The sequence below is a fragment of the Saccostrea echinata genome, unplaced genomic scaffold (assembly GCF_033153115.1).
Source record: "Saccostrea echinata isolate AGI-Se365-2 ecotype Australia unplaced genomic scaffold, CSIRO_AGI_Sech_v1 ptg000009l, whole genome shotgun sequence".
Classification (NCBI taxonomy): Eukaryota; Metazoa; Mollusca; class Bivalvia; order Ostreida; family Ostreidae; genus Saccostrea; species Saccostrea echinata.
In genome coordinates this window covers 23,832,157-23,904,245 of record NW_026889758.1, presented here as the reverse complement: position 1 = coordinate 23,904,245, position 72,089 = coordinate 23,832,157, and the positions used below count along the sequence as shown (strand labels likewise).

Sequence of the window (72,089 nt, the reverse complement as noted above, 5' to 3'; positions counted from 1 at the left end):
CCAGGGTCAGGGGTTCTGGTGCTAGGGTGGGGCTACATAGATCAAATAGTGAAAGTGCATTATTTCTTTGAAAATCTTCTTCTCTACTCCTGGGTATTATTTAAACAAATTAAATACATAGTTATGATAAGTAAGGGTGACTCTACCAAAATTGTGAAATTCATGGCCCCAGGGTCAGGGGTTCTGGTGCTATGATGGGGCTATATAGATCATATAGTGAAAGTGCATTATTTCTTTTAAAATCTTCTTCACTACTCCTGGGTATTATTTAAACAAATTAAATACATAGTTATGATAAGCAAGGGTGACTCTACCAAAATTGTGAAATTCATGGCCCCAGGGTCAGGGGTTCTGGTGCTAGGGCGGGGCTATATAGATCATATAGTGAAAGTGCATTATTTCTTTGAAAATCTTTTTCTCTACTCCTGGGTATTACTTAAACAAATTAAGTACATAGTTATGATAAGCAAGGATGACTCTACCAATATTGTGAAATTCATAGCCCCAGGTTCAGGGGTTCTGGCTCTAGGGCTGGGCTATATAGATCATATAGTGAAAGTGCATTATTTCTTTGAAAATCTTCTTCTCTTCTCCTGTGTATTATTTAAACAAATTGAATACATAGTTATGATAAGCAAGGATGACTCTACCAAAATTTTGAAATTCATAGCCCCAGGTTCAGGGGTTCTGGCTCTAGGGCTGGGCTATATAGATCATATAGTGAAAGTGCATTATTTCTTTGAAAATCTTCTTCTCTACTCCTGGGTATTTTTGAAAGAAATTGAATACATAGTTACGATAAGCAAGGGTGACTCTACCAAAATTGTGAAATTCATAGCCCCAGGTTCAGGGGTTCTGGCTCTAGGACTGGGCTATATAGATCATATAGTGAAAGTGCATTATTTCTTTGAAAATCTTTTTCTCTACTCCTGCGTATTATTTAAACAAATTAAATACAAAGTTATGTTAGCAAGAGTGACTCTACCAAAATTGTGAAATTCATGGCCCCAGGGTCGGGGTTCTGGTGCTGGGGGGGGGGGATTATATAGATCATATAGTGAAAGTGCATTATTTCTTTGAAAATTTTCTTCTCTTCTCCTGGATATTATTTAAACAAATAAATGGTTATGATAAGCAAGGATGCCTCTTCCAAAATTGTGAATTTCATGACCCCTGGATCAGAGGTTCTGATGTTAGGGTGGGGCACTATTTATTATATATAGTGAAAATGCATTAATGCTTTAAAAATCTTCTCTGCACCTGGGCATATCAGGGACCATTTGGTCAAGTGTTCGGGTCCAGGCCAGGGTTCTATTGATTTGTATTCTACCGAGAGGAGTTATTCCCCTTTGCCATTTACTTGTGATAATTAATCACTGTAAATAATGTACATGAAAGGATAAGAGAATTATGCAAGAATTTATATTGTATAATACAAAAAGTACTTCCATAGTTTTAATGATCAGGTAGACTTGTAAGTAATAGATAAATAAAAATGAGACAAAAATAACTTGTCTTATTAAATGTTCATCAAGACCAAGAGGCCTATGTAAGAGATTTCAACAAGGAATAAAAGAGTACAGAAGTACTGATAGTTTGTTTATATACTGTCTGGTGAGAATGATAAATGGGGAACAGATTAGAACCCAATTTATGAACTGTTAATGAATACTAGACTAGTTTGTTGATCCTGATCACCCTATTTTTCTTGCTTTTGGGCAACAAAGCTTCACCTTTCAGTTCATTTTATACTCTATTGATCCTCTAAATTGTTGTATTATACTCAGGTGACCGTCAAGGCCCTTGGGCCTCTTGTTAATGGATGGGGCAGTATTATCTATTTCTATATTTAGAAGGTACACGTGTAAAATTCCTTTTTTAGAACTTTTTATTTTTGGAAGGATTTCAAAGAAAAACTGGAAACTATCAGTTCACAAGCATCAACAGTTTGATGTAGCTCACCGTCGGATACCCACGGGTGATCTCGTCTTTAACTTATCACTATGAGTAAAAGACGAGATCACTCGTCACTCGTGGGTATCCGACGATGGATGTAGCTCTACATTGGTTAAGTTCTGTTTGTATGGCCTCTTTAAGGTATTGTAAAGATGGGATTATTTGCATTGGAGAAACTGCGCTGACTTATTAAAGTTGTTGCAAAATTTATCTTCACACGAATATATAGCTTCGAAAAGAGGTGTGGTAATACACTATATATGAAAAACATTTTATGAACTTTATTTACAGCACCCCCTCCACCTTCCTAGCAAACGCTTTGTCGCTTAGAAATCGCTAAATTGCCCCGCCCCCATTTTCCACAAAAAATATCTACGTTTACAGTAATATATTCGAACTTTCCACACATTATCACATAATTTGAAATGAGATGTTTCATATATATTTCCCATGCCAAGAAATTTAACGCATTTTTTTTCAGTCATGATTTAGGGTGAACTCAGTAAAAGTGTAAAAATGTAAATTAACTGTAAACACTAATCAATTTTATTCCTCAAAGAATTGCGTGAGGCTATTAATGTCTGTAGCTTTGAGGAATGGATCCCAAATTTTACAGGCTTTAAAAACTAGGAAGCAAAGAGTCATAGAACGAATAGTCGCTTTTTCTTTAAAAGGGGGGGGGGGAGCTAGATTCTATATCGTGCGTTCAAAGTAAAAATAAATTTAAAAGAATTATTCAATAAAATAAAATTTAAAGACATGTTGGAAACAGCGACACTGAACTTTTTTTCTGGTATTAGAAAACAAAAGGAGGGTTTATGGCAAGGACGGATGTAGAGGTGGTGGTGGGGGTATGTATCCCCCTAGAATTTTCAGAGTTACTATATTTCTACGTAAAAGTAACGATAGAAAGACATTGAATCCCTCAGGAAACACAGGAGCATTTTAAAACGGCAAGAAAAAAAATGTATCTGAATAAATGACTTAAGAAAGCCCCCCCCCCTTTTGAAAAGTAGATCAAATTTTAAGGTCATGGGGTCAAAAAATCATAGTATATTTGGATAGGTCTTGTCACAGGTAATGTACATGTGTAAGATGAAAGCTATATCTCTCCTCATTCAAAATGACCAATTCAAAGTAATGTTTAAATTTTTGAAAAGTAGGTCAAATTTCAATGTGAAGGGGTAAAAATCATAGTATATTTGGAAAGGTCACAGTTAATGTACACCTGAAATATCAAAGCCCTATCTTTGTGAGAGACGAATGGATTTAATGCCCCTCGATTTCGCGAAAGCGGGCACAAGCTATAATTCAAAGAATTGTGGTCCCCCGCTTTTGGTGTCTTAGTGGTTGTGTTGCAATTATTTATGGCATACTGGAACTGTCTTGTTTGTGTGTCCTTGAAACTTGTAGGTTAAGGTCATTAAGTCAAAAATGATATACCTTTCTGAAAGGTCTTGACATACGTAATGTTAAAATTGTTTAAAAGAAGTAGGTCAGACTTCAAGGTCACGGGATCAAAAATCATAGTATATTTGGAAAGCTAATGTACATGTGAAATATGAAAGCCCTATCTTTTCTCATTCTAAAGTAATTTATCAAGATTTTTTTTATAGGAGTGTCCTTTTATTGATTGTAAAGGGTGGGCGAAGGCACAGTATATTAATGAGGATCAGGATTGTGTGCAAAATTATGCTTTCTGATTACTGACATTCATAATTCATAATTGAATAATTAACAGAAACTGTATATCGTGTAACCTATATACATATACTTATTTGCATGGATTTCCACTGTTTCTTTTCGTGCTTAAAAAAGACCTTCATGTATATAATCAATTCGAGTTCAAAATATCGATCGAGAATGCCGATAGTTAGATGGGATAAAAAATAATTAATGTGTACACAGAATTACAACAGCTGATCATTGCTATTAGTAAGCATGTGGTGAAATAACATCTGCTCCACAAATCGTTACACAAACTGAAGTATCTATTAATATTCACCAATTTTGTGCATTACTGAATAGGAAAAACTCGCTATGAGCATGATCAGTAAAAACAGTTTACTGTGTTTTCTCTCCTATCCTCAATAGAACACTGAGGGGAAAGTAATCAACAAATCCCTTTATTACAGTTCAAAGTAAATGGATATCAGGAACGTTTTTCCATCCTTGCACTGTCGTAAAACTCGAAAAGAAACAGACAATATGTCGTCGGTTGAATCACACAAGTGTGGGAATCATTCCGGAAAGTTTGAGGTGCGATGCCGTAACTGTTGGGGACGTGTGGCTACAGTGATTCTCTACGTCATCTGTATCTCCATGTCCGCCATTATCCTGGGATGTTACTACTCCTTTGCTTGGGAACCAACACCCAAAATTGTTAAGTTCAACGATGGCGAGACCATCTCAGAATCTACTGGCTTCGTCCGCAGCGTGCGAAGAGGATAGATTAGAAGGTAAAGAGCGATATATAATTTTTGCATTCCGTGAACAACAATATATTGTTGTGCACGTGATTGCAAAAATTAATAAGCATACATGTACATACTAGTATAAAGAAATACTCCTGGAGTCAATGCTTTGGGAAGAGAATTTTCTATGAATCATACCGACCTTCATTCCCTGGCCGGAAACTATCCCATGTACACGTGCATCATACATTTATATTTAACATATGTACATGTATACTAGTAGCGGATTTTTCTTTAATTATTTTACAATTTTTGAACAGAAAATTCAAGCAATTAACAAGCTCAAAACTAAAATTTGTCTCAGGTAAATACTTCCTTAAATCAAGTTGCACAAAATATTAAAATATGATTCATTCATTTTAGTCGTAATCATCGATTGTTCTAATTTTCTTTCAGGTAGAAGACATTATGCTTTAAAATAGAAGTCATTAAAGTTTGATTGGTATAACCACCGATTACAGAAATGTTTACATTCAACAGTTTTCCTTACATGTATAAAGCACAATAAAAACTTTTCATCTTCAACATCATCGAACAGCCCAGAACCGTTATAACAAGTCGACATGGACACCTGTGTCATGTATTACCAGTGGGCACCATATATAAGAAACATCCTAAAACATGTGAAAGTATTCATGATTAACTTGTTTGCTAATTGGTTAACGGCAAGGTGTTCCGACTGATTATGATAATGCCCATTATATGCCTTTAGTAAAAAAAAATGTCAATTTTTTTCTTAGAAAAAACTTGATTTACTATTTTGTGCAAAAAGGGATATTATAAACAAAGATTGATGTAATCATGTAACGATTTATATCTTTGTGTATTCAGAATATGGAAGTCGTCCATGAAAATCTAGTGACTGTAAGTATGGCTCTAAAAACTCACAAGACTCGCATAAGGTATATAAGGGTGCGCAGCTAAGATGCAGGTTTACCGAAATAATTCAAGCTCAAAAGTCCATTTAAACAATAAATATTTGAGCAGAGCAAACAAGGACCTCTAAAATCATCAGAGATAGGAGCAGGTACCATGGAGGAGTAAGTATCCCCTGCCAACCGGTCGCACCCGCCGCGTGCTCCTTGTCATGATTGCGTAAACGAAAAAAAATCTGTTAATACTTCATTATGAAAATAACGGCCTAACGATTTTACGAAGGAAACATCAATAAAATTCGATTTAATAATAGGTCATTGTACCGACCATAACGGGGCACAATTACATATGTAGTACAGATGGTAATTCCAAGAGATTGTTGGAAGACCTGGTCTCTTAAAAACTACATACTAAGTAATAAATATTGTTGATCAAAAACTTGGAGCATCTTCGGATTACTTGTGTGTAGAATCAGAGTGGATTTTTTCTTCTTTTTGGGGGGGGGGGGTGATGTTAACAATATACGTTTGTATATGACCAATGACAACCAAAGGCACCTGACGAATGGATGGTGCACCCCCCCCAACCTTCTGAGACTTTTTATTAGACACGATAATTTATCCAAAATACATGAATTCCTAGTCTAGCATACCTATATTTCGATTTCTGATATAATTTTCCGTTTTTGTTAAGATTCAGAGATTACCCCTCAATGGGTATCCTAGAGTACCCATAAATCGTCCCACTAAGACAATACGCGTTATAGCAAGGGGCAGTACGGGCGATTTCATAAACTTTTTTTTCTATCAACATTACCATCTACGTACTCATCATGTAGTATTTTGCAAATACTGCTTGCAGTATACCTTTTCTTGTCGTAGGCTGAGGCTAGAGTCTGTCCGGTGACATTAGTGAATCCCCGCTTTTTTTTTGTAAATACCCGGTATTATGCCCACCATCAAGACTGATTTTCCTCTGAGGGAGGGATCATTTCGGTATATATTTGCAGGTCGATCATTCTTAACCATCATTTTAAGAGAAAAATTAATTTACCAAGCCCAAGATCCTGGAATCAACCAGGAACGGGTCCCTCAACACGTCACAATAAGCGTTTGTTTTATAGACCATTCTCTCATTTCTAAGGGTTTCGTCCATTCGAAAATTTTTTAAATAAAAAGAAATTCAGACTTAATATTATGGATCTTGTGAACCCCAAACTGAAAATCCTCAGACTGTAGAAAAAAACAAACAAATAATCTTACAGTGGCTCTGTTAAAGAATAAACATGTACCGACAAAAATCACCTCACGATCATCAAACATTTTTGTATATCCCCGTAATCGAAGATTCGGGGGCATATAGGTTTTCCCCTGTCCGTCCGTCTATCTGTCTGTTTGTCCACAAAAACTTTAACCTCGGCCATAACTTTTGATTGGTTGGAGCTTTGGCTTTCATATTTCACATGTGTGTTCCTTGTGACAAGTCCTTTCTTTAGGCACCAATATATCTGACCTCTTGACCTTGGATTTTGACCCACTTTTGCAAAATTTTATATTACTTTAACATTGGCCATAACTTTTAAATAGTTGGTGCTAGGGCTTTCATACTTCACATGTGCTTTCCTTGTGACAAGACCTTTCCTCGGGTACAAATATATTTGACCTCTTGACCTTGGAGTTTGACCCACTTTACAAAAACTTTAACCTTGGTCATAACTTTTGAACGATTGTTATTAGGGCTTTCATATTTCACATGTGTATTCATTGTGAGAAGATCTTCCCTAGCGTACCAACAATTTTGACATTGGCCTTTGAGTTTGACCCACTTTTGAAAAACTTTAACTTTAGCCATAACTTTTGAACGGTTGATACTAGGGCTTTCATATTTTACAAGTTTATTCCTTGTGACAAACCTTACCCTGGGTACCAACAATTATGACCTTTTCAGCCTTGAGTTTGACCTACTTTTGAAAATCTTTAATCTTGGCAAGAACTTTTGAACAGTTGGTTTTAGGGCTTTCATATTTCACTTGTGCCTTCCTAGTGACAAGACCTTCCATTGGGTACCAACAATGTTGATTTGATTAAATTGACCTTGGAAGTTTGACTTGCATTTGAGAAACTTTAACCTTCGCCATGAGCTGCCAAAAGGGTTCATGAGTGTTTTACAAACACATCTTGTTCTTTTTATATGATATATAGAGTTGTCTGTCAAAAAGTCGTGTTCATTCGGGCCAAAACTCCCAGACCCTTGTTGGAATGTATTTAAACTTAGTTAAAGGAGCATGGACACAAAGATTGCATTGCTGTTTTGTGTACAACATTAAATTTTCTATTTCTATTTTTAACAAGAGGCCCAAGGGCCACATCGCTCCCCTGAGCACTGTGGCTAGGAAAAAAGCAAAGATCAGTCCAGTATTGAAAAGCTTTAATGCATAAGTGGTCCCGACCTACCCCTAAAAGGGACGGGGGTATGATTTGAACAAAATTGAATCTACACTAACTAAAGAAGCTTACGTATTTCTTTGTCTGTGACTTTTTTCCTACAAGTTTGAATTTTCATTATCATGGTCCCACCCTACCCCCGGGGATCACGATTTGAACAAATCTGAATCCACACTATCTGAGGATGCTTCCATATAATTATGACCAATCATAGCTTTGCTGTTCTTGAGTAGAAGATTTTTTTTAAATTGCCTAAGTATTCCTATGCATAACTTTAATCATCAATTGTGGCCCCACCCTATCCTCAGGGACTCATGATTTTTTTCAAACATGAATCTACGCTACCTTAGGATACATCCGAATAATTAATAACCAAACATAGCTTTGCTGTTCTTGAGAAGATTTTTTTTCTATATATTCCTATGTAAAATTTTGATTGTCCATTGTGGCCCCACCCTACCCTCGAGGGTTATGATTTGAAAAAACTTGAATCTACACCACCTGAGGATGCTTCCATATAAATATGACCAATCGTGGTTTTGCTGTTCTTGAGAAGAAGATATTTTTAAAAAAATTCTATAAACTCCTATGAAAAACTTTGAATGTCCATTGTGGCCCCACCCTACTCCAGGGGGGTCATGATTTGAACAAATTTGAATCTACACCACTTGAGGATGTTTCCATATAAATATGACCAATCATGGCTTTGCTGTTCTTGAGAAGAAGATTTTTAAATTTTTTCCCTATGTATTCCTCTGTAAAACTTTGATCGTCCATTGTGGCCCCATCCTACCCCCGGGGGTCATGATTTGAATAAACTTGAATCTACACTACCTGAGAATGATTCCACATGAGGTTCATCTTTCCTGACCCAGTGGCTCTTGAGAAGAAGATTTTTAAAAGATGCCATTAATTTTTCACTAACTTGTAATTATCTCCCCTTAGTCTGGTTCCCGCCCCCGCCACTCCGTTTTCACTTCGTTTTTGGGTCAGGTAAAAGCCGACGCCATTTAAAAATGGCGACCTCCATGACGTGAAAAAGGTACGTTTTTCATGGTCAACAAATATGTTCAAAATATGGTCAATCAAACTAAAAGAAATAGAAACTGAGTGGTGCTGTAAGTTTAGTAGGATGCTTTGATGAAGTTGCTGAGATTTTGTGGGCTGACAAAGCTCTTATCTATGTTTTTGCCGACTTTTTCCGGTTTGTTTACATAACCCTCAGTTAGAAACTTAGAGGTGACAAATGATTTCAAATCACAAACACAATCAGAAAAAAAGTGGAAGGATCTCAACTATTAGGGATTTGTCATATTTTGTAGGAAGGGTTGTCACCATGTCTTTGGTTTTATACAGTCTTGGGTTTCAGAAAAAAAATCTTGATCAATAAATTAATTAATTAGTAGGAAAAGCACAACTGCGTGAAAAAAGCAGGAAAAACATACATCTTGGTCCATCGATGAAAGTATCATACCATCTCATGAAGGACATAAAGCTGATCCACATTTATTTGAAATGAATCAGTCAATACAGCCCTTTTTTATCACATGAGATGGCTGACTGTAAACATAAATCAGAAATGGTATTATCCATTACACATACATGTACTATGTGACATAGCTTACATGTACAAGACCTCGCTTCTTAAACACATTGGAATTAAATAGAAATATTATTAGTAAAATATTTTATGGATTAACTGATGAAAAAATATAAGCTGTAACCAAGCTCAACGACAAAATAACGCAGTGAACATTGTGAAATACTAAATGTGTAATACTAAAATACGCCTGCCGACGCCTGCCAGGGGAAAATACGCCTGCCGAGAAAATCTATACGCCTGCCGTGTTATTTATCGAAATAATTTGCATTTTGTTAGATATATTACTTTTACAGACCATGTAGTTGATGATTTACCAAACCAAAATAATTTAAAAAGCACAGTTTGGAGTTTTAATTCGTTTTAAAGTTTGCATACTTCGAAGGGCACGCCTGCCGAGAAAATCTAAACGCCCGCGGTGTTTTCTCTATAATTTCTTATTATACAATGTTTGATATATTACTTTTATAAAGTATTTGGTTAACATTTGACCAAACATTAATTCAAAAAAATAATTTTATTTATATTTGATTCAATAAGCGTTTGATACGAAAGTTTGCAATATTAAAGGAGATAACTCTTGCTTGACAATAGGAACTGCTGTGTATAGACAACGTGCCTCGTGTTTTTCTTTCTTTCTTTCCACTTTTTAATGAAAACCTAAGGTATTTGATTTTATATTCGTTTACAAAATTATGAAGGCTCAAGAGCACATGTACACATGTCAGTAAAAACTAAGTATGCGTTTTACGGGTAGTCGTTTTGAATCAGAATCTGAAATATTCAATGTTGTCCTTTTTTAGCATCAATGTATAATTATTATTTCAGGTTATATGCAACAAAGTTATATTTAAATAAATACAAAGTGTTACAGGTAAGAGAAAGGTAATAATTTAGGCTATTCCTATACAATCATCTATATGTCTAGCAGAAAAGGAAATAGACGAAATGAATAAGAAAAACAACATGTACATGCATGTATTTGACATGTGTACATGTATACGAAATATCTTGAACGATAAGAGGTTCAATTCAGGGTATAAAACATGAAAAAAAAATTGTTTCAATTAGCAAAATCAACATTATAATTCTCTAAAGAACATATCAGTTAACTTAAAAATAATTATCCACAAATCGGCTATCGTTAACTTTTTACAACAATTTCAATATAACATTGATTTCAAGGAATGTTACGGAAGTTAATGCTTGAACAAGTCTTTTTATTTTTTAAATAAAGCTGATTTGGACCAATTTTTGTTTTCTGATGTTCAGTATAGAACGCTAGATTTGATTCATGAAATCTCGCATGAATCCGATAAGTTAAAATTTCATGAAAAATATCGTTAAGGAAGTTAATTTCTAGCAATAAAAGTTAAAAATCTCGACGATATTTAAAAATAACGTTTGTTTTAAGACGTTAATTAAAAGTATGAAGCATTTTCGCTTCCAAAATAATAATAAAAAAAATAAACCTTTAAATAAAATCCTGATTTACGGTTATGGAAGTTAAATTTTTAAGAGAGACAACTGTTTTTGTCTAATTCATTTTGTTTTATCGAAAATTTAATGGTCTAAAGTAGATTGCAAGATGTTGAAAATAATCGATTTTATTCATTTATTTTAATTTTTTAATTAGAAAAAAAAAATTATCCCTCGAAAGTTCTAAATATTATGTATCTGCTGTATATATATCCATATATATATATATATATAATTATATATATATATATATATATATATATATATATATATATATATATATATATATATATATATATAAAGCACTAAAAATGACCAACGACACGAACAATAATAATTGTCAATTTTTCGGGACATCCCTTCCTCAGGACAAAGAAAAAAGTTAAGAAGTCATAAAAACAAAGGAAATAGAGAAGCAAAAACAACTAGCACTACTACTAAACTACCAAACACTTAATATTTACAATGTTACATGTTTAATTTTGAGTTTATAAACAGTTGTGAACAAAGAAATCCGGAGCGCTATGAATTGCGTCCGGTATATATATATTTATATATATATATATATATATATATATATATATATATATATATATATATATATATATATATATATATATATATATATATATATATGATGAAAAATGGCAAAAGACTAAGTACACAAATGTTACAGTATCTTTGTTATAGTATATGAAGATTGTTAAATTTGTTTGAAATGATATGGATGTCTGAATTTATGTTTACTGTGTATACACAGACTGCAAATCTCATTGAAACTAAATTATCGATCTTCATGTAATGTATACCCGACAACTGCGTAATATTACGTGGTATTACATAATTAGGTACATGACAAGCTGTGAAGTTTTGCACGTGCGCTATAAATTACACACTCCATGATGGAATAATGAAGCACAACATCAGAATTAGTAAAATTTTACATATTAAGTTAAATAAATGAATTTTTAAAAAAAAAAATGGATGCATGAATTTAATACACTTGCATGTTTTGAAAACTATTGAAAAGATCGCCGATTTACATCCGAATGCTGCATTTCTGACCTGATTGAGAATGTATTTAATCCAGTAACAAAATCAATCTAGATCAATAAAAAAGAAATTAATAATAACTACTTGACGTACATATATTGAAGAACAAATGTTAAATTTTTAAAATTTTGAAATCATTCCAAATTTCTTTTTCGACTCGGTCGTAAACAGTGCCCGGGTATATATATCCTTCTTGTTGTTGTTTTTTTTTTAATCTATATCTAAAAACTATTGTAGGTTTATTTCAGCAAAATTTATACCAAGCTAATTGAATTTTATTGCGTGCTAATATAGCTAAAATATGTAAATGAATCATGTCTATAAAACGCATCCTTTACAGAAAAAACAACATTGTCACCAAACATGTATTTACACAATCCATCTCTTTATGCTTCTTTTTACCAAAGAATATTTATTGACTAGTATGTTTAGTTTGAAAATTTTCATTTCAGGCCCCTCCCCCGGTAAATGTTTTTACCAAAAGAATGAGGAACCTCACCCCCCCCCCCCCCCAAACACGCACACACACACAAACGATGATACGCCTATGTAAATAATTAATTGAGTTTTTTTTCTTCTTCAGATTAGTATTGTAGAGATTGTTGTAATGGTTACACAATCTGTATCGTGAATCAATTTACATTATATGTTCATAAATGGTTTCCAAAACTTTCCTTGTTTATGATTCGGTTTTTTTTTGGGGGGGGGGGGGGGAGGGGGGTGAAGACAGAAACGAGAACCAGAAACGTGAAAAGAAATTCAACATGTCTTTACAATGTCACATTACGATCTCATAACTAGATGTTCAGGCTAATTTGAATCAACCAAACTTTAACAGAAAACTATATTGTAGGACTGTGATGTGAAAACTTTAAGTCTAATTAATCATGCATGATATTCTATAAAAATCGAATATATTCATTGTGTGTGTGTGGTACAATACAGTTTACTTTTTTTTCTTTCGAATATACATGTATGAATAAAATAATTCTGATCTCGCAAGATTTGTGTATTTTATTATTAGAGCACTGAGCATGCTGAATTACTGAAAATATACGTTCAGGCTACTGGAATAAAATTTTTCAGTTCTTCCCATCTTTTGGCAAATTAAAGGTTATCTCTTTTAAATCTGATATTACTATATACTTTGATGTAGATTATTAAACGAATGAAACATATATCTTATTTTTCCATTTTCATTATTTATCAAAACTTTATGCGTAATGATATAATCTATAAAGGTAAACACCATGAACATTGCAGGCATATAGTTTTTCTCGGCAGGTGTGCTCTTGGACATATACGTAAATTTCAAAATGACATAAAATTATATATTTAACTTTTTTTTTGAAAAAATCATTTGTTTTACATACATCAATTACATCGTATATAAAAGTAATTCTTAGTCTTCTAAGACGAACGGAAAATATTATTTATATATAAGTATTGTGAAGTAAGAGTTATCTCCTTTAATATTACTGCAAACTCTTGTGTAGATTTTATTAAAATCAAATACTTCTTTCTTTCTTTTTTTTGTTTTGTTCTTAGTTAAATGTCAACCAAATACTTTATTAAAGTAATACATTATATAAAATAGTACGTAATTAGAGAAACAACACCGCGGGCGTGTAGATTTTCTCGGCAGGCGTGCTCTATGGTGTATGCATACTAGAATACGAATAAAAACTCCAAATCATTTTTGTTTGGTAAAACATCAAATAAATGGTCTATTAATGTAATATATCTAGTAAAATATAAATGTCGTCAATAAATAACACGGCAGGCGTATAGATTTTCTCGGCAGGCGTATTTTCCCCTGGCAGGCGTCGGCAAGCGTATTTTAGTATGACCGGTGAAATACCCTTATTTCCCCTGCAATAACGAACGAATAGAGGACTAGGAAATTCGAACTTAACAATGTGTGTTAATTTGTAATCCATGCTTGTCTACAATTACAAATGTTAATTTTTTGAAAGTATATAACCTTATCTGTCTCGTGGGTGTGATGGTTAAGCTAAGCCACCCTCCAATTAGAAGTTACAGACCGATTTATAAGTTGGGGTGTTCGTAAACAATAAAAAAATTCTCATAAAAATCTATAAAAAGAAGAATACCCATACTTAATGTATATTCGATGAAGCGTAATAATCCTATAAACCTTTCTAACACTAAAATTGTACTTGTTATGTCGTGTAAATGGTAAAAATTGACGAATACTTTCCACCATTGGAAAATGTGCCTTTCTCACGTCATGGAGGTCGCCATTTTTAAATGGCGTCGGCTTTTACCTGACCCCAAAAACGAAGTGAAAACGGAGTGGCGGGGGCGGGAACCAGACTAATCTCCCCTTGGAAAAGGGCGTGGCCCTTCATTTGAATAAACTTGAATCCCCTTTATTCAAGGACACTCTTTGCCAAGTTTGGTTGAAATTGGCCAAGTAGTTCTGGAGAAGAAGATGAAAATGTGAAAAGTTTACGACAACGACGACCAGACAACGGGCAAATTTCGATCAGAAAGGCTCACTTGAGCCTTCGGCTCAGGTGAGCTAAAAACGCTTTAATTTAACGAGTGGAATTTGCAAGAAAAATTTTAGTACTCAATGAATACGGCATTCTTCATAATCTTATTTAACAAACATCTTGGCACTGTTTACGTTTTACCGAGTATGTTCGATTTGCTGACAATGCTCACATCATTAACCAAAAACTTACAACACTGATGTGTTGATTTTGTTTTCTTATTTTTTTTTGGGGGGGGGGGTTGATTTTTTTCTTGATTAAAATCTTTTTTAAATACACCTCACCTTTCCTACCTTCATTGAATATTAAGGAAAAAGTTTTTGTTTGTTTATGAAAGTACCTGTCAAGGTTATTTGACAATCAGACACGCCCGAAATTCATAGTTTTGATTGACGTTTATAAAAGATATTTCTAACAGGTTTCCACAATGTATCGGTCTGAAAAGTTCTTGAAATATGTAAGTAATGAAATGTTGACGGTTATAATCTTAAAATCTGTGTCCATGCCCCTTTCATATATGTTGACACATCTCAAAGTTCATGCATGGTCAATGAGAAACTAACAGTGTCCTTGAACTCTTGACTGGAATCATTAAGAATTCAAAGTTCGTTGCCTTCGATAACCCACAGGATTTTCATAACATCGACTCGAGATACTTTCAAAGATCAAGGTCATTCAACAAAGGAAAATTAAAATTAATATATCTATGCAGGCCCGTAGCAATGGTTTCAAAAGTGGAGGGGGGACCTCCAAAATAAATCTGACAAGCACCTAAACTGTCCGATTCCTGGAATTTGTCAGTGCTCGACCTTACAGCAATAAAAAGTTGGTCCAACCAGCTTCTTCATAAAAATTTACTGTACCAAAATACTATACTAAGAAAAACCAGAAGTCTCTGTCGAGACTGTAGCTCTACTGTTTTGTACTTATGTACAAAGGAAGAGAAAAGTAGCACTTGGACTTGAAACTTTGCAACAGCAATAAATAAATAATAATCCTTGTTTGACTCTCTTTTTGTTGCAAGATGAATTGCAATCAGACTAAAACTGTAGAAAGAGTAGCCTTTTAAATTTTTTTTTAGAAATTTAGATTCTAGTTACCATGGCAACATCATTCATCAAAATCAAAAATCAAAAATAAAGACTATTATGTATCTCGGTGTAGTCTACTTGCATGCCATGTTATATTAAAATCAGACCAAACTGTAGGCGAAGTAATATTTTTTGTTTGTTTGTTGTTTAACGTCCCTCTCAAGAATTTTTCACTCATATGGAGATGCCACCATTTGCCGGTGGAGAGCTGCAAAATTTGACCTATGCTAGGCACTCAGGGCCATAGAGCAGAAAGAGATCTTTTTCGTGCCAGCACCTACTGCGACATGGGACCTTGGTTTATACGGTCTCTCTCATCCGAAGGACCGGTCTCCATGTCCCACAGTGGGATCAGTTCCTTACTCTGCGACTCTAGAGCAAACGTTCTACCACTGCGCCACGCGGGTGACAAGTAATGTTTTGAAAGTATGTCAAAGAAATTTCAGTTTTTTTGTGACCATGGCAACACTTCACCAAAATCAAAACATAGGTAATCAGAGATTACAGAGCTCACCTCAACGAATGGTGTCTTTAAGTAAGGTAAAGTCCCACACTAAACTAATAATCTAGTAGTGTGCACCCCTAGATGCAACAATTATGCAATTTTGGTCTAAGGCTTGCTGCTTGGTAATGGACTTATCAAAAAAATTAAAACTAGTCACTCATCCAGAAAATGCAAGTCAAATCCAGCATCTGAAGCAAGTTTGAGAGTGTTCGTCCCTTGATGCATCATCCATGCAAGTTTGGTTCAGATAGGCCTTATAGTTACTTCGAAATGAGATCTGCTCTAAAAACTTCAACCTGGTCACTCATCCAGAAAATGTAGGTCAGATCCAGCATCTGAAGCAAGTCCAGTGGTGTGCATCCTTAGTTGTATCATCCGTGCAAGTTTGGTCAATATAGGGCTTATAGTTACTTGGAAATGAGATCTGCTCCAAAAACTTTAACCTGGTCACTCATCCGGAAAATATAGGTCGGATCCAGCATCTGAAGCAAGTCCAGTAGTGTGCATCCTTAGTTGTATCATCCATGCAAGTTTGGTCAATATAGGGCCTATAGTTACTTGGAAATGAGACCTGCTCCAAAAACTTTAACCTGCACCAAAAACCTTAACCTGCTCCAAAAACATTAACCTGGTCACTCTTTAGGTGAAATTGCAGCATCTGAAACCTTGACTGGTACAATGAAACACTAGAAGCATCCTCCATGCATCTCTGATTGATACAGGGCATAGAAGTACTTGAAAAGAAAACTGCTCCAAAAACTTTAACCTGGGACACCGACGCCGAGGGTATTACATAAGCTTCCCCAACTTCGTTGAGGTGGGATAAAATAGATATACAGAATTATGTATCTCAGTGTAATCTACATGTGTTCTAAGTTGAAATCAGACCAAAACTGTAGGAGGAGTAGAGTTTTGAAAGTATTTCACAGAAATTTCTATCTTTAATTCTAATTTAATTTCTAATTTTAGAAACCTTGGCATAACCATTCATCGAAATCAAAAACCGATACAAAGAATAATGTATCTTTGTGTAGTCTACTTATGTGCCAATTTATATTAAAATCAGACCAAAACTGTTGGAGAAGTAGCATTTTGAAAGTATTTCACAGAAATTTCTATTTTTAGTAACCATGGCAACACCATTAATCGAAATCAAAAACCGATAAACAGAATTATGTATCTTAGTGTAGTGTACTTGTGTGCCAAGTTATACTGAAATCAGATCAAAACTGTAGGAGGAGTAGCATTTTGAATGTATTTCACAGAAATGTCTAATTTTAGAAACCATGGCATAACCATTCATCGAAATCAAAAACCGATACAAAGAATAATGTATCTTTGTGTAGTCTACTTATGTGCCAATTTATATTAAAATCAGACCAAAACTGTTGGAGAAGTAGCATTTTGAAAGTATTTCACAGAAATTTCTATTTTTAGTAACCATGGCAACACCATTAATCGAAATCAAAAACCGATACACAGAATTATGTATCTTAGTGTAGTGTACTTGTGTGCCAAGTTATACTGAAATCAGATCAAAACTGTAGGAGGAGTAGCATTTTGAAAGTATTTCACAGAAATTTCTATTTTTAGTAACCATGGCAACATCGTTCACCGAAATCAAAAACCGATACACAGAATTATGAAGCATAGTGTAATGTTCTTGTGTGCCAAGTTATATTGAAATCAGACCAAAACTGTAGGAGGAGTACAGTGGCTGCAACGTTATTGTTGACAACTTACACGAACCATCACGTTACACGAACGATTCCGCACGATTAACGCACGATAAAATCTGTTACACGAACGATCCTTCACGCACACGATTCTACACGTTACACGATCTTACACGATTAAATTGCTAACTCAAACGCACGATTTTTCACACAAAATAGTTCAAATTCTGTAGGAATGGATATTTTCAAAACGAAATAAGGCTTAATATACTTATTTTAGATTTCAAATAATTATTGATATTATTTCATCGACTTTGAAAAATGAAAAAAAAATGGATATTTCTGGAACTAAATACATGTAAGACCTATTAATTATTTTAGATTACAAATAATTATTTAAGTAATTCTCCGACTCAAGAAAACTGATTTTTTTCCCCCTTCTATCAGAAGATGTACATGTACAGTGTAGGTGGACTGTGAGTTTTGATTGAATTGGATTTCATAATATGCAGAATGGGATAACTTAGGAAAAAAATGGCATGAAAATGAATTAAATTATACGGTATATCCATGTTTCCATTTGTGAATCTCTAAATTCAACAATTATATATTTTACAAATCATTTATTTGCAGAAATTATAAAAATAATAAAAGTAAGCTCAGGAGATAAACACTGATAAACGAAACCCGTCAATCATGTCGTGTACATGTACATTCGCCGACTAAATATTTATGTAAGCATTGAGAATTGTTTATTTATTAAATTGTAAAAATATCTATTTTTGATCCATTGATTTTTAAAATATCTTGAACATAATTAGCAGTAAACGTAATTAACATCAGAGAAAAAAATCCTTAATCTAAGTACGGTTTATCACAAAAAATCACGCTATTTGACGAGAACACAATATTGTACGACTTACTATATTGCTTATTTCCAAGCGATGGTTAGTTCGTTCTGCTTTCAACTGTGTAATGTGCGTAGTTATATTGAAATCAGACCAAAACTGTAGGGGGAGTAGCATTTTGAAAAAAAATGTTTACAGACAGACAGACGGACAGACAGCTAGGCGGACGACGAACAACTAACTATCGCATAAGGGTCATTCTCTGAATAAAAGACATTTTTTGTCCGAGGTCAGTTTTTAAATAAATGCAAATATTCAACAATTAAATTCTAACTCTAATGAAATTGAATATGAAAAATAACGGTTGTAACCAATCTAAATAATATATATATATATGTATTATAAATAAAATCTATGACCTAATTAATTAAATTTCATATAAATATTCGTAACGGTAATTTGTCCACACGTGGACTTTCAATATTTGATGCTTATTTTGAATAAGAGTTTAAAAAATATCCGTGTGTTTAACAATTAAAATACCAAGTACGTGTCTTCATCATGATTTTTTTCATTTTATTTAATAAAATATGTTTGAGGTTTTTAAAATTTTACAGCATATTTATGTGTCTTCTATTTCATTCCAATACCGTTACGACAATCATTCTACAACCTTACATTCGTTTTTGGAAAACGAATCTTAAATTTCAATCTACATCAGAGTTGAGGACGCGCTTGAGTTTAAATGCAAGGTCGAGAAGAAAATAACAACTGAAGTCAAATGAGAGAATAACATGTAAGTAAATCAAATTACAAAGTTAGGTTTAATAAACGTCTCTACCGTTCGCAAATTATCAACAGTTTCAAATTTGTTTATGTAACTACAGTTTTATTGTGCAAAACAATACATCATTTTCAAATGAATGTGTATTTGTAATTGAAAATGTCTGGCAAGGTTAAAGAATATAATCAAATTATCTTTAGTATTTTCTTTTCCGTTACATTCTCTTCCGTTACACTGATAGGAATAACGGTAAGGACCAGGTTGTAACGGTAAAGACTATAACGTTGTCTAATATTGCTCAAAATAAATCTTATCAATATTTTTTCTTTGTTTGTTCCTAGGACATGACTCAAAACTTTGAAAAACGATTACTTAGAAGTCAGGAGGCTGAGATCTTAAAATTTGAAGAGGATTTCATTAGTCAAACATCCTTCTGTGCATATGATCAAGAGTATTTATACAAAACAGTAATAGAGAAAAGGTGGTGGGATAAAAACGCTTCTGAATATCTACACGAAAAAGACAAATTAAAATTATTACACTTAAAACATGGGTATGTCAGCAGCAGAGAGGATGCGAAAATACAGACAAAACATGAAAAACAATCCTGAAAAATATGCACTATATCTCAACAAAGAGAAAAATAGATATAAAAAACGAAAAGGAAGTGGTGAAATTCGTAGTATAAATGAGTGTAATGACAGAGAGAAAAGAATGTTGAGAAAAAAGTGGCGCAATGCAAAAAGAAAAGTAAGACAAGAGAGAAAAGAAAAAGAGATCCTCACGCCCCCACCATCACCACCAAGAAATGACAACAATGAAACAGGATCAAGGAGAAGGGGTAGGCTCAAGGTCAAAAGAGAGAGAGCTAAAGCATACAAAAAAATTTCAAAACTGGAAAAATCTCTCGAGAAGAAATGCAGAGAAGCAGAAAAGTACAGAAAACGCTATGAGAGATTAAAGAAAAGAATTTCGAATTCGCCTCGATCAGAATTAGACAGAACATTGAGGGGGCATGCTGTGCCAAAAAGAGTTAAAAGGCAACTACTATTTAATACTGTTGTTGTGAGGGAAATTAAAGAGAAAATGCAAAAAGCAAGAAGTGAAAGAAAGAAACAGCTTATCTCGCGAATTGTTTGTGGAAAATTGATAAGGAACTACAAATTGATGGGGTTGGCTAAATCAATGAATATATCTTACAAGAGACTTCGAGCAAACGAGCGTTATGGAAACAATCTAATCTTTTCTCGGAAGACAAAGAAAAATTAAATATTGGGCAGGAAAATTTACGAAAAAATCAGAGAATTCCTAGAGAGAGACGAGAACACAAGACTTTTACCTGGCAAAAATGACACTATTACAAAAAAGAAAGTCAAAAAGCAGAAGAGGATTTTAAATGACACATTGCAAAACTTGCATAAAGCATTTTGCACTACATACTCAACTGCAAAATGCTCATATGCTTCATTCTGCAAATGGAAACCCTTTTGGATTGTTGATCCAAAATGTGACCAAAGAGATACTTGCTATTGCAAGCTGCATGCAAATATGCAGTATATGATGGATCGCTTAAAAGAACACAAAATTATCAACAAGCAGTCCATGAGAGAATTGAGTGAAAAGTTCTGTTGTAGTCCTGTCACAAAGGAATGTATGTATAGATAATGTAAGAAATGTGAAAAGAAACGGATAGAGTTTGAGTGTGAGGATGATATCAGAGGAAAGCAGGTATGGGTTTACACGTGGAAAAACAGGCATGAAGAGAGAGAATGCGTGAAACCTAATGGAGAGAAAAGGAAATTTAGTGTGCACGTCACAGTGAAAGAGAGAGTCTTCTTTACGTTAGAGAATTTGTTAGATGAAATGAACAAGCTAATGATTTCTAAAGTTTGTAGGCATCTTTATAACATAAGACACCAGTATGAACAAGTTAGATCATTGAAAGAAAATTTACTGAATAACGAGTGTCTTATTCATGTAGATTTTTCGGAAAATTATGCTTGCAAACTAGAATCCGAAATTCAAGGAATGCATTTTGGTGCCTCCAGGAATCAAGTAAGTTTGCATACCGGTGTTTTGTACAAGAAAGATAATGACCCTTTATCATTTTGTACTATATCGGGGAACACTCGACATGACCAAGGGGCAATATGGGCCCATTTGTCACCGATCTTAAGCAACGTAAGAGAGACCAACCCTGAAATTGATACAATTCATTTTTTGTCTGATGGCCCAACTACACAGTATCGTTCAAGAAAAAATTTCTCTCTGATGAAAGAAGTTGTACACAATTCTTATGGGTTCGAAAAGGTAACTTGGAATTTTTCAGAAGCAGGACATGGAAAGGGGGCGCCTGATGGGGTTGGGGGTCTGATAAAGCGAACAGCAGATAAATTAGTCTCATACGGCAATGACATTGCTGATGCAAATGAGTTTTTTCATGCAATGAAAAAGGCTGATGTTGCAGTAGATCTCCACATGATCACAGATGATTCCATTCTCAATATGGACAAAGCTTCTTCTGTTCCACTTAAGCCTATACCAGGCACTATGACGATTCATCAGGTTGTCAGTCAGCGCTCAACCTCTAATCCAAATACTTTAAGAACTAGACATTTATCCTGTTTTTATACAAAATCTCTTGACTGCGCTTGTTTCAATGCAAAAGATGCTACTCTTGTATCTTCACCTTTGATTGTCTTTCCAGTTAATGAGAGAGTACAGCAGGGTGTCACTGAAACCTCTCTATCAGAGAGAGAAAATCGTAATATGCAGGATATACATTTCTATCCGCTAACACAGGGTACCGCTGATGTAGACATAATTGGAAAATGGTGTGTAGTGGTTTATGACAATATGCCGTACCCAGGAGTTATTCAAGACATAGACCATGACTCTGTAGAAGTGAAGGCAATGCATAAAATTGGTAACAATCGCTTTTTCTGGCCTTTGCTGGAAGACGTTATCTGGTACGAGTACGAGCACGTTTTAGTCTTTATACCAGAACCAGAACATGTGACAAAACGTCACATACAAATTCGCCCTGACATTTGGTTGAAAATTACCGAGGAGCTTGATCTGTAAATGTATTAGGTGTCATAACTTGAGAGGTATAATTATAAGTAGATGTCTTTTCCGTTACAATTTATTGTTCTGTCGTTGCCGTTACATGACTTTTTTTTTTTATATATTTCTTACAAGCTAAGACTGAAAAACATTTTCTTCTTATTCCATTTATGTTAAATATTCAACACAACATAAAAAATGTTCATTGTATTGTTTAGTGTTTCCTCCTTTTGAAATAAATTTGAATTTGAAATGCTATTGTGTGTCTTTTTTCAGATATGTCTATACCGTTCCAAAAATAAACGGTGAATATAATGATCAAAACCATAAAACTGAGGACTATATTTATTTTCTAGAATGAAAATAACCCTTATGCAAAGAAAAGACATTATTTCTAGAGCTCGTTATTGAATTATACTCAGTTCAAATAAATATTGTCCGTAACGGTATTGACTTTCTCCCGTTACAAACGTAATTTTTGACGTTAAATTATGACGTTATTTTACGTTATAGATCGTGCCAACATTATTTTTTTCCCAAGCGGTCAAAAGACAACAAATACCAAAAAAGAAATATTTGTTATTTTAATTGTTAATTTTAAAAAGCCATCGTGCTGCTATTAACCCCTTTTGGGAGAATGACCCATAAGCTCTTTTGGTCTCTGACCAGTAGAGCTAAAAAGGGGGAAGGTTGATTAAAATACAGCCAGTCCTTACTCCAATACTGATATAATTTTGAAGCCATAAGTGCATTTACGATACGATTAGACAGAATGTTATCTTTCTAAAAGTTTAAGGTTTAAAAGAAAAATTTTAAGTAACAGAAAACGGTCTTAATTTTTATCAGATACAACGATATATACAACACAATGTAGAACAATATTTAGAAACTGCATATCGACTATCAGATTTACTATTAAATGAAGTGTTAATTAGTCACATAGCAAAATAAGTCAAGTTTTTTTTTTTGTTTTTCAAATAGGGAATCTCCATTATTCTGAAAAATTGCCTCCTTGAAACAGAATGAATTTGATATACGCATATATATAGAGAGGCAGATTTTTTCTTCAAAACTGCCATATCCGATTTTTGTTTCAGAGAGGCATATTTTTGAAAATCACAACAATCGAATAGAAATTATTATCCATCCGAAATGCAAAATGTGCACATAAAATAGCAGGTGATACTTCAGTGTCGGAGCTGGTCTAGTGGTAAAGTGTGTGGATTTTTACCTGAGAATGGGTTCTAATCCTGGAATGGCTGGTATATACATATTTTTTTCTTATATAATGGAAGTAAAATGTATTACATCTCTCTTGAGAGAGAAAGAGAGAGAAGAATGTCAGACAGTTACAGCGTAATGGGTAATATTTTAAATGCATGCAGAATTGAATTGTTTTTCCTTGATATGGTGATCTGAAACTAAGACTTACATTTAATGTTATTATTTAGTGGCGATATCTTAAAAAATAAAGTACAAATCATTTTAAATAAATTAATTTTTTCATACTCATTTCGTTTCATTATTGTTCTGTTAATTAGTGTCTCAGATTTGACTTGAAACAACTAAATTGAAATGACTCAATGGAATTTCTTGGATATTGCATCAACAGTGTGATTATTGGACACATTTTTATACATGTATATTGTAAATATTAACGCACGCTGTCTATACAGTACATTTTTCAAAATGATGTGCGAGGTGCACTTGCCATTAATTGTGCTTTTTATCGTTCTAACTTTACTGCAATATGGCGACAGTGACCATAGATGTGAAAAAAGTTTACTAACAGGTCGCAAGTAGGACTGGGACGAAACAACTTTTTCTATATCGATATGTATCACGATATATGAGCCACGATACGATATGTATCACAAAATGTTGAATTGGTTATAATTTTTTTTGTATTGAAATGAACAAAACAATTCTTCACAAATAAGAATAATTTATTCAAAGAAGTTGTATATCTGTTGTAAAACAAAATAATTTTACAAAAGTGGTGTTAATTATTATATATTTCATATTTATATTCATTTTTAGCATATTTATTTTATATATTTAACCCAAAAAATGTTAAGTAGACAAAGAAAAACATGTCAATTTTTTTTGCGATATTTCTTCACACATATCGATATGCGTATCATCCTGACATTGAATCGATATTATCGATATCTCGTCCCAGCCCTAGTCGCCAGTCTATATTAGGAATATATGCAGTACTGTAGCTTTATGGTTTTATATTTTAGTCTTTGACCATAACGCTAAAGATACCGTACGTAATGCAAATATTGTGCAATTTACGGCGCAAGATTTTCTGCGCACTTTGGGGGTGTATTTCGCCACTCTTCAGCATTTGTCAATCAACGACCTTTCGTTCCCTAATTCTAGACATATTTTATAACCAGCCTGTATATTTTATCCACCTCCAAACCACAGGCACTTGTTTCTGTAATAAATTTTTGACCCATAGTATAATAAAAACACAAGGTATCCAACTCCGAATTGCATGGACACGATGGAGTACCTCCTCCCCCAGAATCGCACTCATTTACACTTTCCTAGGAAATGCACTGGCAAACTGTTTATACCCACGTCTTCTACGATAATTTATCTACACAACCATATATGGCATGTTTGTCTTTATTTTCTTTTATCTCCGTAAACAGCGTCATAACGTTGCTCGCCGAGTGCAAACGTCGAACTCAACCATGGAATGGTATGTGCTAATCCCGGGCAGAGATTTTAATTTGATTGGCTTAAAATCTGTTTCTAAAATTACATCGGAAAAATATCGTAGTATTTTTATGGAAAATGAGAGGTAAACAAATTTTATTTATTCACTGCAATATGTAAACACTGGAATTGAATTTTTAAACCCACTCTGCCCGGGATTAGCACATACCATTTCATTAGTTTAATTCGACTTCTCCACTCGGCGAGCAGAGTTTGACGCTGTTTACGGAGATAAAAGAAAATAAAGACAAGCATGCCATATTTGGTTGTGTAGATAAATTATTGTAGAAGACACAGGTATAAACAGTTTGCCAGTGCATGTCCTCTGAAATAGTAAATGAGATTCTGAAGGAGGGGGTACTCCGTGTAATTCGGAGATGGATACCTTGTGTTATTATTATACTATGGGTCAAAAATTTATTACAGAAACAAGTGCCTGTGTTCTCGATTTAGGGAATAATCGCGAGTTTCTGCAACATTCTCTTTAGTTTTCAATAATTCACCATTAAAATATTATGTCCTTAACAAAAATCTAAAAACTTTCTGCCTGTTACAAACCAGTCAAAGTAGAATTTTTGTTACTATTAATTAATTACAACGCATGGATTCTTCTTTAATTTTATGGGTTGAAAGTCCAGAAACTTATGATGTCGTTCGATGAGTGTGGGTATATTAATATATGAATTTAAAATTTGATTTTAACGTCAAGGAAATATATAATGAGAGTATGAATGTACGCAAGATTAAATCATATTTTGATTACATATAATTATAGATCACTATATTTTGATTACTACTGACTATAGTCATTTATAAATGCATATAAAAATTACCAAACACCATCATGTCAATTGAGATATAACGTACATAAAACAGGAACCAACAGTCTTCATTAGATCCCATGGACTTGTAAAATAATTTGTTAAGTTTCAAACCACAAAGACTAAACAATCATGTGATGCTGTCAGAATTTTTATTTTAAAATAATCATTAATATGAATCTCATATGGCAAGTTTGATCATGCGATTAAATATTGTCTGTAGTTTTCCAACTCGTACAACTAAATGCATGACAGCAAACCTAAATTCTTACAAAAATGAAAGCAATGCAAAAATTGGGAATGTTTCCCACGGTAAGACCAAATTGTGTTTAATCTATATAAACTTTATCACCCTTTTAATCAGATGTTGCCAAAAGGATTCAAATTTGTTACTGGGAATTTATCTTCAAACCTTATGTTAGTTTAAATTTACAACGGAAATATAACGTGTATTGGTCAGCCACTATCATTTTCAAACTCATAGAAATGTAAATTAATGCTTAACTCCTTATGTTCATACATACCTATTTTTGGTTTGTTTTTTTTAAATACATTTTACACTTTTTTGTTGTTGTTTTTTTTCATACGCAAGTACATGTATATATTATTAATTTAAATATAAAACAAGTATAATAAAAGTTAATAATGTACAAAACAAAAACTGTCATTCTTCATAAATAAACACACCAACAAAACACAAGAAAACGGTCCAAATCTGAACTGAATTTGTTGATTCTTGTACATGAATTGAATCTTTATATCTGACATACAACAGAATGGAGGGAATAAATACACAGAAATCATTATCACATGATAAAATAAAATATATTACTAACAATATTTTCAATAAATAATAATCAGGGATAACTATTTTAAATTAAAAATTCAGTGAATTAAAATAAAAAATATTTTCATCAAGGTTGAATAATTTATTGACTTTAAGAAAGTTAATCCTGATCATCTTTTAAAACTGATATGCAATAAAAGCACCAATACTTATTTACTTTGTTCACGTCACTTGTGACATTTATCAAACACCTCATCAAACACACAATGAGTAGCTTCAAAAGATCAGATTAAAAAAGCATGTTTTTCACAAACATTTACATCTTGGCACCAATCAGGAAATTCATCAAATCTATTCTCATTTACATGTACATGTATTTAATACATTTCTCATTAGGTACTTCCCTGGTCTATTTTCATATATCAATTCATTGTTTTTCCATCGTCCTTGATCAATGTTTCTGACAAACATTTAATTTCAAATATACATGTATTCTATTAAAAAAATATGAAAAAAAAATCTCGGCATGTAAAAGAAAATATGCCAGTTCTCTCCTTCACATTTATAAGCATACCATAAAGTTAATACATGTATGTAGACATCAAGTAAAGCTCTACACTAAAAACTGAAGAAAATAACACCCAGAAGTAAAGGCCTAATGGAATCTTATTATTATTGGCAGTCTAGGTAAAGCACCAAAAAAAAAATTAATAACAAAATCTGAAACCTGTTAAATATTCTCTAAGACATTTTCTTTTAAATGGACAATGCCTTCTTTCTCTTTTGCATAAATGAAAGTAAGCTTAAACATTTTCTTAAATTCAAACCATACACTATGCAATTAAGTGTACAGATTTAAAACATGAATGACATTGTTTTATAACAGAGCTGAGATACATTAGCAAAAAAGGGCTTATATTTAGTTTTTTTAACAGTCAACTACATATGCACAAGTACATGTTATTTTTCTGCTATACTGATTATATATAACACCTCTTTGTGATTTTCAGCAGTGATACAAACTTACACAAAAGTTTTAACCTTCTCCATAAAGATTACGTACATATCTAAAATGTAGTTTAATAATACATATGTACCTATTACTTCTATGAAACGGAGAATAAAAACTTACATTTTACAATTTCTAGTATTGTTGACAAACATACCCTTAAATTGACACTTTTCTAATTCTATTTGCTAATGAAGGTTATATTTTTTCTTATAAACTATAATTTCTCCCAATGTTGCTTAATAACCACCTGTAGGATGGTTGACGAAAATGACTGCTGTCCTGTCATCAAATCTGAATCTACAAAAAAAAAATAATATTAATAATAATATTAATATAATTCTACTGTATACAGGGTTATTTTCGTCCTGTGTTTTTTTTGCCCTTTCACACTTGCAAACAATTTTGCCCCGTTTTAAATTTGCCCAGTCCCAGTTCTGTTTAAGATATCATACTGCTTTCTTATCATTCACCCTGTCTTAAATTCACCAATTGTGTCTAGGGTGAAGGGGTCTAAAATAAAACACAGGCAAAAATTTTCCTGTATGCAGTATTGTAATTATAAAATAAAATTAGATTCATGTCATATATTAAAAAAAGAACACAAGCAAAACCTTGCACTATATTAGACTTAAAATATTGTATAAATATTGCATGCTAGCTATGGTAACATTGGAAATTGTCACCCCAAGAAAACCATTGTTGACAGAGGCAAAGCCTTGCTAGCATGTAATATTTATTATATATTAGACCAAATGTTATCAACTGTATCACAGTATATGTATCAAAAGAAAAATTTACAACAAACAGACTTCAGTAGAATAGAGGTGACAATGCATGGGCATAATATATAAAACTTATAGATGATGCTAATATGTCAAATCTGTACAAAGAGAGATAACCCTTACTTTGTAAACTCAAGAAGAATACTTACAGTGAGTGACAGCTAGCGGTTCAGGCTTTTGCACTTTCCTCCTCTTTCTGGGGAGTAGGTGTGGCTTCTTTGTCCTCCCTGTCATCTTTCTCTGTAAGATTTGTATATATTTATGACATACAGTGTATGACAATGATAAAACAAAATCTTTAAGTAGAAAAATAGAGTTTATATAAATAAATAAATAAATAAATAAATAAATCAGAGAACAGAAAAAAAATAAGAAACAAACATCTAAATGAAACAAATAAATTTTAAAAAATAAAACATAAACAAGAGGCCCAAGGGCCTTAACACTCACCTGAGTATAATACAATACTGTAAAGGATCCACAGAAGTATAAAATAAAACAAAATAAACTGATAGATGAAACTATGTTGCACAAGAGAGAAAAATGATGATAAGGGATAAATGAAATAATTTCTCTAGTTCTCAGTAACAAATCTTGATCACCATTCAGACTAAACAAAACAATGGTACTCAAGCAGTATTATTTTAAATCAAACTCCTTCCCTCTTACATAGTCTTTGAAGAATATTTAAGGTACCCAATTACAATGATAAGGTATTTTTGTCTCATATAATATATCTATTATTTACAAGTCCATCTCACCATTAAAATCAATGATAGTACTTTTTGTATTATATACTATAAAAATTGTTGCATAATTCCCTTATTCAATTGATCTTTCAGTGACATTATCTACAGTGACATTATCTGATTAATTATGAATAGCCAAGGGGAATAATTTTTCTCTGAAGACTTGACCAAGTGGTTCAAAATTTCAAAATTCTGTAAAAATTCTATTGCTTATTAAATCTTTGTACAGTACTCTGTTTGCCTCCTAGATGCCCAGGAGCAGAGAAGAAAATTTTCAAAAAAATAATGCATTTCCATTATAGATTCAACACAGCCCCATCCTTAAACCAAAACCCCTAGGGAGGCACCCTTGCTCATTGTAACCATGCACTTAGTTTATCTACTATCAAACAAGAGGCCCATGGGCCACATCGCTCACCTGAGTAACTTTGGCCATGCTGTTCTTTACCAGATTTCCCCCCTCCTAATACCTATTGTGGCCCCACCCTACCCCTGGGGGTCATGACTTGAACAATTTAGAATCTACACTACCTGAGGATGCTTCCACATAAGTTTCAGCTTTTCTGGCCCTGTGGTTCTTGAGAAGAAGATTTTTAAAGATTTCTCCAATATATTTCAATGTAAAACTTGGATTCCCTACTGTGGCCCTGCCCTACTCCCGGGGGTCATGATTTGAACAATTTAGAATCTACACTATCCCAGAATGCTTCCACATAAGTTTCAGCATTTTTGGCCCAGTGGTTCTTGAGAAGAAGAATTTTTAATGACCCCATTTTGTCTTTTCTTGATTATCTCCCCTTGTAAGGGGACTTGGCCCTTCATTTTAACAATTCAAACTCCCCTTCACCCAAGGATACTTTGTACCAAGTTTGGTTAAAATTGGCTCAGTGGTTCTTGAGAAGAAGTTGAAAATGAAAAGTTTACAGACGGACGGACAGACAGACGACGGACAACAGGTTATCAAAAAAGCTCACTTGAGCTTTCAGCTCAGGTGAGCTAAAACCAAGGCCCAGAGAAGAAGATTTTCAAAGAAATAATGCATTTTCATTACATATTCAAAAGAGCCCTGCCATGACATCAAAACCCCCGACCCAAGGGTCATGAATTTCACAATTCTAGAAGAGTGATTCTTGCTCATCATAACCATGCAATTTGTTAGTCTGCTAATTACCCAGGGGAAGAGAGGAAGAAATATTTTTTAAAAAAATGAAAGAAAAAGTGAGCAAGCTCACATACCCCACGCTCCCCCAAAATTCGACAATACAACACGTAATGAATGGCACAGTGCAGTTTAAAAACACGGTATAATTCAGAAAGGGGCATTACTTGCAAAAAATCATCACATCAAAACTTCTTGCATATAAGGACATTCAGATCTTTGTATGTTACAAATTTAATTAAGTTTTTAGATAAAGAATGGAGTCAAAATTTCTTGGTAATATACAAATCTATACATTATGTCTGAAATACCTACTAAGTTTCAGGAAATTCAGTGCAGGAGTTATGCTGACAAACTGCTTTTTAAATTCCTCAGTGATTTCGATTTGTTAATGAGTGTATGTCCATGTCCAACACATGACAATTTACACATTTAAATAATTGATGGAAACAAAATTATGATGTAGTCATATGAATTTGTTTATATACTGTACTTATGAAATTATTTAAGGCAAAGCACCAATTTGAGGGGGGGGGGGGGCTATCAAAGATTTTGTGTGTGTGTGTGTGTGTGTGTGTTAAATCATTAATATTTTGATCTCAAAATCAATAGGGGTCTTTTAAGGTCATAAAACATTTCACATAAAATTTCATTATAAAAGCTGATTCCAGTGGATTTCCTTATTACCTAGCTTGAAAGTTTCTTCAATAATAGGCAAAACTCTTAAAGGTGCATAGACACAGATTTGAAGCTTATATTTTCTCAAATTTTCTGTATAATATCACAACTTATATGTTGCTATAGCATTTCACACGAAAATAAAATTAAAAACTTATTTAATCTAAAAATTATTCAAACTACGAATTTCGGGAGGCGTTTGATAGCCACATCCTTGCACTTTCACAATTTTTAACTTTATACTTAATTCTTAAGACAAATAGCAATTTTGTTGTGTATTAATGAATAATATTACATCTATAATCCAGAAAATTCAGAGTAAAAATGTGCGAAAGCAAAACCCACTCACTTAAGTATTGTCAACCCGTGCTCAGTGTTGTGTAGTTGTGTACAGAGTTTAACAAATTGAATACACCCGTGAAACGTAAACTGTTTTCGTAAACAGGGCACGAGCTCTGTTGTTGTTAATGTTTAAGTTTCACCCGGTGTGTTCAATTGTTAAACTCTGCACACACCACTGAGCACGGACTGACAATACTGGTGAGAGGATTTTGCTTTCTACATTTCTTCTCTGAAATTTCTGCATTATAGTTTTAATATTTTTCATTAATAAACAACAAAATTGATACTTTTCTAAAGTAATAAGGATAAAGTTAAAATTTGTGAAAGGCGCAAGGATGTGTCTATCAAACGTGTCCAGAAATTTGAAGTTTCAATAACTTTCATATAAAATAAGATTTTTATCAAATTTTCATATGAAATGCTAAAGCAACAAATTACTCATTAAATTATACAGAAAATTTGAGTAAATATTAACTTCAAATCTGTGTCTAAGCACCTTCAAGGCAAAAATAATGGAATCGAAATTTCCTGGTATATGCACATCTACACACTGTGTACTAAATATCTGCAAAGTTTAACCAAATTCTGTGCAGTGGTTTAAGAGGAGTTGCACTAACAAACTGTTCATCTCTATATTCAAGATATGGCCAAAAATCTAAGTTGAAAAGTGCCGAACTTCCCAGAAAAATAACGGAATCTGAATATCCTAGTAATATGCACATTTACACATTGTGTGCTAAATATCTGCAAAGTTTGACGAAATTCTGTGCAGCGGTTTAAGAGGAGTTGCGCTGACAAACTATTCATCTCTATATTCAAGATACGGCCAAAAATCTAAGTTGAAAAGTGCCAAAATTCCCAGAAAAAATAAAGGAATCGGAATTTCCTGGTAATATGCACATCTACACATTGTGTGCTAAATATCTGCAAAGTTTGATGAAATTCTGTGCAGCGGTTTATGAGGAGTTGCGCTGACAATATGTTCATCTCTATATTCAAGATACGGCCAAAAATCTAAGTTGAAAAGTGCCAAAATTCCCAGAAAAAATAAAGGAATCGAAATTTCCTGGTTATATGCACATCTACACATTGTGTGCTAAATATCAGCAAAGTTTGACGAAATTCTGTGCAGCAGTTTATGAGGAGTTGCGCTGACAAAAAAAAGCAGGACTGATGGACTGACTGACTGACACACTGACTGATGGACGGGTCAAAAACATTATACCTCACGCAACTTGTTGCGTGGGGTATAATTATGCATTTTCTGATCTATAGAGCCCTGCCCTAACACCAGAACCCTGACCAAGGGGGGTCATGAAATTCACAATTTTTGAAGAAGCACCCTTGCTTATCATAACCATGCAATTTGTTAGTCTTCTAAATACACAGTAGCAGAGAAGATTTTCAAAGAATGAAAGCACTTTCAATATAAAATCAATAGAGCCCCATCTAATACCAGAACCTCTGACCCAGGGGCCATGAAGTTCACAATTTTGGAAAAGGTATACTTGCTCATCATAACTATGCACCTGGTTTGTTTGCTAAATACCCAGCAGAGAAAGAGCCTCCCCTAACCACCAACACCAACACCAAAACCTCTGACCATGGGGCTGCCATACATGATTTTAATTGGAAGAAGCAGCCTTGCACATCATAAACATGTACGTAGTTTATCTGCTAAATCTACAAGAAAAGAAGGTTTTTAAAGAATTTTTGCATTTTCTCAGTATAATAATAAGAGTCCAGTCTTAACTCCAGATACTCTGACCCAGGGGTCATGAATTTCATAGTTTTGGTAGATGGCTCAATGCTTATTACAATCATTCCGACAGTTTTTGAATGTTTGATGTCCAGGAGTAAAGAAGATTATTCAAGATAGCATTAATTTTTATGGTTTTATCCCCTGGGGACAGGAACCATCAATTCACAAATTTTGAACCTCTTCACCTATTGATGATACATGTATATGCCAAATTTGGTTGAAATTGGTTCAGTGGTTCAAGAGAAAAAGTTGAAAATGTTCAAAAGTTTATGACCAATGAACAGTGGACAATGTACGATGATGGACAAAAGCAGATAGAAATAGGTCACCTGTGCAACTCAGGTGACCTAAAACTGAGGTAAAAGTCGAAGGGATGGTCAAGGTCAAACGATTTTGATGCAGTTGAGTAGCTCCCATCAATATGTATCAGCATATGAAGTTAAATAAAAATATCTTATATTGTTTTTTGAAACTGGAATACTGCAAAGTGTGATGGATAGACAGATGGAAGGACAGAGGGACAGAAATTGAACATCACAAACACTTTATGCTCTGGCCACATTCATGGCTGGGCATAAAAAAAAAAACATTCTAAATTTATCCAAAATATTACCTTCAATGGCTTCTTGTGCTATATCATCATGAGAATCTGTTTCATCCTCAACCTCAGGTTTTTGTTTCTCAGCATCTACAGTCTCAGAATTCTTCTTGGTGTCATCTTGATCTGCTTCTTCTTTAGGCAGCATATCTGTGGGAGGATCAATCAAAGTCTGATTTTCATCAGACTGACCCTTATCATCAGGGTTAGTGTCTGCCTTTACATCAGGTTCTTCTTGTGTGGTATGAGAGTCGGCCATTGTTGGTTTCTCAAATACCTCACCTTTGAGCTCCTCCTCAGAGGGAGCTAATGAAGACTCCTCAGGCTTTGTGTCTGCCTTTCCAGAGTCAGAGTGATCTGTGTCACTTTTGGAATGTTCAGTTTTCTCCTTTTTGCTGTCCAGTGGGGCTTTTTCCTCTTTATTTTTGGAGATATTTCCGTCTCCAACTTTCAACTCTTTGGTCTTTTTTTCTTTAGGTGATGCCTTTTCAATCTTTTGTTCTTTACTGACCTTCGCTGCCAGTGGGCTGGGTGATGTTGGTGAAGCTGGAGTAAAGACAGGTGCATCAGGATTAAGATTAACCTTGAGGGGAGAGGTCAGATCATCTGATACTGATGTCTGGCTCTGACTTCTATCAGTAGAAAAATCTTCACTTGTAGTACAGTCCTCCCATTCATCATCATCTCCTTGACTTGTTTGTCCTGGAGCATCCTCAAAATGGCCATTTTTATCATATCCTTCCCCATGATAATCATTAAACAAGTCTTTCTGTTCAAAAATATCATCTTCAGCTGGGATTCCCTGCAACTCCAGCCCTATATCATCCCCCTCTTCATCCCACCACAGTTCTTCAGCATGTGGCCCTGCTTTCTTATGGTGGGCTGCTGTGTGATCTCCACTATGTGCTTCATTTTCTCCATCAGAATACTCCACTTCCACCTGATCTGACTTTGTCCCTGGTGTGTTATCCACCTTAATGACCAGCAAGTCTTTCTTACATTCAACATGTCTATCCTCTCCTGAATATGTCCTCACCCGCCCTGGATCATTCCCAGAGCCACTCCCCCTGTTGCGAGCTCTGCCTCTTCCCCTACCCCTTCCAACTGGACGATGGACTGCATCTTTCTCCACTATATGTTCTTGTCCCACTCCATTTGGTTGAGGTTTCCCTCCAGATTCCTTGGAATCCTTTCGTCCAGGTGCTGAAGAAATAATTTTAAACTGTAGAGATTTTATGCTCTTATGATACAGTGAAAGAGAGATAAAAAATTCATTTTCAAATTAGACATTTTGCTATAACTCTTTTTTCTAAAACACTACAGTTAGCCTATATAAACAGTTAGCCTATATAAAATAGCCTATAAAAATACATTGTACTAAACATTTTTACAAGTTTGGTTTCAAAGAAGTTATTCCCAGAACATTGGCTAGCTTTATATATTTAACAATTATTAACTTGGTACCATAAAGGTAGAAAAAAGATGGCAACTATATGTTTTAGGGATGACAAAAATTCACCAGTTAACAGCCTAATCAGTCAGAAAGATCGTAACTGGTTTCAAATTTTATAAGTAGTTAGTCAATGGCTTTTACAGTATGTGTACTTTTTCAATAATATTTCCATCTTTTAAAATTAGTAGAGGCCCACGGGTCTTAAAGGTCACCTGAGTATCACGTAACAACTTTCCCACAATTTAATTGGTTCATATTTTAAACCAGAGGCCATGAAATTCATAATTTTGAAAAAGGCACCGTTGCTCATTAAATCTATACACTTAGTTTGTTTACTTAATATCCAGAAGCAGAGCAGAGGATTATCAAGAAATAATGCATTTTCTCTATATAATCAGTAGAGCCCCCACCGAACATGAAGCCCTGACCCTGGGGTGAATATTTCAAAATTTTGGAAGAGGCACCCTTGCTCATCATAACTATGCATTTAGTTTGTTTCTTTAATACCTAAGAGTAGAGGAGAAGATTTCAAAAGCATTAATGCATTTTTGCTATATAATCAAAAGAGCCCCTTCCACTGAACCCCTGACCCATGGGCCACAACACAATTTTGGAAGAGGCACCCTTGTTCATCATAACCATACACTTAATTCATCAGCTTAATACCCAAGAGCAGAGGAGAAGATTTTCAAGCAAGAGATGTTTGTGAAATACTTATCCCCCCCCCCCCCCCCAATAATTGGAATTTTCTTAAGTCCAAGGGGCATAACTCTGTCAGAAATTGCTCGATTGTACCCAAAACAGAACTTGACTTAGATATTCTTATGATAAATCTTTATACCAAATTTCATTTCAGTATGTGCAACCTCTGGAAAGAAAATGAACGAAACTGTTGGTGAGCCGACAGACAGACAGACCTACCGACAGACAGCAGCAAAGCAATATGCCCTCCCTTCTTTGAAGGGGGGCATAAATATTATTTGTGTTAGGTTAGGATTGGGCACTCTCCAATATTCCAGTTCGAATTTAGCCAATTGAGATATTGCAATTGGAGAAATGTTGGTAAAGGGCATCATGCACCCAGATTTGATTTACTTTTTCATGTAGAAAGTTCTTTAAATGTCTGCCATTACTTTAAGTGAGGAATTACCTTGTTCTTATGACAGTTACTGCCATATTGGGCTTGCACATGTGTTTATTTATGGTCATCTAAATGTTTGTAAAGGTCTCAATTATTGATAAGCGCTTATTTGACTTGGATGCATTCTAAATTTTAAAACCCATCATTCAGCTGAGAAAAATCAGAATAAAGACATTATTTTTATTTTCATGATTGGTGAAAATTAGGGTTGGCAGAATCGTAAACCAAAAGAAAAAAACTTTAGCGCCTTAATACCTTGGATCAGAGGAGAAAATTTTTAAAGAAATAATGCATTTTCAATTGCATTCAACAGGACCCCGCCCAAGCACCAGAACCCCTGACCCTGTGGCCATGAATTTCACAATTTTGGTAGAGGGCTAAATGCTTATTACAATCATGCCAACAGTCTGACTGATTGATGTCTGGGAGTCAAAAAGAAGATTTTTAAAGACTCCATGCATTGATTTTGATGCTTTCAGCCCCACCCCTCAGGCCCCTAGGGGGCAAGGACCTTGAAATTCATAAAGACATATAGATAACACCTGCTTGATCAGAGATGCTCTACCAGTTATCTCCTCACACTAACTTCATTTATTTCTCTCTGATTTGACATGCAATTTTTGCCTGACGCCACGTGTGTCAGGCATTATAAGGATCAAAATTCCTTGGACCGAAACTAAGCGATCATACTTAGTGAGCTAGATTTTGTGCAAGCTGATTTACATCGGAATTTGTTACCTGCATTTAAACAAATACAGTTTGCAGAAGAAAGAATAATATTACTGATGCAAAATAATGATGTGTTTACTTTCTTCAGTTTTTTTGCATGTACCTGTTTATTCTTTGCGATTCTTTATACCAACATGTCCGTGTAACATTTTTTTTGCGTTTTTAAACTACTGGATCAGTCCATTTGTCTTCTACGAAAGGGGTGACACAATAATTTCGCACCAAATGTCACAAGTAAATTATCTTTGCGCCTTTTTCTTGGATTGTTCTATTGAATGGGTGTGATAACTTCTATGGAAATAAATAAAGTTTGTTCTTTAACCTGATTCTTAAGCTTCAGATTTTTTATGAACTGCAAATTTTATCTCATTTAAAAAAAACACATTGTATATGGGCAGGCAACACAAAAGCAATGGATTTGCTGATTATTCTTACTATTATGTTTTTCCAGTTACCCCTTAAGTGGACTAGTCCAATCATAAACAAATTCCCTCCACCTAGTAAATGGGACATCCCTCCTTCTTGATTCAGTCTGTTTTCCCCCTTTTCTTTCAATATTACAAAATAATGAACGTTTCAAGGTTAGCTTTTTAAAAAGCTTAGAAAGTCAGCCAGTAGGATTTTATTTAATGCTTTGTGATGAACAAGGGTTTCCTTTTAATACAGTGACAAGAGTGTAAGCCAGTACCCGTAGAGGAAATGGGCTTCACTCCCGTAAGATTCTAAGCAAAGAATTGGCAAAATGATTTCAGATTACATCATGATCTGTACTGGTTTTCATTTCATTAAAGACATGTTATTATAGAAGAAATGAGAAAAATCCTGATATCGATTGAAAAGAAAAACTGTAAACGATTTTAAAACTGTACATAAAGATACATTTTAAACTTATTCGTAATATATGGCAAGACCATCATCGCAAGAAATTTTTTTCCGGGAGGGGGGATTATTAGTATCTTGTTTTGCTCTAGCTATAAAGTATACAGGCCATTTACTTTGTGTCCTAGAGCAGCACTGAAGCATTTTTGTCTCAAACACTTCAAGTTAAAACTGTTCACAAATTACTTTGACGTCTAGAATGACGGAAAAGAGACCAGTCTATAAATAGAGGCCATTTCATCAATCTGTCACTGACCAGAGAGTGTGCATGAAGAAGCGCGCCTTTAGAACGACTCGTCTATTTTTCCCAGAATTCCAATCTGCGAAAGTGCACTTGCAGTTTCATCCCAACGTAACTAGTCAGCCCATGGGCTAACTAATAAATGACTAAACAGTGGCATGTCTTACATATTTGTTAATCTGTAATATTTGGTTATGACATTTGAGAAAGTCAATTGTACATCTTGTGTAATGAAGTATTGCAACTATGTCACTCCTTGATGACGAGAACGTTTAGCACTTCTCTTGCTTATACGTTCCATAGATATTGATTTAGTCAGGCAAGCTTTTTCAAAAGCTATTACTTGTCTGTTATCAAAATTCTCCTTGACCAGTGCTTGATATAATTACACCAATGGGGGAGGTGGAATTTCTCTTATAACATTACATTTGTTATAGATTGCTGTAAAGTATATAATGAAAAAAAAAATTTTTTTCTTGATTTAACATTTTTGAAGTAAGGATACTGCAATACTCTTAACCTTTTGGGACTGTGTAATTTAAAAGCTAAAAGACAAAGTTTTTTTAATAAGATTTCACTTAAAGGTCACAGTGTATGACCTTGAAGCAGGATGCGACACACCTTCTAAGATGCATTAATTGGCCAAGTTTGATGATTCTAGGTCTAATAGTTTTCTAGTTATGAACCAGACAGGATTTTTCCATATTTGGCCATAAAGCAATTAATTAAAGGTCAGAGCAACCTACTTTTAACATGTGAAACACCTTCTACCCAAGATGTATCAGCTGAAGAAGTTTTATAATTCTAGGCACAAAAGTATTAAAGCTAGTTATGTGCCAGACGCAAAAAAGCTAAGAGACAGACAGACGGCTGGACATGAATGCCATAATATACATGTCATATGTCCCGTCTCAAGACAGGCGTATAAAAACAGCAACTAATTTTTTCTCAGGATAATCAAGGCAAAACCTACCAATTAACCTGTGACTTAATTTCACCACAATAACAGCTGTTTTTTTTCAGGAGACTTAATTTTCATGTGTCTAATGTACAATGTGTAATCAGAGTTATTTCCCATTACATGCACAATTCTCATACTTTTATTTTCACATCCAGGCAATTATGCTTATCAAAATAACTTTTTTTTTCATTTTTATACCCAGATTAAGAATTAAATTTGACTATGATTATAAACAATTAAGGTCCCTGTGAAGAAAATGCAATTTACTGATGTACAATGCATCAGTCAATTTCATCATTATTGTGTTAGGAACATCTGGAAAATTATAAGAACTGAAACAAGATTAAAAGTATTCTTAGATAGGTTTGACCTAGGTAAATGTTATTAGATACATTGGAAAAGGACCCAAGGTGAAATTTGTGCAAGTTTGAAGCATCAATCATTTTTGTCATACACCAAGTAGTAAAAAAAATATATGTGATCATGCAAAAAAAAAAAAAAGGTTAAATAAAAATAAATCTGATAATTTCTCGTGCAAGATAAAATAATAATGGAAAGATTCTTGCATCCAAATATAATGATTATACAAATATACCAGTATATATATATGTATTGTTTAATGAATTACTGCTCACACATAAGTGTGTACATTAATGGCTCTTGCATATTTATATGTACCTGTACATGCAAACATTTCCCAGTTAACTGGGTTATACCATGCTCTATTCCCAACTGGATTTTCCCAACTGGATATTTTGTTGTAAACAGAAAACATATAATTTGGTGTAAGTAAATGAAAACTAAAAAATGAATTATGGGATACACAGATGAATTATGGGATGCTTTGTTGAGCATGCCCTCACCTAGTGGCCTTTCATCCCTGTCACCTCGATCAAATCGACCGCTGCCAATACGGCCAGCTTAAATTAAAAGTACAGTACAAGTCAACAAATGAGCTAAGATTTCAGTTGCTTTCTGTAATTTTAAGAGCTGAAGTTATAGTCTCAAACAATCTCAAGTTCTACAAATTACCTGAGAAGATAACAGCTGTCTTATTAGATACAATTATACGATGAATATGGTCTACCCTACAGTACAGTGCATAAGATCGATGTTTTAATGTAAAAAAGATTAATGTTTTGTATGAATTCTCATTAGGAAGGGAATTAATTTTTGGTTCTTAAGTCAGACATGTATTCATTTTTGTTATGATTCCTGAATTTGAAACAAAATAGTTATAGATACCTAGTATAAAAACCTTACACTGCAATATCACTGCGCACTCTTGTGTGTATATTGATCACACATACAGAGAAAATGTCAAAATAAAAAATTCCAAGATAAAATATTTAGCTATCAGTTTATAAAACAGATGTTAAACTGTTAGTTTTCTTTCTGTAAGCATGGTTATACCTATGACAGGCTTGACTGTGGCTAGATTACCTGGTCGTTTTCCTGGCTCCATACGTTGGCTGGCCTCTCTGAAAAACAATGATCAATTTAAACTTACTTTTTCCCGTACTTTACGGCTATAATAGAATTTTGTAGAAAATGAAGCATTTTCATGAGATTCAGTTTGAAATCAAAAGTAACCACGATACCTAAATTCAATTTACCGGTAATATCTTTTTAAAGTAGAGGTTAAGAAAATAAGAAAAATTGTTTTCTAATAGACTGTGGGCAATATTGATACATTTCCTTTTTCTGAGATGGAAAGAAACTCTGAAATTTATACCTGACTTTCTTCAATTTTCATTGAAAATTGTTTCGATATGGTGCTTCAAACATATCATTTTTTAATGCTGGCCTAGAACCTTAAGTCTTTTACATGTATGATATATCCTTTTCTATTTACACCCCCCCTCCCCTTACTCAGTATGGTCCTTTTGGGTATCCCACTCTCGTTTCCACTCTCCAGATGCCGATTTCTGCCTGTCAATGCGAGCCTGGTCCACTTTGTCTCTCTCTGCCTTCCACTCGACATATTCTCTTCGCTCTCTTCCTGTCATGTTTATTGCCATCTCCATCTTATTACGTGGAGGACCACCTCTTCCTCTGTCCTAAAACAAGGAAAAAGTGGTTGTAGTGTTAATTCTGTAAGCACCCTAATAGTGTTAGTTCTGTGAGCACACTCATCAAGCTAGTTCTGTATGCACACTCATTATGCTGATCTGTAAGCACACTCATCATGCTAGTTCTGTAAGCATACTCAATGTTATTTCTGCAGGGCTAGACATTAACTTTCAAATCCACAGGTGCTTGAGGACAACAACAACAACCCTCCCCCCCCCCCCCCCACTATAGACTCCTGGCCCTTTTCTTTTTTTTAAATAAATTGTCCTCTGATGACAGATTTGTGATCTAATCCATACCATCAATTCAAAAAATTACCACAAACCTTTCATGAAAATTTTTCCCCCACCTGTTTATACAAATCCAAAAAGCTGCCTACTTAGTCTGCAAGCCGAGAGGCACTGCTGAGGAATCTTTGTTAAATTGCCTCATAAAACTAATCCTAGCCCTAAAGTCAACAAGTGATATTGTAAGTTTAATATTCATTCCATTAATCACCAACTCTCATGAATGTTTAGGCACATCAACAGTCATAAAAGCCAAGGTTCCCAAATATGTTAGCATTTTTTAACTGATCAAAGCTGAATCACCTAAAGTGATGAGTAGACGACTTTCTATCCCAAAATACAACTTCTGCAGAAAGACTGAAACACTGTTTTAGAATAAGCATTTGAAGAAATTTGGTTTTACAAATGTATTTCAAAGGTATTATGGAATTTTAAACCACTAGCTAACATAAATTAAATGTAATCTATTTTTTAAATCAGTATATGATTTGCAAGTTTTGTTTTGAGAGTTATGCCCCTTTAAAAACTAAATGTATTTAGTGTAAAATCTAGAAAATGTTCCATATACAATATTGCGCTATATGTTTAAACATGTATGGAGGAAATGGGAAATAGGTCATCTCCTCATCATTTTCTATGATTCAGCTTTGGGGAATTTGGCAACCTTGTTGGTTTACAAAGAGAGAAAGAAATTTTTATAAAATCTTTGTTTTAGGTAATTTTTCGAATTCATGTTACAGATTTTATCATAAATATGTCATTTGAGATAATTTATGAGAAAAAAGATTGAAAAGACCCGGGGTCAGTGATATATACATGTAATCCTCTCTATTTAAGCTTTATCATAGTTTTATCATCACAGATAAAAAAAAAATCACCCGTCTTTCTCTTTCCTTCCTCATTCTGTTTTTCACATTGCCAAAGTCTTCTCCTCCATAGTTCTTGGGGTGTCTCCTGGAGGTTTCTCCTCGGGGGTTCTCTGGTGGCCTCTCGCCAAGACGATATCTGTCAGACAAAAAGTTGTAGGCTGGATCTGGTGGAGGTCCCTGTAATATTCAAAATATACTGTAACATGCCATGTGATTTTAAATACAAAAGTAATACTCACACTTAATACTCTCAGTTAATATAAATGGACTACTTCTACTGAAACATGAATCTCTTTCCAATTCCTTTTCAGTTCTTAATTAAGTAATTCATATGTGTAAATTACATTAACTAAAATGCATACACTTACAAAAATTCACACAAAAAGAAAGAAATGAACACCATGCAAACAACAATCACATACAACAAGATTCAAAAATGTGAAAAATAAACATGCCTTTTCTGTCCTACCCTAGAATTACAATTTTGAAACTTTCAAATCATTCTTTTACAGTCCATGTTACAACTTACAAGAGGGCTCTTGGAGAAGTCATATCCCTGGTTCTCCTTTCTCTGGAATCCTTTCATACCACTCTGCATGCGTTTTGCTTGGGGTTCAAACTCTGAATGGTCTTGTGGATATCTTTTATCCTGGAATCCATTGCTGAAGTTTTGGTTGTTATCCTCAAAACTTCGTCGGGCATCACCATTTCTGACATGAGGTCTTGGGTGCCTTTTATTTCTTCCATCTCTATCATGTCGATTATCCCTGAAATCATGCTCTCGAAATTCTTGATTTCTGGGTTGGTAGTTAAGCTGTTGGTGTTGACGCTTCAGAGCTTCATAGGCTCCATCTGAAACCTCCTCGACTTGAGGGTTCCTTGATGGCCGTTTTCCACGGCGCTGGTTCCTTCCCTGATCCTCTTCATTTGATGAGTGCCTCTGATAGCGATCCCCTTGGATCCCTTCCTCACTGGAAAATGGCCGCCGATATCGGGGTTTTCCCAATCTTTCATTTTCCTGTGCCTCTTCATCAGGGAAGCTTTGCGACCCAGGCCTCTGAAATTGAGAATGTTTGGAGTTTTTCTTTCGATAAACTTTTGTTGAGCCCTCGTTGTAATTACTCATCTGAATATTACGTTCTATGCTTCCGTCTTCTCCAGATAAGTTACGTGTGACTCGAATATCCTACATCAAAGTACAATTCCATGCAATATTAACAACAAAAGCAACATGCTGTTAGTAAGATGATACATGTAAATATATTTGTGCATATTTTGGTTTCTACATGTATTTCATAAATGTAATACATGCTAAATGTAGCCATAAACATCTTCAACACATTGCAATATAATTTTTGTATCACACATATTTTATAAAATATCGAACTATGAACACCAGGTTCAAATCAAAATTACATGCAGGTCTTAAAATAAGTAAGATTTAATATGTGTAATATGCATTGCTAATAAACTTAGGCATAGTAAACAAGTAACAGATTGCAGTAAATTTTCTGATGAATTCATTAATGATGTCTTTTGTGTGCACGTTGGAAAAAGCATACACACATGTTCTTTCATGACGTATCCTTTTTCATACAACCTTGAAACTTTTTCTTAATCAGAGAATTATTCAAATTTTTCTCCACTTTCATAATAGAAATCCCTATTTCCTGTACAGTAAGCATACCTGAGCCTTTGGAGTGTCTCGGACTCCTTTACTGGGGGATTTCCCCCGCCCGGCAGGTCTAGGCTGCCTGGGTCGCTCTTTTCTACCATCTGCTGGCTCCTTGGGCACTTCCTCTCCAGGTAGAGGCTGTATCATAAATATTTATCAAAGTTCAACAACTGCATTTGTACAAGATCCATAACATTTTACACTAATTGTCAACTATAACTACAAATGGATCGAGTTGAAATCATGCACAGCTTAAACTTACTGTGTGATACATGTACAGTTTTCATTGATAAGCGTTTCAGTGTGAATATACATGTTCCAATTGATAAAAAATATCCATCAATATATCTAAATATTTTCTTCACCATTCAAACTACATTAAATTAACCACCCCTCCTAAAGAAGTCATTGTACTTTAAAATAAATAAATAAAATGAAAATTTTTGGTTGTCAATAAAGTAAAAACCAATTTAACAAATTACATATTAAATACAGCTTTAACTGCTATGCACTTAATGCAGAATTTACTGTCTGAATGCACATGATCCATGAGAAATTCTTAGAGTTACTCTTGCTGCATAATATCTAAAGCTGCAGCTTATTATCTACTGTTTTATTCAAATTATAAAATACAGTAAAATGCTTATATCAAAGTACTAGGAGTGGACGATTTGGATCATTATAAACATAATTCATTATTTAAAGGGTGATATTTCATACAGTGTGAAAGAATATCAGTGATATTTTGTCTAAGTGTGAAAGAATATCAGTAATATTTTGTCTAAGTGTGAAAGAATATTAGAAATTCAGTGAAAATTAACTCTCAAATGTCCTTCCCTTTATAAAGAGTGTGGTAAAAAATACTCCCTGGCCTGCTATAAAATAGAGTAATAAACCATCCTGACAAAGACTAAAATCACCAAAGTTTCTCAAAATATGTTGTTGGAACCCATGTTTACAATGTTTTCAATCTCGCAATTGCTTAGCTGTGCAGATGTCTCAAAACTGCTCAACTATGATGCCTATAACACTGCAATATGAAAAGACGGCTCTAGGCAAAGGGAAAATCAAAGAAAATGTAATAAACAGAAAATTCAATGTATTTGACGTTGAATATGGAATTTATTTCACTCATTAGACAGGATCTTTTCAATATTTTCACTTGTGTTTCGACTCTTGAAAATAAAAAAAAACATACTCTGATTAGACTGTAGCTCTACTGTTTTGTACTTATAACAAAGGAAGAGAAAAGTAGTACTTGTACTTGAAACTTTGCAACATTAAAAAATAGAATAATGATCCTTGGTTAAATCTCTTTTTGTGGAAAGATTTATTGCAATCAGACTAAAACTGTAGGAGGAGTAGCCTTTTGAAAGAATTTTACAGAAATTTCTATTTTTAGTAACAATGGCAACATCGTTCATTGAAATCAAAAACCAATAAACAGGAGGAGTAGCATTTTATAAATTATTTACAGACAGACACACAACCAGACAGATTATGGAAACCTTACGCATAAGCTCTTCTGGTCTCTGACCAGTAGAGCTAAATAATCCCATCCCACTCAGGAAATAAATTCCATATCTAACAACAAAAATTACAAAATATCTTTTATATATCCATTAAATTCAAATTGTAATTTAAAGCAAAGGGGAATGAAAATTATCACATCACTGTAAGTATCAATTCATTACAAGTGTTATCTTATAAGCATATTTTACTGTATTTATTATGCATCAATTGTTTAAAATGTATCGATATCAAATCAAAACAACATGATGACAATAACAAATTTATCAATGACGTCTCAAAATATATCTGGTCTTTAAAGGTTACCTTAATTGCTTCTTTAGAAAATATGTACAAAACATATTTAACCTTTATCATTCACAACTGTGTCTGTCATTTAAATAATCCTTTTATATCCTGATCAACATCACGTTTATCAAGTTTTCATACCCTTTGATAATAGATGTATTTGCTTACAGATTTATATATTTATACTTGTATATCACATGACACCATTACCTTTGACTCTTTCCTTGGGGAGGCTACTTTTTTGGCTCCCCCTGAAACAGCTCTTTTATCTGCCTCTATTTCCTGTGAAAGAGAAAAACCTTCAAATTCTAGACACATACACTTTCTGTTTAAACTATAATTTATGTGTTTTTGCATTCTATCAATAATCATTTCCTAAGCAGATTTTTTTATCTGATATGAAGATAAAACCTATTTCAGAAATCATGTTATCAATACTAGACTTAACAGACCTCGTGCCTCTTTCGGAGTGCCTCGTTTTTCTTCCTTATCTCTTCCATTTTTTTGGTGAGTAAGGCTTCTTTTTCTTCTTTGGTGAGGATGTCCAGGAAAAGTTCCTGGTTTGCATTTACCTGTCAAATAAAAAGGCAATTATTACTTAGTACTCTCCACTACTCTCAATAAAGTAGTTTGCTACAGTTGTAAAGGTCTCTTTCTGAAGTTTGAAGTCTTAGTATAACTTAAAGAAAAAACCCTTTGATGAAATGAAGACATTCTTAAAATCACATTCCAAGTTAAAAGAGTTATACCTATGTAGTATTGTAGTATTTACATGTACTACCACGATGGCTTTAAAAATCTAAGTGTAAAAGTTTGCTTATTTTCCTTTGCTAATTATGGTTGTATGAATTTGTGGAAAAATATTGTGTTTATTATGCCCTTTAAACATATTAATTATTCACTGTTTCTTGAATTTGTGACTTAATTGAGAACTCAGATACAATGAATACACTGCAAATTGGCTTTCCCTATGCAGTAATAAGTATTAAGACTTTACAGTCACTGAGTTAGCTATTACCTGACTAGTCATGTTTTTAAGTTTAACTGGACAGCTTTGTGAGTTTCTAGTCAGCAGCAGATGGTTTCTTAGTAATGGAGACTGTCACGCCCCATTCCTGAAAGTACAAGTCTGACTATTAACTTAATTTGCCACCTATACATCATAGTTGCATCTTAATATGCACTACCAGAAAGGTACATAGACCGGTATTTCTATGTTCGCAGCTTTTTTTTTCACAGAGAAATCAAATTTTCAGTACTCAATGGCTCTAGAAGTTTTTTTTGAAATGCCATAATTTTTATTTATTCATGTATTATGAACACAACTTTTTTGGCACAGCAAATGCTCATTATTGTGTAATCTTTTCTCTACCTGTCAATGACAAATTACTACAAATAAAACAAGTCTTTTAACTTGCTTTTAAGTTGGATGTGTATTTTCAAATTTTGTTTGAGAAATTGCTATTGTCCCTCTTATAAGACGGTAAAAGAGCTATATGTGATATTTGCATATTTCTGCCCCATAAAAGTCAAATTTTGAAAATTCTTTGATACGTGCAGAATTGTATATATTGTATGAAAAATCTGAATTAACAAAAAATATTAGAATTTCAAAGTAGGTTATTGGCATATTTTGTTTCTATGATGTCACAAACTACATGTATTTGGATTTTTTGTTACTTTTCAAAAAGAGGACAAAACGGACAAAATTTGTTTAACTTTTACTAATATATAATTTATAGAGCACAAAAATGCTCCATAACAATATTCACTCAAAATATTGACATAATATTCACCCTTTTCACTATAAATCATGGAAATTATATGTACAAATTACATATATATATGTATATATTTGTCATCATACTTGTCATCATGTCATCACTGAAGATTTCACAACACGTGTATTGATCATCCCCTGTTCCATTCAATGACCGACAAGACTCAAATTCATCAAATGTTTGATCATTTAACAGCTAGTATAAAATGTTAAAAAGTTCATGTAGTACATAAAATTCCTAATATGATGCAGGTCTTGAATCTTACGAATGAAACTAATACTGGAGTGATAATTTAATTTATATATTAATATAATAATTACCAACCTCCTAGAGGGTATTTATTAAAAACATCTTGACGACGTAAGTAATAGCTTTCAACAGTCAGGGGTGAGACTGGAATCCAACATATTTAAAAATGATTGATAATTGTCATTTCTACTAACTACATATAAATGTACATGTTTTTAGTATTTTGTAAATATGACTTGTTTTCATCATATTTCCATTCCCAAGTTAATTAATTCTTCCAACCCATTTACTACAGTAATAAGATACATGTATAGTACACTATCCTGCCATGGACCCATGTGTAGAGAAACATCTTGACAAACAACTGATACCAAAATAAATTAGTGTGCCCATAACATTAACAGATAATTAAGTGAGCCCAGACCTAACAATTTGATTTAAAAAAATGATAAAATACACTCATATATTATCATTATATCATTTTCTGTGAAAGTCTCATTAAATTTTAAATATCTAACAATATACAAGGAGTTGCAGATAAAGGAGATGCAGATAAAAGATAGGTATCCCAAAGTGTTATGGATGTACAGATGGTGAGATGGATGGACAGACACCCCCATCAATATGTAATATACATCATGCTTTCAAGTGGGAAGTATAAAAAGTAAATGGTCAAAATGGGGTAGAAGCACCAGAAAAGGAGTAATATCTATTTTCTTGCCAGTTAAGCACAGATTACTATTAATTATTTCATTTCTTTTCAAAATTTTTGAGACATATTTTTATTTCTGAAATCTCCCAGGTCCCCCCCCCCCACCCCCCCCCCCACCCCTTGAGAATCAAATGGTGGTCCCATAAGTTCGATTGAAATTAGTCCTCTGGTTCTGAAGAAAAAGTAAAAAATGTGAAACAACTCCTGCACATGATCAGAAAAGCTCACTTGATCCTTTGGTTCAGGTGAGCTAATAATTTTATTAAACAATATAACAGCAAAGGGGAATAACTCAGATGGAAATATATGTCATACTAAACTATCTATATAATGACATTTTGGCATAATGTATACATTTTACAACAGGTATGTAAATATATTGATGTTAATGAGGTGAAATGAATCATAATTCATTACAGAACTTTGTAAAATTGTTGAATTTTTTTTTTTTAAACTTTTTTTGTCAAACCATATGCATTGTTCTTTTTTTACTTCCCCATATTTTTCGACTTAACATTCTCAGTCGGTAGAGTGCTCGCTCCATGATCGGAAGGTCGTGTGTTCGAATCACGGCCGTGACTGACCTAAGTTGATAAAAAATAGGTAGCAACTGTTCCTTCGCCAAGCGCTCGGCACTTTGAAGTGAAAGTTGTGGGTCCTTTGGATGAGACCTTAAAAACCAAGGTTCCATGTCACGGTAGGCGTTGGCATGATAAAGAACCCTCACTGCTCAATGGCCCTGAGTGCCGAGAAAGGTCTATAAATTTGAAGCCTTTCACTGGTATATGGTGACATCTCTATATGAGTGACAAATTCTCGAATGGGACATGAAAGAACATACAATGATGAATCGATCAATCCACTTAACATTAACCTTGACATCTTTCTTTTCATACCTGATGTTATCGACTGAAAAGAGTCTGTCCTTCATTTCAGTTTACCATTTCATTGACATGTAGTCCCATAATGGCATGTTACCATTATTGGCTTTATTAACCTTATTTGTCTGATGACACAATTCCTCCTAGAAATTACATGTACATAAAAAAAAAAAAAAATTGGGGCATGGCTTGTCAAAGATCAACTAAATTTCTTCTCTGTGTCCAACCAACAAGCTGAAGTTGCTTGTAACTCTGTTATCATCTAGTCTATTGACCACTATATCAGTCATGACTACAAGCATCTCATCAATAACGATATGCCTGAATGGTTATCAAATAAAACATGCATGAATAGTTTCCTTTCATAAAATCAAGAATTTGGTTTACTACAGGATTCAATAAATTATTAAAATTCACATGTTTATATATGGATTGATTATTACAAACAAATGAATATATGTTTAATATATTATAGAGCTTCAAGTACAAGCACCATGAATATGGTCAACAAAGCCATTTGTATGCTGGAAAGATAGTAATTTTACCAAGATTACATTCATTAAAAAGTTGCATGTGCAAATAATAGATGTCAGTCAAGGTTTCCAGGAATATTCAGTTAGTACCAATATCCTTATGTAAGACACATGAAAAAACTCTCCAAACATCACGCAGGTTTACAACACAGGGAATCTACAGATTTGAGAAGGTTATGTTGTGGTTAAGATGTGTAAAAGAAAGCGAGATACAGATGTGAATATCAGATGTGATGCATAAACAGCAGATGTACCAGTAGACACACATCTGATGAATGCTGATTATCAGCTGATTAAGGAGGCATGAGTGTGTCTGTGTCTGGTGTGGTCTATACAAAGGTGCCCTATAGGTATAAGAATGTCACCTGGCACTTTGTCAACCTTTTCTAGTCACTTAAATATCTATTCAATGGGGAGTCCAAGGGGCGAATTGAATAGCCTAATGTATTCCAACAATTTACATACCAACATCCCTTACTTTTGTAAATATAATTACTTGTAGTCTATAGATTCCAGGAGTCTAAGTCAAATTTTAAAAAGAGAAAATAAGTTGGACTGCTTATTTCAACACTATATCATAATGGTAAAACCCTTCCTATCATGTGTGGCTGACCACTTATCAAATGTATTTCAGCAAAAGGCGTTCTTTATTAATATGTGCCAGGATTGTGGAATACATATATATATAGGCATTTATACTCTTGTATGGGATTTATTGTGTCCCATATATCTCAAATCTGGATAACACAGAACACTGTGATGATAATGCTAGTATTAAGAGGAACATTACTATGGGAATACATTCATTCTAAAATGTCCAACAATTTTATCTTACATTGCATGCATGCAATCTTTACAAAAAGTGCAATACACATCTTTTTTTTTAATCTTGAATTTTCCATTTCTAAGAATTCAAAATTTAAAATAAACATATATGGGATTTCAGGCCATATTAAAGTCATATACTCATATACCAAGTTAAGAATACAAGCTGCACAGTGATTCATAATTTTGGCTAGGTATTAATTTTGCTGAGGAAGCATGATTTCAATAAATGTGCATCCCAATGGACGCAATAAAATTATAGAAAGATATGTATTGTTTAATTTATTTTGGTAAATTCTAATTAATACAAAATTGTTTGATTGCATCATATCCACATGCTAAGAGATATGCATGAGCTGTTTGTAAGGTACATGACTACATGTGTATATGGTTGTCAAGAACATGTCAGATTTCACACCTCAAAGTTAAAATGAAAAAATATGAATCATTCTAATTTTTTTGTTAGATGCAGATGATAAGTATTGACTCATTATTCTTTCTTATAATTTTTAATATTTTTAAAAACTTTTTTCATACTTCATTTAATGTTCAGAACAGCTGGTATGCCTCCATTCATTTTATAAGTTTTATAAGAAATCATATTTATGATTTAAAAATAGAACCAAAGTGCATAGTGGACAATATATATTTCTGCAAATGTTTTCCCTTAGATAACACTATCTAAACAAGACATATTTAATTCTGTGTAAAAACAAGTTCGTCACATGTCCTTAGATTCAATGATGGACTTAATTTCACAGTGACATTATAAGTGGTTGATGAGTTTAACACATTCAATTTATAGCGTTGAGGTTTGAAAAAATTGAATCATTTTATGGGTAAAAATCTTCAGTTCATAATATATGTTGTAAATAAGTCTCAAAGTTTAAATAATAATTAAGGTATCATTTTAAAACTTTTATCGGGATGTAAATATGGGTTGGTATGTGATCCAATCTACCATAAAGCCCTTTGGGCTCTGTGGCATTTGATCACATGACCAACCTGTATTTACATTCTGATAAAAGTTTTAAAATTATACCTTACTTCTTAAATTATAATTTTCATGCCACAAAACTAAATATTCTAAGTTTCAAATTAATAATATGAACCACTGAAAGCTACAATAGAACATTTGGCACTTCTGAGATTTTCCACTACATTTTGGGAATGTGGCCTGGCTGGGCCCTTAGAATGACATTTAATTACTTTTTATCACTGATTGGGAAATTATGTCTTGTCAATTTCCAAGAAATAAATACTAATGATAAATAAATTTGAGCTTTTATTTATTTAGGTAGAACTTTTAATCAAAGAGTAGATTAATCAACACATCACTAGAACACTTAATGCATCTTCAAATTTTAGTAATTCTTTTGATTTTCAACTCCAGATGGTTGCAATTTGGAATGGGGCCTAAATTGGGCCCTTCATGGGGCAGTGGAAAATCCCTGCACTTTCATGTAATGCCCTTTTATAGTATGCTAGAGTTTCCTCTGCAATATATTTTAAATAGATACCCTTGGCTCTGGATGCATTGATTTTGACATGGGACTCACTGTTGTAAAAAAGAGGCATCCCTTGGACCCATGATAACCATTTTCAAAATGAATCACTGCAAACAAGCAACTTTTACAACTTTTAGAATTTCAGCAATCCCCATGGTCATGCAATTTGTAGTAAGAAGACACTATCCATAGCATGGTGTATCATGCGAAAGTCTCTGTCTCTAGTCATCTGCATTTTTTTTCATGATACTAATTAAGCCTCTTACTTACTCTGTCAGTTTGTGTAAGAATGGATAATATTAAATGTTGCCAGAACAAAACAGTTATGGTTTAAATTTTGTGTTTGTCAAACAGAGTTTCTCCGATTCCTGTCATTTTTTGTTTGAAAAATCTTTTTACTAACAAAATTTAAACAAGTTATAATTGAAAACCCCTAGACTTACACAAACAATTCAACCCAAAAGATGTTTTGATACATTATGATTTTAATTACAATGTAATTATGCCCGGAAACATTTAATGACTTTGATCATGATGCAGTCGCTTGTGAAACAGGATTCCTGGTGTCAAACATGTTTACCTACTGTGATGAAGAAGTGGAAGATTCAGACCTCAAAAGATGTAGTATTGTGTACTTTACACTTCAATTTTGAGAATTAAAGGAAAATGGTGGTTTCTGATATACAATTCAATTCAAAATTTTAATTTCCTGTGAATTTTGGTATACCAACATGATCTTGTGAATAGGGTAAAAAATATGTGTCGTTTAGCGTACAGCCAGTACATAATCATGTTTGCACGTTTATGTCTTTATTTTCGGTTCATGATTGAAGATTCTTCTCTCTTCAACTCAATGTCTCAACTTGTCATAATATTTGAGCATGAACAGACTATAGGTATATACATGCCACATAAATAACAGTTGCTTAGTTGAAGATTCCCCAAGTACTAAGTCTACAAATTATAATATGTTGTTTAAACTCAAAATTACAGGGATGGGATTGGAGGATATATTAATAGATTACAGTCCTATGAAAAACAAATTCAAAACAATTCCAACTATATGACAAGGCCATACAATACAAGAGAATGTTACGTTTCATGTCTTTGGCATGAAACTTGACAAGTATAGTGATTAATGACATATTGTTACCATTGCTAAAAAGTATTGTAAAGAAACAGTCAACTAGTATGGCAAACCTACAGTGAAAATATGTGTAGATGAAATGAACTAACTAATAAATTGACAATATTCTGATAATAATGGACAAGTGTCTTTTCTATCTGCATTTTTTCGGATGTCTTGGAAGGATTTCCCTGCTTGGTGCCTCGCTAAGCCTTAATGGTTCATCCTTCACATACCAATGTTTATCCGGATAAAAATGGCGATTCAGAAATGGTGATACATTAATACTTAATACAGTTAGTATCACAAAGCAATATCAGTAACCAATGTGATTCTAAACATCAAGAAAACAGAGACTTACGAAAAAAATATCCTGCCGTTTTCCCAACAGCACAGGCACTCCTCTGATTTTACCTCCAGGACTGAAGAGCTCCTATACCAAATAAAGATGGTAAAGCTTTTTCTCCCGCGAAATTTAAAGCTGAACACAACTCTTAAATTATAGGCCATATTAGATTCACTTCAGTTGTAGTTTTTCTTTCTCTCCTATAGCAGTAAACAGTTATTTTGTTATTATTATTATTATTGTTTATTATTATTATTTGTTTTTTGTTTTTTGGTGTTTTTTTTTTTTGCTACCGAGTGTTTTACATGTACAATAGGTATGTAGCATACGTCCGTCTACACAGGTGACGGAGTTCTGATAGCACTTTAACAGTGACTAAGTGAACGGCTTATAGCGGCCCTCGGATTTAACGACCGAATAAAAGAATATGGCTGATAAATTCCTTTTTCGAATCGTGTTCAGCTTTGATATTATAATAGCGAGCGCAGCGAGCGGTGCGAAGCGCCGCTCGTCACTGCGAGCTCTTAAAGCAACGCATGGACGAAGAGAAAATTCGGACTTTGCACATTGATCCAAACGAATTTTTTCCGCAGTTGGGCCAGTTGACCAGGCCGGGACATTAGTTATGGGTAAGCAGGGGCGTAGCTTGACTTAATTCTAGTGAGGCAAAACTATTGTGGCCAGGGGTCTGGAGGTTGTCTTAGGCCCAGCAAGTTCAGGGCGGAACCCTGGTTAGGTGGGTGGGGATGGGGGTTCAGGGGTGAAGCCCCTGACGGAAAATGAATTTGGGGGTTTTAGAATGCAAAAATCATACTTGTCCTGGACAGAAATTTCATATTAAATTTTACCGGTTTCATTATTGAAGACTTTAACGTGCATGTACTATACTACATATTCAAAAGTATTTAATAGAGATGCCTAAAGAAAAAAAAACAAAAATTATAAGAAAGGGGATGGTGCTGAAAAATCTAGTGAGGCAGTTGCCTCATTGCTACAATGGAAGCTACGCCCCTGGTAAGGACTAAGGACAGGAGGTCTAGGTACCTTGATTTTCTTCTGCTTATATAGTTATGCGAATCATAGCAAATATATTGATTAAGTATATTGTTTGAACAATCACAGTAAATATATTAATTAGGTTGGTGTCCAAGTAGACAAGATACAGTTTATCTATTAGCGTCATCTGCACTGCAGAAATCCCAAGTGTAACCGGATATGTGTCCACAGGAAAATATAAACCGCTCGGCTGGACGCACGTTACACCTATCTGATTTACAGCACATTCTGACAAATCTTTAAATCTTTTTTCAGCTTATCATAAACTTCTGATTGCAATTTTATAGAAAAAATATTATCACAGACTATTCCTATTTGTTTCAGTAAGATATAAATATTTTGTTTTTCTCCAATGCATTTGCAAGTAATGAATAATCATCATATTTGTGAATATGTTGCAAAAATTTAACACAGTTTTACAGAGTAATCGCTAGAACTTGTTCAATTAAGTACGACGGTGTCCGGTGCATGGTGAACTCACCCTATGTTTATTGTGTCTGGGGTCCTCAAAGTCTGAGCTATGTAAACTTTATTTTGACCGAATGTTATTTAAAGAGTATCATGAGTGAAGAAAATTCCATTTGAGGTTTAAAAGAGTTGAGACAGAACGAAGTTTATTACAAAGTAGTAGAGACTAGAAACATATTTTAGATATATAGACAGTTTAGTGATTATCAAAAATGTGTGAACATAGTACTGATTCTGTTGAAGATACTTACCATTACTTTCTTTTTGTATGTCCAAATTCCAAAATATACAACTCCAAGGCCATCTATAAAAAAAATTGTTTGTTGCCCTCTCCCGACCTACGGGCTAAAAATGACCCGACTCAAAACCTTTTTTTAACCTGCAAGAACAGATATTTTCAAATTCTTTTTTTCCCCCAGAATTTTCTCAACTCGTCAACAAGTATGTTGAAATTTTCTTGAAAAAAATTTTCCCACCTACCTACCGACCCAATTTTTTTTACCCTGAGTCGGGAGAGGCCAAAAAAACATTCTTTTACAGATGGTCCAAGTATTGCTTAAATCAAATATACACACTTTATCTGACATTGTTGAAAATGTAATTTTGTCAGCTGAAATCTTTTAAAAATTAAAATTGATATAACGAATATAGCTTTAGTTTTTCAAGGGTTAAATTTTAGTAACTATTTTTAGACCGCGCATCTAAAGCTTTTAGATCAGTTACTCTATGTTAGCAACATTTGTCGAAGAATTTTGTATAGAATTGTCATCTACTAATCATCTACAGAATGATATCATATTTATTGAAATATTTACATTTACATAAATTAAAAATAACCAGGGACGAAGGACTGGGTCTTGGGGCACCGCGGCATTGCTAGAGGACAAAGTATCTACGTACATAACTTTTTGACTTCAATTGTTCAGATAACTATGAAATCATTCAAAAATGATTACCAGAAATTCCATATCTTTGTAGTTTAAAAAGAAGAACATTATGCCATACTCTATCATAAGCCTTTGGCAAATCACAAAACATTACACAACATATGATTTTTCTCATCGATGCTTTAATTTAACGTTTCCAGCCATTGATAAACGGTTGTGTTACCAGGTAGGAAACCTGCCTGGTATTCGTAAAAAAATTATTTGTATAAAAATGATTAAACACATCTTTAATAATTATTCTTTCCACGACTTTGCCTCTACAACTCAGTGATTATACGGGTCTATAATAAATATGTTGTTGTTGTTGGGTCTTCTTCTCAACAACAACAACAACCAAAAAAAAAAAAAGAGGCAGCGCACGATCTATTTTCCAGTGGTAAGGGAAGACGTTTTCCTTCAGAGACCTGTTAGCTTACATAATGGTTTTGAAATAGTCAGGATTGTTGCTTTCAGCATTTTATGACTTGTGCTATCTAGTCCTGTAGCTTATTTACCGGAAAGTATGGATACAAATTATTTCCTGTTCTTGAATAACAATATGACTTGGCCTGTACATACTGGTAATGAATACTATTTCGGTATTTATTTGCCATTGTCATCTATTTTTAAAAAAAAGATGAAAAGTAATTGTTTAGTGTTTCAACTTTTTCCAGATCAGAAAATGTTGTTGTTCATCATGTTCATTATCAGATATATAGTGAATGGGCAGTGTGTCTGATGAAAAATGAAAAGCGTCTTACGTTAGCTTCCAGTATAATTTATTATCGGCCGCAAGAGCGGACGATCTATTTGTGGTTGTGTTAGAATGTGCACATGGCGAAACGAGACGTTATTTTTTCAATGCTTCGATGCACAGGTACTTGGGTCTTGGTTTATGAATATGTATGTACCTTATTGATATCGTGTAAAAAAGTAAAGGTATGCAGGCTCCGTGATGGCGTCTGCTCAACTCGCTTGTTTACATGGTTTGTTCTTTGAAAATACTTTTTTTTTACATATCAATAAGGTTATATATACATATTTATAAACCAAGACCCAAGTACCTGTGCTTCGATGAATAATTCCTCATTGATAATAAACATAAAAGTTATGAATAAAAGTTTTAAAAATTTGTCCATAACAAGTCTAAATGGTTATTAGTACGTTACAATTTGTTTTTCATTTCTCATCTTATATTTATTGATTTACGATTTTATAAAAAAAAAATAAATAAATAAATAAATAAATTAAAAGCTGTTATATGACCTACTCTCCAACATGGGCGGGCATAACATATAAAAAGAAAACGTATTAAGTTTCCGGATACGAATTAGAGTGCCTAAAATAATTGATAAATTGTAAAAGTTTTAAGAAGTGAATTTTGTTTTGAATACACAATAGTTGCAAATGAATTTTTTTTCTGCACTTCACATTTATTGTGAAACATATCACGTGACAAAGATCAAGTATCAGCCTTTGAAGTTTGTACGTCTTTTTTAGTCAGCATTCAGACATTCTGAATTTCATAATTAATAAGTTTAGATTTTTGTTGCATTTGTCTTTGAATCAAATGTTAATAATTTGATGATAATAAATCAATTCCTATCCTTTTAATCGTGAGCAGTCCGATTTTCATTTCCATGAATTTATTTATTTTGATTAAATAAATTTTTAACAATTGATCACTGAAAATTAAAGTATATTTTTAAAAATGCACAGAAAGAGTATTGCAATTGTACAATTTACAATAACAATGTATCGTATACTTTTTTGATTTCTTTTCTTTGGACTCTTTCTTGTGGAAATAATTTAAAATGCTAAATATATTTTTGCGGCCTATTTGATGCTTTGCATCAATTTAACTTATTTTTATTTGTATCATTCATTTGTACATCAATATTATCAATGTAATTTATCTTCGTATGCTTTATCACATTATTAACTTTGTTTCTAATTCTGTGATATACATATTGTTAGCCCAGTCAGAGTCTTTTCAGCTCAAGTGAGCTTTTCTAGATCTGATCGAAATTTGTCCGTTGTCTGTTGTCGGCGTTGTGGTCGCAAACTTTTCACATTTTCATCTTCGTCTCCAGAACCACTCAACCAATTTCAACCAAACTTGGCACAAAGTATCCTTTGATAAAGGGGATTCAAGTTTTTTCAAATGAAGGGCCAGACCCTCTTCTAAGGGGAGATAATTAAGAAAAGTTTGTTTAACGTCCCTTTTGAGAATCTTTCACTCATATTGAGACGCCACCACTTGACCATGCACTTCCATAAAAAAAAATACAAATCAGGAGCAGAGCAGACACGGACCTCTAAAAACATCAAAGGTGGGATAAGGTGCCATGGAGGAATAAGCATCCCCTACCGACCGGTCACACCTGCCTTGTGTTCCTTGTCATGATTGGGAAAACGGAAAAATCCGTAGACAATTCGATGTTTAAATAATGGCCTAACAATTAGTATCAAAAACGTCAGTCAGCATTTGACTTAATGATAGGCTGTATTTGCTGACAAGGTCACTGCATCGAACATAAAACTTACGAAATGATGAATTTAAACGAGACTGTTGATATTCTTGTTTCATCAACTTGTTTGTCAACAGCTTGCCTCGTTTTAGAAATTTAGAAATTGTTCATACGTAGAGCATGCTCTTGCGTATCGAATCAACTGGGAGGCAAAAAAACCATATGCAGTTGATAAGGGTATATTGACACATAAGTAAGGGAACTTGACGATTAAAGAATTGAGGTCATCACGTTTATCATAAAGATTTGCTTACCATTAAATTCTCCGTCTGGTTAAACTTCCAAATATATATGAACAAATGTGTTAGACTCTGTGGTATCCTTTATTTCTAGCTCACTGGGATATATCGAGTCGACCTATGAAAGGAAGTAGTTGATAATACGTCGTCGATATATCTATAAATGTCGAGCTGAAGGTCACAGCAAGTGTTTTCCTTTTCTCTTGTAGAGTTTTTGAATAAATTCTGCTTCGTATGAATACAAAAATAGATCTGCTAATAAAGTGGCGCAATTGGTACCCATTGGAATTCCAGCAGATTGTTGGAAGATCTATCTCCAAAAACTACATAGATATTATCAATCAGAAACTCTAGCGTCTTTTTGATATCAACTTCAGAGTACTTGTATATACAATCAGAATATCTTTTTTAACAAAATAATTTTGAAAATGACCAATGACCAGGTAAGTATATTTATGAGTTCCATTTTTATTGAAAAAGCAGCTGTCAATGATGTCAAAAAGACTGGACTTTAATTTATCGTGGGGAATGGTTGTACACGTATAAAGTGTTGAAAAGTCGTACGTTTTAATGTTATTGATTTTGTTAAAATTTTGTGATTTCAAATTTTCTAAAAGGTACTTGGTGTTTTCAATTACCCACATCTGATTTACACCACTTCTCCAATATACTGTTGTACAGTACTCCTGAAATTTCTCCTTCACTGCAGTTAATATTTGAGTGAGGAGTAAAGAAAGAGACGTGGTAGAACATTTACTGGAATCCGGTATGTATCTATGTTTGTAAGGATTTGAGACGGGCCTTGACCTCTTGGTTGGGTTGGATCTCAGCGTTGTCTCATTGTTTGTGAATGATTTGTTGGAAGATCTAAATAAAATTTTATGTATATTGCCTCTTCCACCCATGGTTTTTAATCCTGAGATCATAAGTACAAATAATGTTTACATTGAAAGTTTTAGGCACCCAATATCTATATTCGGTACTTACAGATCTACAGGTGAATAGAGATCAGTGCGCCAGTGTTTTATTATTGCACGAATTTAAATAATCTAAAGCATCCTTGGGTGAAGAGGATTTAAGTTTGTTCACAGGAAGCGGCGGGTCTTCTTTCAAGGGGAGATAATTAAGAATTCGTGAAAATTTGGTGGCATTTTTTGAAAATCTTCTCAAGAACCACTGGGCAAGTAAAAATGAAACTTAATATGTGAAAGCTTCATTACATACTCTAGATTCAAGTTTGTTCATATCTTAACCCCCAGGGGTAGGGCGGGGTCACAAGAGGGGGTCGAAGTTTTACATAGGAATATATAGGAAATGTCTTTAAAAATCTTCTTCTCGAGAACAGCAAAGCCAAGACTAGTCACATTATGATAGGAGTATCCTCTTGTAGTGGAAATTTAATTTTCTTCAAATCATGATCCCTGGGGGTAGGGCAGAGCCACAACAGGGGCTCAAAGTTTACCATAGGGATATCTTTAAAAATCTTCTCAAGAACAGCTTAGACATTATTAGACATATTATTACAGAAGTATACTCAGGTAGTGTAGATTCAAATTTGTTCAAATCATGACCCATTGGGGTAAGCCACAACAGTGGGTCAAAGTTTTACATAGGAATATATAGGTGTAATGGTTAAAGGGCATTTGAGTAAAACGCATTGAAGACATCAAATAGTAAAATGACCTGACAACCCTTGGAATGGACTAGCCAAATGGTATATAAGACAAAACTTAGGGGAAATCTGACACTCAGAAGCTAGCTGAAGAAGTTGGATGTTGAATCAGCAAAAAAAAAAAAAGATATTCCATCCCTAATAGCAGCAGATTCAATGAAATTGAATACATAACAGATACATGTGTAGGTGGTTGAATATTTAGACACAATTCCCATTTATTACTATTAGCGTAAGGGTGGGATGTGTCCTAATTTATGACCTTGAATTTTGGTAAAAGTTATCTCCCTCTGTTTTATGCCCCCCCCCCCCGGCCATAAAATGGCCGGGGGCATAAACACATGTAGTGTTACCCTGTTCCGGCATTCTGTCATTACTGACTTTCCGTTCATTACTCAGCAACAGTTGCGCGCATTCAACTCAAATCTGACATTTGGATACGTCATAACATAGTTCCGATGATTTTTGTCAGAGTTATCCCTCTTGAACTTAGAAAAAAGTAAGAAATTCTCACTTTCCGCTCTCTAACTTTTTGTAGGGAGACAGTCAGTATGTATAAGTTTAAAATTGCATATGCAGGTATTTTACCAGAAAAATGCAGGTAAAGTTCGAATTGGGCGTGGTCCGATGATTTTTGACAGAGTTACCCTTCTTGATCTTAGAAAAAAGTAAGAATTTTTCAGTTTCCACTCACTAACTTTTGTAGGGATGTATGTATAAGGTTGAAATTGCATATGCAGGTATTTTACCAGAAAATGCAGCTCAAGTCCGAATCTGGTCTTGGTCTGATGATTTTTGACAGTTATCCCCCTTGAACTTGGAAAAGCCACCTTAATAAGGTTAACATTGTGAAGTTTTTTTTTTCTTAGTTTTGCATCTTGAACTTTAAAAAAAAATCCTTGGAGCAAACAAATTTAAAACTAAATATGGCATTTGAAATTTTGGATGCCTGCGGGGGCATTCGTAGCGTTATGACACATCTAGTTAATTAATTAAAAAAATAACTTAAAAAAATAATCTGGTAAAAAAAATCGTTTTCAGTTGTCATTCTATTTCTAATGTTTTAATGCATCGTTCTACCACAGTTTTTATTGATATTCTTACTGGCTCTTCTGGGCCAAAGACTCAAAGATCTAATGCTATGGTCATTTGTGTAGTGTGCGTAAACTTTTTGAATATGAGCCATATCTCAAGAACCCCTTGGTCTGTTTATGTCAAATTTGTCACAAAGTATCCTTGGCCCAAGGGCTTTCATTTATACTAAGAATAGGTTTTGACCCTTAAACATGGGGAAATTAATAAGGGAAATATAAACAAAAGTACTAGTTGCTAACAAAAATTCTTCTCAAGAACTACTGCGCAGATTATCACCAAACTTACACATAAGAATGGGGGTATGTTGTAGATTAAAAATTGTTCAATGCATCACCCTTGGGCAAAGGACGTGGTCTCAAGGTCACTTCAAAGTTGACCTAAAATTATGTTTTGTTAAGACTATGATGATATTTTGCCCACTATAAGGACTAGGATCATCAAATCTTGTCAGTTGATGCATCTAGGAACTCAAGTCATGTTGATTCAAAAGTAGGTCACGGTGACCTACATTTTGGAATTTTATAAGCATTTATTTTCAGTTTGGTTCTCATGCATAACTTGGAATTTTTGAAGCCTATGATCATAAAAACATGTTAGTTTATGCATAATGAGCCTTTCAAGTGTGTCAATCAAAAAAATTGGTCACCGTTACCTACTTTCTGAATTTAATGACATCATTTTTAAAACATTTAATGCCATTATTTCAGATACTGAGATGTTTAGAATCATCAAACTTTGTAAGTTGATGCATCTTTGGATATTGAAGCATATTTGTCAAGAAATAGGTCACAGTGACCTTCATTTTGAATTTTGAAGGTATTTATTTTCAAATTGTTTATGAGGCATATTTTTGACACTATGAAGCCTAGGATCATCAAACCTTGCCAGTTGATGCATCCAAAGGCCTCAGAGTATATTAGTCAAAACGTAGATCACAGTGACCTACTTTTGAAGTTTTATGGCTATATTTCAATATTTCAGATACTAATTGGCCTAAAATCATCAAACTTTGTTAGTTGGTGTATCATGAGTCCTCGGAGTGTGACAACCAAAAAGTAGGTCACGGTGACCTACTTTTGGAATTGTCGGGTATATTTAAGCACTTCAGACACTATTTGGCCTAGAATCACCAAACTTTGTAAGTTGATGCATCTTGGATCCTAGGAGTATGTCAACTAAAACGTAGGTCACCCTGACCTACTTTTGGAATTTCACAGTCATATCTAATAATTTTGGAGTAAAAGAGGCTTGGAATCATCAAGCTTTGTCAGTTAATGCATCTTGGGTCCTTGGAGTGTGACAATTAAAAAGTAGGTCAGCCTGATCTTCCTTTGAAATTTTATGGCTACACATGTATGTAAGTATTTGAAAATTAAGAGGCTTAGAATCATCAGACTTTGATAGTTTGATGCATTTCTGATGATCGGAGTATGTTAACCAAAAAGTAGATCACAGTGACTATATCTAAATATTTTAGATAATAAAAGGTCATAGTGACCTAAATTTGGAATTTCAGGACTATATCTGTATATTTAAAATATCAAGCTTAGAATCATTAAACTTTGTCAGTTGATACATCTTGGTTCTCGAGTATGTTAACCAAAAGTAGGTCATTTTGTCCTGCCTTTTGAATTTCAAGGTTTTTCCCTAAATATTCAATATATTAAGAGGCTTAGATAAGAAGCGATAGGGTTGTACAATTCATCAATAGAGCAATTCAAGGCCCTTGGGCCTCTTGTTATTTAAATCTTTTAGGGATGGCAATTCGTAACCGGTTAACCAGTTACTCGGTCGGAACAATGTTAATCGGTTGGAAAATCTGTAATCGGTTAGTTGGAAGAAATTGAAATATGTGTAAATTTGAACGCAATTTCATGAAAACTCAATTTTCAATTTAAAAATTACAAAAAATTATAAAATGTTATTTAATTAAATGATCGTTGAGTACTGTGAACTAATACCTCTTCTATCCGGGAGGTCAACATTACCGGTGCATTGCAAAAAATTTCAACTCATTACCGCTACTTTTCTTCGAAATTTCGGACGATCATTACCGCTACATTTTATCAATAAAAACAAGTGGCGATTACAACTCACTACCGCTACATATTCGAATCTGTCAGCAAAGGTACGAAATATGAGTTCTATTTAATATACTGAATACAGGGAAATTTTCGCCCCCGTTTTATTTTCGCCCCTTTCATCCTATACACAAGTGGGCGAATTTAAAACGGCGTGAAATCAGAAATCACAGTATAATTTGTTAAACAGAATTGTGACTGGGCGAATCCAAAACGGTGCAAAATTGTTTGCAAGTATGAAAGGACGAAAATAACACGGGGCGAAAATAACCCTGCATACAATAATACGAGTCAGAAAAAAGAACTGAAAGGTGAGATTTCCAGACAACAGAACATCAAGCAAATTGCCTTCAAAGCTCAACCAATTATTTGTGTTTTATCCATGTCAAATTCTATGTTTTAAAACTTTCAAAAACGATTTTATTAAATACATAGATTTTAAATAAAAAAGTGGAGAAAAAAAAAAAAAAAAAAAAAAACCATCTTGCTCAAAGTCCTGCTTCACCTCCTGTGGTCAGCATGGGAAACAGGTCGTATGCATGTATATAAGGCCAGCATTTTTTTTTATTTTTAGGTTTACAAACCCGCCGCTCAAGTTTTTTGAATTTTCAGAAAAAAAATAAAATTGAGAAAAATGGATTTTTTTCTTTCCAATGTTGAATTTGAGTCGGGATCGAGATTTCAAATTTACGAACTCGTACTTCCGGTTTAAGATAAACACATGGCGGGTAAAAAAGGTAGATCTACATAGTCCATAGCAACATCATAGCTGGTTTAGTGTAAAATTTATCGATAGGAGTGCCATTGAAAACGTTTCATCAGTTGAGAGGACAAATAAAATGCTGACGACTTTGTTGCACAATGACATGCTGGTGAGATAATTATGTATCCGTGTTCAAAAGTATCTGCGTGTAAGTTTCCTCACACAGGTAAAAATCTGCCCATGGTAGCTGTAGCCAGAAACATTGTTTAGGTCTAGGCAACATTCTTCAGAAAAGGATCGCTTATGTATCAGATGAAATGAATAAAACTATGGGAGAAATGAAGTCCATTTGAGGGTGAAATAAACAATAACCTAAAGAAATTAAATATTTCAACTTTTAAAGAAAACAAGTATATACAGGCATGTAGTATTGTTTTTGAATGTGGCAGTCAGAAAAATTATTTTACACTTAATTGAAAAAAAAAAATTAACCCCCATCCCCAATACTCCCTGTCTGTTATATGAAAGGAATATTTACTTAAGGTCTTAAGTATATTTTTAGAACAATTTCTACACAATCACTTATCACATATTTTAAAAAATGAACTTAAATATTGAAAGAGTTAAAAAAAAAATGATTTTTTTTAAATGTGTATATTGACAAACGTCTCAAAATTTATATCTCTATCCCCAACTGGCAGACAATGAAATAGATAATTTGAAACCATTGTGTGGCCAGTGGCAAGGAGCCTGTTAGAAGAGCATAAAAAGGAAGCAAAAATGTTTGTACGAAAGTCGATAATTTATCCAAAAAAATAATTTTTTTTTTTATTTCCTCCTCCTACGGACCTTTTTCATTCTGGTGTTCGTAAACCTAAAAATAAAACAATGCTGGCCTAATGAACTTTATGTCAATCAGTGCATGCATGAGCCGCTGGATAACGAAAAGGCAATGTAGTGGTAATGTACATGTATACTTTTAAATGTAGTGGTAAAGTATACTTTTTTGTAATGAATATGTAGCGGTAATGACTATTTTGAAAATGTAGCGGTAATGATATATGCACCCTTCTATCCTTTGCAGTTATCTGTCAAATTATATTATTTAAATAAACACTGTAAATTAAGCGAAAGTTCACACCTAATTCTGATTATGGTTACAAAGCAGAATGAACTATGAATGTGCGTGACACTTGTATCTGATACTTTTAGCGTGTTTCATCAGGGATTTTTTTGTCTATTAAAATTGAAATACACGTGTAAAATATATACAGTGTTTTAATCAAACATAAACATAATATTACCAACACATTTATAGTCTTCTTATTTATTTGAATACAACTTACAATGATGAAATATGTCAAGAATTTTTGATACGATTAACCTATTAGGTCGGACGGAAAGCCTTGCGGTTAACCGATTGGCAATTCTGTATTCGATTGCCATTCCTAAAAAAATATTTTTTTTAAAAAATCGCTTGTTTCCATAGACTTCAATGCAATATTTGTTAATTAATTACGGCTTAGTTAATTACATTTTTGAAACTTTCCTTTGGTAAATCCTTTTCTACAGTAAAATGCTTTAAATTAATATCAGAGTATTATGTACGTGGCATTGAAGGATAGAGAATTTGGTCCTATTAGAGATGGAAAACCTTAAGGTTAAGAGCAAAATAAAAGTATAAAATTTATAAACATCAGAGGCAAGTATCTTAGGGAAGCTAAGTTCTGGGTGTAGTAAATCTGAATAAGATTGAGACACCCGGTTCCTATACATTGTAGATTTATCAATGGGAACCTAGAGGAGAAACACGGCGCAAGTAGTACCTTACCTAGTCCCCGTTTCTAGATAAGAGAAAATTTAAGTACTGTGTGATATACCCTCAAACAGAGCTGTCTAAATAATCATTCAATTCAGTAACTCAGACAGAGGAAAAAGAAAACCTATATATCCGTTGTAAGAACCTGATCATACATTTTACATAAGAAATACCTTTTAAATCTTCTTCTCAAGAACAACTAATTAAGCCATTATTAGTCATATTTATACAGAATCAACCTTAGGTATTGTAGAATTAAGTTTGTTCAAATTATGACCCCGAGGGGATGGGGGAAACAACAGAGGGTCAAAGTTTTAATAAGAATGTAAAGGAATCATCTTGAAAAAATCTTCTGTTCAAGAACAGTATTAAACCCATGATTAGTCATATTATTACAGAAGCATCCTCAGGTAGTGTAGATTCAAGTTTGTTCAAATTTAGGGTGGGTAGGGCGGGGCCACAATGAGAGATCAGAGTTTTACAGAATACATAAGGGAAAAAAATCTTTAAAATTCTTCTGTTTAAGAACAACAAAGCCATATTAGTAATATTGATATGGAAGCATCCTGAGGTTGTGTAAATTTAAGCCCCCCCCCCCCCCCGTTCAATTGTTCAATACCGATCTGATTTCTGCTTCTTCCTAGTCAATGTGAGCGATGTGGCCCATGGACCTCCTGTTTAATTAACTATGTAACTTTTACTGAAATGTGTTATCATATAAATTAAACTTTTTTTCAATATGCCTGATGTCTCATAATTTCCTCATTATTGTAAGAGTCAGAGGGAGAGAGAGTCCCCATTTATTATTTATTAATTAAATGAAATGAGAAACGATTTTTTAAGTAAGATATTTCTTAGATAAATACACATCCCTATTTTTTCTTTGTTTTTTTAACATAGTCTGTAATGTTAAAATATTTAACAACTATCCAAGTCTCTCCTAGTTAGGACATTCCTGAGGGAGCTTCTATGTATATCTTCCCCCGTGAGGACCCGGGGTGACAAGATCCCTGGCAAACCCCTTGCATGTCGTAAAAGGCGACTACATGGGGCAACCTGTTGGCCGTGGGTTGCGACCCGTGTTGGTGGAGAAGGGGATCCTGGTGGCTGAGGTCTGCAGGTGTTGGGTGTAACGCACCCGACATGACCAACACTCCACTTTGGCCCCATATTCATCTAGACGGGAGGTCAAGTTTGGCCCGACTTGATCAATCGGCTGGACATGCCATAGTATTGATGTATTTGTATCCTTTTTGTTTTTATCTGCCTTTTTACAAATTTCCAATACGCCTACGTTTCCATGTTAAGATATGTATATCAAGCGGTGGCTTAGGGTCAATCAGGCATATTCTGACTGAGTTTAGTTTCTTTGTATCCTCTTGGTGTCTTACTGGATATCCGTTTGACTAGACATCGCCCTTGTTGGCGCTCCGTGGCGGGCGGGGAGCAAGGATTCTGAATTTTATTCATATAACCATGGCTACTACAAACAAGAGGCCCATGGGCCACATCGCTCACCTGAGCACATTGGCTAGACAAAAACACAAATCAGTTCGGTATTGAAAAAATTACGAGGGGGGGGGCTTGAATTTTAAACTACCTGATGATACTTCCATGTCAGTGTAACAAATGGCTTTGTTGTACTTGAGTTAAACAATTTTTCCCATATATTCTTTTGTAAAAATTTGATCCCCCATTGTGGCTCCTCCCAATCCCAGGGGTCATCATTTGAACAAACTTGAATCTACACTTCCTGAGGATGCTTCCATATCAAAATGACTAATCATGGCTTTTGCAGTTCTTCAGAAGAAGATATTTTCCTATATATTTCTATCTAAGACTTTGATCCTCATTTGTGGCCTCACCCTACCCCCGGGGTCATGATTTGAATAAAAAAAAAATCTACACTACCTGATGATGCTTCCACATAAATATGATCAACCATGGCTTTGCTGTTCCTGGGAAGAAGATTTTTAAAATTTTTCCTATATATTTCTATGTAAAACTTTCCTCCATTGTGGCCCCGCCCTACCCCCAAGGGTCATGATTTGAACAAACTTGAATCTACACTACCTGAGGATGCTTCCATATAAATATGACACATGGCTTTGCTGTTCTTGAAAAGAAGATTTTTAAAGATTTTCCCTACATATTTCTATGTAAAATTTTGATCCTCCATTGTGGCCCCACCCTACCCCCAGGGGTCATGATTTGAACAAACTTGAATCTACACTACCTGAGGATGCTTCAGTATAAATATGACTCATCATGGCTTTGCTGTTCTTGAGAAGAAGATTTTTAAAGATTTTTCCTATGTATTTCTATGTAAAACTTTGATCCTCCATTGTGGCCCCGCCCTACCCCCGGGGGTCATGATTTGAACAAACTTGAGTCTACACTACGTGAGGATGCTTCCACGTGAGTTTCATCTTTCCTGGCCCTGTGGTTCTTGAGAAGAAGATTTTTAAAAGATGCTATTAATTTTTCACTCATTCTTTATTATCTCCCCTTGAAAGAGGGCGTGGCCCTTCATTTGAACAAACTTGAATCCCCTTCACCTAAGGATACTTTGTGGAAGTTTGGTTGAAATTGGCCCAGTGGTTCTTGAGAAGAAGTCGAAAATGTTAAAAGTTTACAGACAGACAGACGGACGCTGGACAAAAAGTGATCAGAAAAGCTCACTTGAGCCTTCGGCTCAGGTGAGCTAAAAAACTTTGTTACCCATCAGGTTTAGAATCCTCCTTGAATGATGAACAGATTAGTACAGTTGTGGAACACTGGCCCCGCTTCATCACACTTGAAGCACAATTATCTAACAAATGTACAAAGCCTTTGACAAAAGTATCTCCTTTTGTAATACAAAAAGGTATACAGGGAAAAATCAGTCAAAAAGTTAAAATCTGGTGCTCTCCTCATAGAAGTGTCCAAAAAGCAGCAATCTACTTCCTTGTTGGCATTAAACAATCTTGCAGATATTCCTGTTATTGGTAAGATCCACAGTGCACTTAACCAAAGTAAAGGTATACTGTTTAATAGAGATCACGACCTGGATGGCATTCCTGAACAGGAAATCCAATCTGAATTGGAATCCCAGGGAGTGATCTCTCTGAAGCGGTTCATGAAAAAACTAAATGATAATACTGAACCAAAAACACTTACCTTTTAACCTTTTGTACACCAGCACTTCCACCCAATATTAAAGTTGGATTATATCAAATGAAGATCGATTTGTTTGTGCCGAATCCGCTGCTTTGTTTTAAATGTCAGCGATTTGGGCACGGAAGTAACTGTAAAGGCGTAGAAACTTGCTTCAAGTGTGGTGAAGAGGGGCATGACTGCAAAAGCTGTTAGAAAAACCCAAAATGCAAGAATTGCAAAGGGGATCACATGGCCTCTTCGAAGCAATGCCCTCTATGGATAAAAGAAAAAGAAATACAGAAAGTAAAAGCAGAAAAGCGAATACCTTATCCAGAAGCTAAGAAACTTGTAAGTATGTACAGTGTTCCAAAACCTAATCTGTCATCGTATGCAGCAGTTCTAAAGACATCCTCAAAGAGGGATGTGTCGACACAGGTCAGTGAGAATGACATTTCTCAACAAAATTCTGTAACTGTGGTTGCTTTGTCATCTAATGACAAAGCAAATCGACATCATTGCCTGCATCTACAGGCCCTGCAGCCGCGGCTGCACAAAAACCCGTAGTTGCGGCAAAATCAAAACCTGTAGCCGCAGGTAATTCAAAATCATCAGGGAGACAAAATAAGTCTCCTTTGAAAAGTACTCCAAAACAATTTAGTGATCGGATACCCAAAGGGGCGAATGATCCCGTTGCGTTACATAATAAATTCGGGATCTTTGAGGAAATGGATTTTACTCCATCTCAGTCCTCTTCCTCAAGAGGCAGAAGTCTTTCTCCAAAAAAGAACAAGGGGAGGATACCCCCCATTACCCATAATAGATAAAAATGAATCATTCTACACTTATTCAGTGGAATTGTCGAGGTTTTAGAGTTAATTTTAATGAATTGTCCCAACTAATTCAGGACCATTGCCCTGTAGCAATATGTTTACAAGAAACACATTTAAAAGAAACTGATAAGATTAATATTAAAAACTATATCATGTATAACCATTATGCTTCAACTGATAGAGCCACTGGTGGTTCTACTATAGCAGTACACAATAAATGCATTCACAGCCAAATATCTTTGAAAACAAAACCCCAAGCTGTAGCTTTACGTCTTTCACTTGATAAAACAATTACCATTTGTTCTGTATATATCCCTCCGAATTATCAATTACAATCTTGTGAACTTTCGGAATTAATACGTCAACTTCCTACTCATGGGCGACTTTAATGCCCATAACCCACTGTGGGGTAGTGATAAAATAACAGACAAAGGTAAAAAACTTGAAGATACAATTTCTCATCACAATCTCTGTATATTAAATGACGGCTCGAACACATACCTGCATCCGGGCAATGGTTCATATTCATCAATAGATATCAGTTTAGCGGATCCTTCTTTACTATTAGATTTCGACTGGTCCGTACATGACGATTTGTGCGGGACTGATCATTTCCCAATCATTTTTAAACAAACTAAACCTTCAGAAAACAACTGTATCCAAAATTGGAAATTAGACAAGGCTGATTGGAATCAATTTAAAAACTTATGTTTACAAAATATTTCGGCTGAAAAATTTAAAGATCATTCTGATCCTATTCAAAAATTTACTGAAACTTTACTACAGATAGCAAATGAATGCATACCTAAAACCTCGAAAAATTCTACTAGAATTAAAAAAACATTGTTTACAGAAGAATGTAATGACGCTGTTAAAGCCCGAAAAAAAAAGCAGAAAGACTTTTCAACAAATCACCATCTTCAATAAATCTTAATAATGTTCGAATATTTCGAGCAAAAGCTAGAAGGACTATAAATTACAGTAAACGAAAATATTGGAAAAATTTTGTTTCGAAATTAAATTTACATACTGCTATTCAGAAGATGTGGAATGCAATAAGAAAAAAAGGGAAAGGTTCTGGCCAAAAATATCAACATCTTAATGTTGGTAATCAAATTGTTACAGATAAAAAAGAAATTTCCAATGAAATAGCTGAATCAATTGCCAAAAATTCCTCGACAAATAACATGAGCTCTAATTTTACGATATATAAAAATTCAGAAGAAAAGAAAACATTAGATTTTACATCAGACAACAATGAATGTTATAATGAATCATTTACTTTCGAAGAATTACAAAAGTCTCTAGATAAATCCCATGATACAGCTGTAGGACTGGACCAGATTCATTATCAAATAATTAAACATCTACCAAAGAGCAGCAAAGAATGTCTTCTGCAAATTTTTAATATGATCTGGGAAAAGGGTAATTTTCCACCTTCATGGACGCAGGCAACAATTATCCCTATTCCAAAACCAGGAAAAGATCACACAGATCCAAACAATTATAGACCTATTGCTTTAACAAGCTGTGTATGTAAAACCATGGGAAAGGATGATCAATGAACGCCTTATATGGTATCTAGAAACAAATAATACTTTAACAAATATACAATGTGGGTTTAGAAAAAACCGAAGTACAACTGACCAT

At 34.0% G+C, this 72,089-nt stretch overlaps 1 protein-coding gene and 1 long non-coding RNA gene across 5 annotated transcripts; one reads left to right on the top strand and one right to left on the bottom strand.

Annotated features, from left to right (window-relative positions):
* Nucleotides 1-3,906: 3,906 nt before the first annotated feature.
* LOC133183483 (uncharacterized) lies at nt 3,907-5,237 on the top strand. The gene is made up of 2 exons (XR_009720653.1): nt 3,907-4,415; nt 4,827-5,237. It is a non-coding gene; the product is annotated as an uncharacterized LOC133183483 (long non-coding RNA).
* A 20,823-nt stretch (nt 5,238-26,060) lies between these two features.
* On the bottom strand, nt 26,061-53,984 carry LOC133182072 (coiled-coil domain-containing protein 9-like). Of its 4 annotated transcripts, none has more exons than XM_061316787.1 (13): nt 53,897-53,984; nt 46,939-47,035; nt 46,373-46,492; nt 46,131-46,202; nt 44,115-44,240; nt 42,957-43,613; nt 42,437-42,604; nt 41,071-41,258; nt 40,642-40,679; nt 40,062-40,118; nt 33,810-34,997; nt 28,656-28,746; nt 26,061-28,021 (listed from the first exon to the last, which is right to left on the bottom strand). In XM_061316787.1, exons 2-12 carry the CDS (start codon nt 46,948-46,950, stop codon nt 28,676-28,678), a joined length of 2,697 nt encoding a protein of 898 aa, XP_061172771.1. In that variant the 5' UTR covers nt 46,951-47,035; nt 53,897-53,984; the 3' UTR covers nt 26,061-28,021; nt 28,656-28,675. The 4 variants fall into 4 exon arrangements, with proteins under 4 accessions (XP_061172771.1, XP_061172773.1, XP_061172772.1 ...); XM_061316789.1 differs by having other exon boundaries at nt 42,957-43,484; XM_061316788.1 differs by lacking the exon at nt 40,062-40,118.
* Between the last annotated feature and the right edge of the window lie 18,105 nt (nt 53,985-72,089).

What these genes read in the sequence shown, in the direction of transcription:
- LOC133182072 (XM_061316787.1), bottom strand. An exon ending in CACTCCGAAAGAGGCACGAG is followed by an intron (nt 46,203 to 46,372) that starts GTCTGTTAAGTC and finishes TCTCTTTCACAG; the next exon opens with GAAATAGAGGCAGATAAAAG. An exon ending in GGAGCCAGGAAAACGACCAG is followed by an intron (nt 40,119 to 40,641) that starts GTAATCTAGCCA and finishes TTTTAATTTAAG; the next exon opens with CTGGCCGTATTGGCAGCGGT.